This window comes from Tyto alba, unplaced genomic scaffold (genome assembly GCF_018691265.1).
Source record: "Tyto alba isolate M040663 unplaced genomic scaffold, T.alba_DEE_v4.0 Super-Scaffold_41, whole genome shotgun sequence".
In the NCBI taxonomy this organism is placed as follows: Eukaryota; Metazoa; Chordata; class Aves; order Strigiformes; family Tytonidae; genus Tyto; species Tyto alba.
This window is the reverse complement of record NW_024881317.1, coordinates 24,199,446-24,270,657: the sequence shown is the minus strand read 5'-3', so window position 1 is coordinate 24,270,657 and position 71,212 is coordinate 24,199,446. Positions and strand designations below refer to the sequence as shown.

The 71,212-nt window shown below is 50.4% G+C and overlaps 2 long non-coding RNA genes and 4 other non-coding genes across 6 annotated transcripts; 2 read left to right on the top strand and 4 right to left on the bottom strand.

Annotated features, from left to right (window-relative positions):
* Positions 1-7,536: 7,536 nt before the first annotated feature.
* Positions 7,537-7,607, bottom strand: TRNAQ-CUG. Its single transcript has one exon. It is a non-coding gene; the product is annotated as a tRNA-Gln (tRNA).
* A 7,011-nt stretch (positions 7,608-14,618) lies between these two features.
* Positions 14,619-14,700, bottom strand: TRNAS-AGA. Its single transcript has one exon. It is a non-coding gene; the product is annotated as a tRNA-Ser (tRNA).
* Positions 14,701-18,111: 3,411 nt separating this feature from the next.
* TRNAM-CAU lies at positions 18,112-18,183 on the top strand. Its single transcript has one exon. It is a non-coding gene; the product is annotated as a tRNA-Met (tRNA).
* A 4,609-nt stretch (positions 18,184-22,792) lies between these two features.
* Positions 22,793-23,617, bottom strand: LOC122154590. The gene is made up of 3 exons (XR_006166646.1): positions 23,591-23,617; positions 23,274-23,505; positions 22,793-22,829 (listed from the first exon to the last, which is right to left on the bottom strand). It is a non-coding gene; the product is annotated as an uncharacterized LOC122154590 (long non-coding RNA).
* Positions 23,618-35,108: 11,491 nt separating this feature from the next.
* LOC122154591 lies at positions 35,109-36,837 on the top strand. The gene is made up of 2 exons (XR_006166647.1): positions 35,109-35,290; positions 36,054-36,837. It is a non-coding gene; the product is annotated as an uncharacterized LOC122154591 (long non-coding RNA).
* Positions 36,838-37,547: 710 nt separating this feature from the next.
* On the bottom strand, positions 37,548-37,619 carry TRNAQ-CUG. The gene has a single exon. It is a non-coding gene; the product is annotated as a tRNA-Gln (tRNA).
* Positions 37,620-71,212: the final 33,593 nt, after the last annotated feature.

Here is a 71,212-nt window from a genome sequence, read left to right as displayed (position 1 = left end):
TATTTGGGAAATAGTACAGAGGACTAAGGTGTCTGTGTTTCATGTTGATGCTCATAGTAATGTGGACACTTTAGAACGACTTTATAACTCTGTCGTAGACAACTGGGCAAAGATTTCCCAAGCTGGATTAGAATTCCCTCAGAAGGATGATCGTGAAGGCTTGGCAAAATGGGCACACCAAAAGTGTGGGCACCTTGGAGAGAAAGCCACTTACAGGTGGGCCCAAGAGCGTGGCATAACCATGTCACTTGATATGATCAAAACTATAATCGCCCAGTGCCCCGTGTGCCAACATACTCACAAACGTCCAGTGCCTAATATTGTGAAAGGACAACTGGGAAGAGGAAAATTGCCCGGACAAATTTGGAAAATGGATTATATCGGACCTTTACCCCAGAACCTAGGGTGTAAATATGTCTGCACTGCTGTAGATACATATTCTGGATATTTGATTGCCCATCCTTGTAAGAAAGCTACTCATCATAGTACTATCTGTACTATAGGCATAATCATTTTGTACTATGGAATTCCATTGCAGATTCAAACTGACAGTGGGTCTCATTTTCGAAACAAATTTGTTCAACAGTATGCTGAGCAGCAAAATATTCAGTGGGTTTTTCATATACCGTACTATCCACAAGCTGCAGGATTGATTGAACGAATGAATGGGTTGTTGAAAGAGCAGCTGAAGAAGTTAGGAGATGGGAACCTATCCCGATGGAAAACTCATCTCACAGATACGCTACATATTCTTAACAATAGGCCCATTGGGGAAATGGAAACCCCTTTGATGCGCATGACTACACCCAATTTACAAATAAAACCTCTGACAGTAAGTGAGACTTTGACTTACTGGGAAATTGTTCCAGGTGTGATGGCCCCTTACCGGGCCGCTCCAGAGGCTGCAGGGCTAGATCTCTATGCATTGGAATTGATCGGGATAAATCAAAAACAGATGAAAGTTATCAATACTGGGATAGGAATTAAAATTCCTCCAGGACACTTTGGTTTGATAACTGCCCGTTTGAGCCTAGCCTTGAAAAGTATTCACGTCATGGGAGGAGTGATTGATGCGGATTATCAAGGAGAAATTAAAGTAATTCTGTTAAACAATGGTGAACAAGATTTGATTATTCATCCCCATGACAGAATAGCACAACTATTGATATTGCCAGTTTTGAAAACAATTGTGGAAAAAGGAGATCCACCTCAAGTCACCACTGTTCGCGGAGATAAAGGGTTTAGATCAACTAATTTCAATAACGGAGCTAAAGTATGGGTCCAGAGTTCAAGCGGACCTCCTGAACCAGCTGAAGGAATAGCCACAGGAAAAGACAATACTGTTTTAATCATGAAACCTGGACAGGAAAAATGGGAATATGTTCCTGCGACTAAATGTTATCTGCGAGAATAACTAGATGTCTTAAGATTCTATCGTTTAGATCCTGCTAAGATGGATTTGCCTGTGTATCATCATGGTCCATTTGGGAAAGGCTTTCACACCAGGATGGCCATTGGAAGGTCCATGAGAGACACCGCTTAGGTGGCAATGGAAAAATGCAACCAAGGCAAGACAACAGGATGATTTCCGATGCAAAGCCAATTCTGCCTGTATTATAGCCAATCTTACTTTCAGTACTCAGTATAACGAAACATGTACATACTGGTGGCCTTCAGGACCGGCATCACGATGGAGAGATCGTGGACGTCTTTTTGTAACCTGTCCTATAGATAATTCAAATGTCACTGTATCTAGTAAAGTATCTCTTAAATGTTGTAATGTATCAGGTCTGCCCAATTCGAAAGATTATTACAAATGTGTTAATCGAATAGATGGTCATGAGGTGAAAGCTGCTCATGCAATAACCCTTCCCATGGAAGAAATAGAAACACTAATATGCCATAATAATTCAGTAATGAAAAATCAGTTATGCTGGGGAGACTTCTTTACTATGTTAAAATCTAAACCTCATATTTCTGTTGATCATTTGTACCGCATTCCGTCTACTTGTGTTCAGGTAGCTCAACAATATCAGAAACATGTTATTCATTTCAATATTTCTTTCCCCCTGCTACCATCATGTAGATGGAAAAGGGCATGGTATGATACCCTGTTAGGAGGAACTGGGGCAGGAATGGGAGTTTTAAATTCTACTGATATCGAAACCTTAACAAACAAAGTAAAGAATGCTGGTTATGATGTGGCGGAAGGAATTAGGTTGCAGGCTCAGTGGCTTCCAACTACCTTTACCCCACAAATTGGGTCACTGAACTATGATACAGAATTTTTAAAGATCTTCAATAGGACTTCAATTAATCAGTGGCATGTTGACCACAACTTTAGCCAGATTATGAATTGGACAACATGTACACTGCAGACTTTACATGTCCTTATGCGATGAAACAAAGCTCAGAGTGACTTAATAGCTAATAATGAGCTGATATGGAGAAACATATTTAAGAAATGGATTTCTCAAACCCATTGGGTCAAATTATCTCCACAGACAGTGCAGTGCACAGATTTATTCTGTGCTGGTCAAATAGTCCACTACGATGTTAGCCAACCTGAAGTTATGTGTAAATTTCTAGTACTGCCTGTAATTTGGGGGGAAAAACCACCCTTTGAACCAGAATATTGGCTGCCCCACTCGGAGGGAGATTATATAGACTCTAGGAATCGAACCCATAAATTAGATTTGTGTACGTCCACAGCAAATGGTTTATTGTGTGGACAAAGCTCGCGGTTATATGAACCATGTTTATTGGAACGTTCAGTGAATCTATGTAAATGGACAATTTTGCCCAAAAGCTTTGATATGTTTGTAGAAATTAGTGCTAAGCATGTTTGTATAGTAACAAATGATAAAAATATTATAGAAATGTATAATCTAAGTACTCCATTTTTGGGATGCCTCAGAAATGTATTCTATCTCATCTGGCACGGACAGATGTATACTTTTTATTCAACGCATGAAGAACGACTAAACATGTACTGGCATCCCCAAAGCTTAGGACTTAATGGAACCGGCTTATCCCTGACTCCACTGAAAACCATCATGGAACAAACAGAACATTTGCGACGACACCTAGAACGATGAAATAAAGCTCTGTCAGACTCTGTGATACAGACTGAAATCACAAAGAATCAACTAATGTCGCTAGCTAGCCAGATGGAGAAGGAGACTGCACACCACTGGTGGGACATCTTTACTGGATATTCATCCTCTGCAACACAAGTGTTGAATTTCTTAATACATCCTCTTGTAATATTGTTAGTTATCATTATTATTATTACTTTATATAATTGTTATGTCTGGTATCGTATCAAACGGATAGAGCGAAAATATTGGGCTCTTCCAAAAGGGTCGTGATCTTCACTCATAAGTCAACGGACCGACTGAAACAAAAAGGGGCCCAAACAATAGGCATCAAACCAAAGTTGACTTCTGAGTGAATTCCCCGACCAGCAATCAGCATCTTATCAGCAGACTGAAGCAACCAGCATCTTATCAGCATGAAAATGTAACCCTGGGAACAATCCCTGGGAACTATAAGTAAACAATAGGAAGTAACTATAAATCCCAAATGTAAAGAAAAACAGAAACTCCTCAGACATGCCCGGATCCTGGCCAGATCCGGACATGCCTGAGTGAGGCATATCAATCTACCAGATATCTCCTGTGCGTTTTGTTTAGACTTGTTGGTTAAACTGTATAAAAGCTAGACCCTCTCACAGCAAAGACGGAGACCTCACCAACGAGTGGACGCACTGCGTAGGACTTCCCAATTGCCGGGAAAGGCTCTCCGACCCTTCGCTGTGACGGGGCTCCCCAGCTGATGCAAGGATCTGGATGATGGTAAAGTATGAGGGCAATTGGTGATGTATCTTTCTTAATCACTGTAGCTAGCTTTAAATAGTAATGTCTAGGTGCATTACCTTGCTTATTCTTTCTGCTATTTTAAACTAAAGTAAAATAAGCCTATTTCTTTAGCTTGGTGTCTGCGTCCTTTGTGTTAACCCCGTCAATTGGCAAAACAGCATGCATTGCCATATTCCTGAGCATGGACCAAAATTTTAAACATCCACAAAACAATAATTTCCAGCATTAGATGAAAGTAGCCCCTATTGCCTTTTGGCTGTGGAGCAGGGATATTTGGAAAGTGGTTATAAGGACTCTGTGTGGAGATGGTACCTGTGGCAGTGCCTCTCTGCATGCAGAGCAAGGACGAGAGTTGGTTGCAGTCGAGAGGGGGAACGTGAGGAGCATCTTGAGGAACTGTGTGTGCTGAGGGCTGAAATAGGGATGCGGCCAGTCTGTGAAGTGGAGGAGCAGGAGGCCGTCCAGGCTCTGACCTGGAGGAGCAGGAGGAACCAGTGCCCCCAGGAGTGTTGCTGGAATAGTGGTGACCATGGCTGCCTTCCAAGCAGTTGACCTGGCTTTGATTCCTGGCCAATACTGGCAAATGTCTCTCCAGCCTGGCTCCAGCACAGGTGCCTGAACATATCCTGCACACAAGCTCTTTTGCTCAAATACCACCCATCTTTCCCCTGGGGTTTCAAGCCAATCCCCTGTCTTCCCTGCAGCCTTGAGGCCCGCTGAGACCAGTGCTCTCTAGTCTCTGCTGGCTGGGAGAGCTTCAAGCTGGGCTCCTCACGACAGTGCTGGTACAGGAGCCAGGAGAGAGGCTTTTCTGGCCTGACACAGAGCTGGTCCTGCTGCTGCTGTGGCTGCTTGCACCTGGCAGGGTGCAGATGAAGATCAGTAATTCCTAGGTGATGGTCACGGGACAGACCGTGCTTCATGAGGCCAGGTATGCGATTTGGCTGGCTGGTGGAAGCAGAACTCCTCTTTACAGTTATGGCTCAAAGGCCCGTCTGTCTGTCTGAACTCACCCTGGGGACACTGACCTACCCTGTCCAGGCTCTGACATTGCAGATACATCCTGAATTTTACTGGGATTTGGTGTAACGATGATCCTAGTGACCAGAGAAATAATACACTCTTCTCTTGCAGCTTGTGGCCTGTGGACCAAGAGAAAAGCAAGAGCCTCTCTCAGCTAGACTCTACTGGAAGGGAGTGAAGCTTCCCAACTCTCTGATTACAGGGTTTCTTAAAGAAACAAGCCGCCTTCCTTGCTCTGCTGATAGCCAGAAACCATTCTGGATGGTGGGCCTCTATGGACGGTTTGTGTTAGCACAGTATTGCCAGACTCCCACTCTGTCAGGAGCAGTGCTACAAATTGCTGGAATTGTGAAGAGGGGCATCGTGAATGTGTATGTTCATTCTCTGCTGAAATGCCCACACGAACCTCATCTGGCAGTCACACTGCCTCCGTCTGGAGATCACAACCAGTGCTTTCCTCCTTTCCACTCCATACCCATCCCCTGGTGTTTATTCCCACACCAAAATAGTAAAAGAGAGAATTGCCAGGTCTCTTTTTCATACGATTTTGTGAACAATAATTGAGAGAACCGAAATGCTATTTCAAAATATACGTATTAAATTTTACAATGGAGAATTCCGCAAATGACTCCCAGGGCCATAATCACCAGGTTACAGGCCCATATTCAATACCTACAAGGCTTTTTAGTACTCTGAAATGAGTCCAGGGAACTTAACCAACAACCACTGTTAAGCTCAGGACAGAAGCCATCGCCTATCCTTGCAGAGAAGATGCTTAGCTGGGAGAGGAGAAGAACAAACTGCCATGACTCTCTAGCTCTGCTGCACAAAGTCTTTAATGAGAAGGGGGGAAATGCAGTGGAACAGAACAGAGACCAAGGAAAACATCTGCAGGATTGAGGGAAGCACAGAGGATGGCCCGTTCCCCAAGGACAAGCTGCATACAAAGAGCTTGCCTTTTCCCATTCTGCTCTCCCTGGTGGCAATGGCAGCGCACCAAGAGCGGTCCCTAACTCCAGAATCCTCTCCCTTTCAGCAGCGGGTTCAGCAAAGCAGAAGAAAAGGAGCCCATTCCAGAGGCTCAAAGCAAAGGAGAGCCAGAGGAGACACGGCCACGCCAGCCGTGCAGCGAGGAGAAGTGGGCACAGGTCCCTCCTGCCAGGTGGCATGAAGACATTCAGACTGTCTGCAAGACATGTCCATGACCTGTTGGCCTTTGTTGGTGGTATGCTGGACATCTGCAAAGATGGAGACTCTATAATAATCCCTGGGCAAGTGTTTCCCATGTTTGACCAGCCTCACCGTAAGACAGGGCTCCTCTGTGTGGTACTACTTGAATTTCCACTCCTGTCCATTGCTTCTCAATCTTTCCATTCTACTGACGTTTTGCTGTCTCTCTTTTGCCAGATTCTCTCTTTTTGGTGCTCTGGTACAAGATCAGGGTGCTCCACCCACAACTGGTGGTGCCCCAAGATTGGCGACAGGCTCACGGTCACAGTAGAGAGCAGGTTCTCCCTTTCCATTGCAGGGATGACAGAGGTGACAGCCCTTCAACCGTTCAATTGCAGGGCTAAGCTGAGGCAGAGAAATATCAACTTGAGTCACCACCATGGCAGCAGTTTAGCCCACGGAGAGAGAGACATTGAGAAGACCCAGACTTACCTCGTTCTTCGAGGAAAGTGAAGCAAGAGAGGAGGATGCAGTTTTTGGAGCAGCACAGGCTTTTATGCTGTGTCCCAGAGCCCTGTGGGGCCACAAACATTTCTTTGTTCTCAAAGCATCTTCATGTCTAGTAGTTGCCGCTTGTTGAGGCCTCACTGGTGTTTAAGCCCTTGTCTCTCTCACCTGAAATATTTTGCTTTAAATGAATATCAACTATACAGCAATATAATTGATTTATGTCCAGCTCTCCTAAGACCAATTGGTGCAGAGGTCTCAGGATGCTTGTGAATAGATTTTAAGTGGCTTTCCGTCACACAGATCACATTCCTTACCTCACCTTCTTACACAGTGAGCTTGGCAATAAGTCATGCTGAAATTCAGCTGTTAGAGACATTGCAAATCAGCACTCAAGTGATTTCAATTCACAGCCTCAGTTAAACCCTAGGAGACACCTCTCTCCCAGTGAGTCATTGTGTGTGTTATGTTCTGTGCTTAATTGTATGCACATATATATAAAGAGAGAGAGAGGGATTTAGGATACCTTATAGTAAGCTAGTGTGAATCTTGTCATTCTCAAATCTGTAGTTAAGTCACTGTTTCCATTATAACATACTCCACCAAATCACCTTGTTAATCTTTAAATTGACCAATCATTAGGTGCTGCTAAAATTTAACCTTTTGACCTACCTCGCACCATTAATAAATCTCAAATTGCTGCTAAATCAAAACTGTGTCAGCTCTCCGGGGATGTGGCAAAGCTCTGCAACAGGGAGAGATCATTGGGGGCTGGGGGCCAGTGCTCAAAAAAGCTGCAGAGGTTTGGTGGGCATAAGGCACAAGAGGGGGCACTGATGTCAGTCGCATGGCTGGGAGCACAGGAAAGGAAGGAAAATCAGAGTAAGGTCAACCTGACAGAAAGGCTGTTATGTGTAACCATGCCGAGGAATGTCCTGGGAGTGCCAAAAGTTTGAGGTCCCACTGAGATTTGAACTCAGACCGCTGGATTCAGAGTCCAGAGTGCTTACCGTTACACATGGGACCTCCTTCACAAGCACTGTCTTTCCCCTGAGGCCACCCTCGTGGAGGCTTCTACTCCTGGCTGAGCCTGGCTGTCTCTCCATCTCCGTGGACATCACCAAGTACAGTCTTCCTCCAGGGCCACTGGCTGCTCTCTACTCACCGGGCCTTTCAAGGGAGTGGCAGAGCTCTTTGCACAAGCCTCGCGTGCCCTCTCTTATAAGAGCCAGGCTGGTAAGCGCTGAGAATCTTGCTTTTGCCTACTTGGACCAGGTTAGGTAGTTTCCAGTAGAACGTCTTCCACGGTGCACCTCACACGGTACATTCATGGCCCAGCAGCTGAAGGTTCAGTCCTTGCACTTGTGGTCTCTGCTGCTGCCTCCCTTTGCCCCCATGTTGGACAGTGTGTCCATCTGCCCGTGTAAGTTATTGCCTCTCCTGTTTCTCACCTTGTAGCTCATACTAAGCAGCCATTACCCAGATATCCTTACTCCTCGTTCCAGTCCTACCCGAGCTCCTGACCTTGCTGAACAAGGTGACCAAGAGAGAGGGCAGGGGATGAGCTTCAGTAGAGGGAAGAACATAGCAGGAGTACCCAAAGTAGCTTGTTATGTGTTGCACAAGCTGGACTTCCTTCCTCTGCTGGGGCAATCTTGGCTGACTCCAAACTCTGGTCCTCTCTTCCAGGACTCGCTGTCCCCTTGTGCCCCAAAGTGGCCTCTCCCTCCCTGGAAACCCCATTTTCTCTCCCGAGGCTGCTCCAGACTCGGCAAGGTTTCAATGTCCAGCCTGAGGGAACTTTCCCTCATGTCCTGGCACCAGCACACTGCCGGCCCAGAAAGGGTCCATGCACACAGCCAGGAAAAGCTGCAGTGGTGCGTTCCTCCTTCTGCCAAGGTTTGAGCCTGTGTGTTGAGAGCAGGGCCCTTCCTCCCAGCAGTCACACAGGAGGAAACCCATGTGGGGACACTCTATTGGATCTCAGACTTAGCCCGGGACACTGAGGACACGACCTCCTGGTACCTTTGCACTTCCTAAAGCATTGGGCTTGCATCTGGTACTTCTGAACCCACACGACAGAGCACGCCGTCATACCCAAGCCTAAGATATCAAATGCCAGGTCACATTCAGAGGAGGCAGGAGAAACAGCTAGTCACTGGAGAAGGGTTCAATCTCTACAGAGGCACAACTCTGAAAGCTTGTCCCAGAGAAGCAGCATTGCTGAGGGCTTTCCTCACATATCCCTGGGATCTGCAGGGCCCAGGTGGGTGGGAGCAGCGAGAGCAGGGCCCAGTCTCTGAAGGCCTTGTAAAAAGGTGGAGGAAACCCCCCTCCAGGGGCTGCAGCACAGGGAAAGGGACAGCTTTTTCCCATCCACGTGCTGTAATGCCATCGGAAGGGACATGTCACTTCTGGGGTCAGACAGTGGATCTCCAAGCAACAGAGGATGTTCCTGGGGCCCTGCCCAGGATCACTGGTCTCACCCAGCACTCAGGGATCCCGGAGGGGCTCTGTATGAACAACCGTATGGGCCTGTGCAGGCAGCTTCCTTGCTCAGAGCATATTGTCCTTGGTTTCCTTCCTGGCAGAGTTGCCTGCTGGGGCTAACATGGTCCCCAGCCCATTTCCTTCCCCAAGGCCATGGTAACTGCTGCTACCTATGTAGCCTCTGATGCTACTCTTCCCTGCAGGATCCTGTGGGGAGGACAATCTGTGCCACCCTTAGAGGCTTCAGAGAGGAGGCAGAGATCTCCCAGAGCTCCCCAGCCCTTGGGAGATGCAGGTCACGCCAAGCTGGCCCACACAGGAGGCCAGGCCACCCCCAGCTCCTGCACTCCCCAGGTCTTTCTGGCAGAGGGCAGGCCTTGGCAAACCAGAGAGCCACCTTCACACAGAGGAAGCCCCCTCACCTTCTGCTCTCCAGGCTAAACAAACCCAGCTCCTTCAGCATCTCCCTCAATCACAACGTGCACCAGCATGGAGTTTCTCTGTCCTGTCAGCAGTGTTGGAGAGAAATGCCCCAGTGTCGGGGGAGACGAAATGGAAATGCATGCTAGGACTTGGAACACACCCCTCAGCCTGAACACGAATCCCCAGAGCCTGCTATGTCCCTCTTGGCCTCATACTGGTGGGCCTTTAATCACGCCTGCCCCTCTTCCCACTGATGCTGGTTGTGTTTGCAGGTGAGGAACTGCCAATTCAGGGAAACTCTCTGGCTTGAAACCCTGCTGGTCAATGCCATGTCCTGGATTTTCACCTACCGTCTGTGCCACCGCATCCGCAAGAAAGAAGGATGCATCTCTGGGGCTCTTCAGCTTTGGGATCAGAGGGCAGGGTAGCTCCCTGATGATAATGAGAAGGAAAAGTTGCCTGCTTTTCCAGAAAAGGGGAAGAAGGACTATGTAGGGAACTATGTAAAAATGATGATAAAGCGGAGCAAGTTCCGTGGAGGTTCCCTAGGTTAGACAGGCGCCAGGGACTCTGTCGTGAGGCTGGTCAAACATGGGAAACACTTGCCCAGGGATTATTGTACAGTCTCCATCTATGCAGATGTCCAGCATACCACCAACAAAGGCCCGGTAGAGCCTCTTCTACTTGTGCCTGCTTTGAGCTGGGCTTGGTCTGCATGTTCTCCACCCCAGGTGTTCTGTGATTGAGTGGGACACTGCTGGATTCCCTCAGTCAGGAGCAGCCATCAAGTTGAATGGAGCAGACGGTAGCTGGGGCTAGTGCTCAGGAGCCTTAGAGCAACCGGCCATCTCGTCCCGACCCTGCAGCTGCTGCTGCTGCTCCCACCGTCCATCCCTTGCTGCTGCCATAGCCCGCCACCTCATCCAGCATCAGCCTGGCACAGCTGCCGGGAGGTGACTGCGGGGCTACCCTTCCCAGCTCCCACCAAGGGCTGCTGACAGGCACTCCTTCCCGGGACCTGCCAATGGAACCACCACCAAAGTACCGCTCTGCACATGCCAACGTGTGGGAGCACAACCAAGAACCCACCCAGCTGCTCACTCCTTTCCCCTCCTTCAGTGGGGTGCAGGGCACTGAAAACTGGATCAGAAAGCTCATGGGTCAAGTCAAACACAAGGACATGGCTTAGCAGAAACCCTTGTGGGTAAACCAGCCTTGACATGGGAAAAAATAACTTTCTGCTATTTAAAACAGACTCATGTAGTGAGAAAACAAAAAGGCTAACATACAACGAGCGCCTTTCCTCTCCCCTGTCCCAGGCTCAACTTTACTCCTTCACTCCAGACTCCTTTACCAACCCAAGTGAGATGCCTTATCCCTCTGGTCTTTTCTGCTATTTTCTTCCTTCCCTCTCTCTCTGCCTGGTGTTTCTGCCCTTTGTGGAATACGTTTTCACAGAGGGGCTCCAACCTTTGCATATGGCTCAGCTGTGTCATGGGGTGGGTCCGCTGTGGAGCTGGAACTGGCTGTGTACCACATGGGGCAGCTCCTTACCTTGTCTGACAGAGGCCACCCTGCAACACCCCCTAACCCCTCCACTACCAAAGCCTTGCCATACGTAGCCAATACAGTGCCCATTGGGAATACCGTATGGCATGGCACAGGTCTCCACCCAGCCCAGAGGGAGGCATGTTCCCTCTCTCCTGGGCTAACGTGGCTGCATGCTGTGCCTTTTGAATTAAAAAGGCACGTCACCCTGCCTGGTTTCTTCTTAAGCACTGGATACGTCCATATCTGGTACAGTTGTCTCGTATCAGCTCAGAAATCAGCAAGTAAAATGCAGCCAATGCTGGGGCAACAATTATTATTCCTTTTGTATAATGTGCAAATAGGCCAGGTGGATCATTTCTAGCACAAGTTTCTTGATCTACAGGACTTGGTCAGATATGAGCATCTGTCACGTTTCATGCTGCATGAGCATAAGCAGTTTGTTTTGCAGGACTCTACCCATAAGCTGTTCCTGGGCTAAAATCTGCCTTGTGCTGCTACAAGTTTTTGGGGGTGGACGATTCTTTGGTGAATCCCCGTGGAGCCCTGATGAACGATGAAGTATATCTGACCAGGATGTGCCTTCGCATGCATACACAGAGGGTGTCATTTTCTTTCAGTTGTCATTTTCCTATTAAACACCACAACCAAGATGTGATCACAATGCTCTGTGACTGGCTGACAGCCAGTTCTTGGCCCCACCAGGCCCACCTGCTCTCAGGCAGACCTGTGATTGACTGTCAGGAGCAAGGAATCCTAGCCGTGTACCCAGAAGCACATCAGGCAACGAAGCTCCCACGAGGAAGATGCAACTTCTGACAGCGCCATTCCCCATGGGATCTCATATTGCATTGTGAATGCCTGGCGGCCATTTTTGACATTGTCATGCCCTCACGTTCTCAGATCTCCCTCTGATGGGCTGTCCACTTCCTTTGGACCAAGAGGTGTTCAAATATAACAAGATATAGCACGCAGTGGTATCCACTGTGGAATGAAGACAAGCAGCTGGCACAAGCAGTATTCCCGTGGATGGCCCATCACCTGCAGAGCAACCTCGCAGTCAACACCCAAGCGATTGTCTGGTTTCTGGCCCATCAGGTACTAGGGCAGCAGGGAGCTGCACTGCAGATCCCCGTGCTGTGTTCCTGCATCACCCTGGATGGGGACTTTCTCTTTGGCAGCCTGAGCTGGCTCTGGGGGAGCTGAAGGAAACCCCGGGGAGAGGGAGCAGCCTTGGGTGGAGGGGAGCTGTTCTCCAGCGAGCTCATGACGGCTGTAACCCTGCCCAGAAATCCAGCTCCCAGGGGGCTGCGGGAATTTACCTGGTGTAAAAGTCAGTTCTTGGAGAATCAAGGAGGGAAACAAGAAAGTTTAGCATAGAACTACCAAGGGCATCAATTCCCCTCTTTTAGCTGTGCCCATAGTGGTGCCGCAGCCTAATGCGCAAAGGACCCTGATATAGAGGAGAGCAGGGTATGTATGTTAACAATACAGTTGTGTTGACCAATGAACTTCCTCATGTTAAGGGTGGGCTAATCAGGCAGTATTGCTCAGGATATCGGTATGTGCTTCTCCGGTGCAGCTGGTGTGGACGTATGGTCAGCGGGGTGTTAACCTTCGCGCTTCTAACCCAATGTCCCATGCAGGTGAAGGGGGTTTATACTACAGTCAGGTCCATTGCTGTTAGGACTGTCGTTACATACCTGGGGTGCTTTTTGAAAGAAAATTCTCCTATTGTTTTATCGTCTGCATGGGGTGTTCTCAGCCACTGAGACCCAGTTTAGCGTGGGTCGTCAGGTCACATTGACCCTGAGGTAAAAACTCTTATTCCTCGGCAGGGCTTGTTCTTCTGAGGAAGCTGTACAGCATTTAGGGCCTTTCCTTACACACCAGCTGCAAGGGCCTTCCCCTGCCCTTGCTGTGCTGTGCTGTGCTGTCCTCCCTGAACAGCTCCTGGCTTGGCTTGCCTCCTGGCACAGCCCTGCCCTTGCTGATCCCCAACAGCCGAGGGTGGCCCCCACCCCCATGCAGGGTGCCAAAGAGACAGAGAAACCCCTCCTCTCCATGCCTGGTGCCATTCCTGTCCTACCCAACACTGTTGGCAATGGAGGTGGCTCCCAGTCATCCCAGGGCAGGGCTGGCCCATCGGACTGGGTGGTGGACAGTCTTAAATGCTGCGTGTCCTCCCAGGAAGGATCTGGGCAGGCTCAGCTGGTAGAGCCTCCCGTTGAGGGCGAGGGACGAGGCCTGCATGTTTGGGCTTGTGTTTGCTGGTTCCCTGTCCCATCCACAGGTCAGAGCATGCAGAAACCAGGAAGAGGAGGCAAAAGCAAAGCGGGATGGAGAGGGCTGGGATGTGAGTGCCGATGTAGGTGTGGAGAGTGTGGCCCCAGGCTGCCTGCTGCAGGGGGATATTTCTCAGGGGAAAGCATTCACTGCGGAGCAAGACGTCCATGGCTCCGCTCCAGCTGCCTTCTCAATTGCCCCTTTCCTTCTTCATTCATCCTCACATCTCTCTGTAGTTCTTCTTCCCTTGCAGTGCTTCGACAACCCTCAATGGCATGGCAGTGGGGAACAGACCATGCACCAGCAACGAGCTTGTCTCTCCTCTTTCTCCGGAATCTCGCTGCGTGTGCCCCTCAGGGTTTCAATTTTCCTCAAGATGCTGCACCACACAGGCAGGCTACCAGCAGCTCCTACTCTGCTTGCTGCTCTGTTGGGAGCAGCTGGGTATGCAACTGAAAGAAGCCCTCCGGGAAGCCTCTGGTTCTTTTCTATCCCACCCATCAGAGGACTGTGATGGCAGGGGACAGTCTCCTGATGCCACAGCCGCCACCGCGTCCTCTTTTGCACTTCCACGTCTTTCACAGAAGAGGAGGAAACCCCTCATCATCTCATCCTTAAGCTAAATCTGGGAAAGACCCCTGGGAAAGGGTGTGCATGTGTGCGAGGCCCGGAGATGGGTCAGGCAGAATATCCCCCAGACGCCAGATCTATGATGTGTCTTCAATTCATTGCTAGCAATGAGGTCCATGTATGCAAAGAAGGACCTCTTCTGAAGCTCATAGTCAGCTCTGGCCCCTCCTCTTCCCCCCACTTGCCTGCTGCTCCACAGCTCTCTGGGTTTGTGAGACCTAAAGTAATGGGAATTTGTGAGTGCTAGCAAGGTGTCAGGTGCATGAGGTGACTTCCCTTCTTCTTTAGCAGTGAGGGCCATGTTGTGCAGGCTCTCTTTGGACATTAGCAACTAACGTTTGAGGCATAGGGAAGAGAGCTGGTGAGGTTGTTCTGCTTGGAATGTTGGATAAGATCAGGCACGTGGTTTTGTGGAAGAGCCAACAACAGTGGAGCTCTCTCATGGCCAATACTGAGCACTGGTCTGTTCTTTTCCCCTATCTTGGAAAGGGAGGAGCAGGATTTCCCATTCATCCGGGAGTTTCGGTCTTGGATGGAGGGTAGGACAAGTGCAGTAGGCAAGGAGGTTTTGCTGTGTCCCTGGGCACCAGGGACACAGTGAGCCAAGACACTCGGCTGCAGCGTGGTCCTTGCAGGCAGCCCAAAAATGGGACTGCACCCCGTAGTTGGCAGGATTCGAACCTGCGCGGGGAAACCCCAATGGATTTCTAGTCCATCGCCTTCACCACTCGGCCACAACTACCTGCCCCAGTCCTCTCTGCCCTGCTGAGCACATCCCCTGTGCAGTGACACCCGCCTCACTAGAAGCCCCGTGGTTCTCACCTGCACGGAGCAAGGGAGGTACCAGCCTTCCAGAGGCCTTTGGAGGTTTAACCACAAGTACTGTGGCTGTAGATCCCAGCGCCTTGTCCTCAGCTGGGCATCTGGGATATCCTGACATGGGGTGGATGGTTTCACTCTCCAGCTGGAGTATCTGCCAGCAAAGAAAAGTGAAGTGGATGACTGGCATGCAGCTTCTTGGTGTGTAGGGGGGATGTGTTGTGAGAGTGGGAGAGATCTATAGAAAGGGAAAGGTAGAGCCTGGCTGAGGAAATTGAGGAGGTGCAACGTGAGAATAAATGAGAGGTGTGGATGACTTGCAGATAGACAGGAGAGAGCTTTTTTGGTGAAATAGGTTGTCCAGATCTTTTTGCCAGCTTGACCAAGCATTGATATCTTCCAGAGCATTGAGCAAAACAACAAAAGACCTGAAAAAACAATCAGTTTCATTAGTGGTACAAAATAGCTCTGATTCCCTTTTAGCTCCACAGCAGCACTATTTGGCAAACTGCACTGAGTAGTAGCAGGTATGGAGATGGTACCTGTGGATATTCCTGTCTGCATGCAGAGCAAGAGTGGCAGGAGGTCACAGTCAAGAGTGTGAGCACGAAAAGTGTCACAAGGAACTGTGTGTGCTGGCCAGTCTGTGAAGCTTCTCAAGTCTCTGATTCAAGAGATGATTAAATTTAAAAAGCCATGCTCTTTGCTTTCTTGACTGTCAAAAGCAGGGTCGTACGCAGATTACTGTTAGTACAATAGTTACACACTCCCACTCTGTCATCAGCAGTTCTATGCGTAGAGGGAGTTACAAAGAGGAAGATCATGATTGTGCATGCTCATTTCCCTACTGAATGCCCACATTGAAAATCTGCACTCAAGTGACTTCAGTGCACAGCCTAGGTTAAACCCTAGGAGACACCTCTCTCCCAGTGAGTCATATTGTCTGTTTCGTTCTATCCATTGGGGTTTTCTCCGCACAGGTTGGAATCCTGACAACTACGGGGTGCAGTCCCATTTTTGGGCTGCCTCCAAGGACCACGCTGCAGCCGAGTGTCTTGGCTCCATAGACACAGCTCCTGCAGCTGCACAGTGCACCCAGAGACACAGCAAAACCCCCTTGCTTCCCACCCTTGTTCTTGCCTCCCTCCAGAAATGCCAGCATGGGTGGGAAATTCTTCTCCCCATTTACAAGGTAGGGAAGTTGATGGAAGAGACCAAAAGAAGTCTAGTTTTGTTCTTTGTTGTGTAGAACTTCAGAGCCTAACCACACATCTGAAGTAGCATATCCCAACCATCTGTCTTCCCTACACCTGAAACTAGAGATGCTCCTCTCCAAAGTGAGCCTGTGCAACATGGCCCTTATTGCTAATAAAGAAGGGACTCTCATGGATCTGAGATCTTGCCAGCACTCACAACGTCTTCCCCTCCACTTTAGGTCTCATGGAGGCAGACTGGTGTGGAGCAGCAGGCAAGTGGGGTAGAGGGAAAAGTCCAGAGCCAACTATGAGCTACAGAAGAGGTCCTTGTTTACGTATATGGACCTCATTGCTGACAATGAACAGAAGACACATCACAGATCTGAGATCTTGCCTCAGGTCCTGAGGGTACTCAGCCTGACTCCTCCTCAGCCCCTGCACATATAGACAGCCTTTTCCAGGGGGCTTTCCCAGATTTAGCTTAAGGATGAGATGATGAGGAGTGGGTCTCTCTGTCTCCTCCTCTTCTGGGAAAGACGCGGAAGTGCAGAAGAGGACATTGTGGCGACCCTGGCATCAAGACACCATCCCCTGCCATCACAGAACGTGATGGGTTTACTCTCTCACAACCCCTGAGAGGAAGAGGGGCTGCTGGTAGCCTGCGTGGGGGGGTACAGCATCTTAGGGGAAACCCTGAGGGGCACATGCAGAGAAATCCCGGAGAAAGAGGAGAAACAAGCCCATTACTGGTGCATGGTCTGTTCCCTGAAGCAGTTCCACTGAGGTTGGCAGTGACAGTACAAGCAAGGAGAAGCTCAGAGGGGTTGGCAGCATGGATGAAAAGGAAAAGGGTCAATGGAAGGGAGACCTGGAGCAACAGACCTCTTGATCTGCAGCCAAATACTCTGTAGCAGGCAGGCCGCAGCCACATTCCCATGCTCATGACTGAACCCACATCCCAGCCGTCTCCATCCCCCTTTTGCTCTTTTCTCCTCTCTTGTTGTTGCATGCTCTGACCTGTGGATGGGACAGGGAACGAGCAAACTCAACCCAAGGATGCAGGCCTCAGGACTGCCACCTTGTTCCTTGCCCTGGGAAGCAGGATCTACAAGCTCAGCCAGTCCAGAGACTTCCTGGATTATCTCACAGGATCTAAGTTTAGTGAGCACTCAGTCTGGCTGGTCTGGCCCTGCCCTGGCCTGATGGGGAGCCACCTCCACCCCCAGCTGTGTTGGGCCGGACAGGAATGGCACCGGGCGCAGAGAGGAGGGGTTTCTCAGACTCTTTGGCACCCTGCATGGTGGCAGGGGGTAGCCTGGGCTGTGGGGGAGCAGCGAGGGCAGGGCTGTGCCAGGAGGGAGGCCAAGCCAGGAGCTGTTGGCACACCACAGCACAGCACAGCACGGGCAGGGGAAGGCCCACACGGCTGCTCTGAAAGGCAAGGTGCTAACTGCTATACAAGTACAACTTGCTTAAAGGAACAAACACTGCCTAGGACTAAGAGCTTTTACCGAAGGGTGACCTGAAGACCTCTCTTAAATCAGCTATCAATGGCTGAGAACACCCCATGCAGACGACAAAACAATGGTAGATTTGTCATCAAAAAGCACCAGGCATGTAACCACGGCCACAAGTGCGGCTAACCAAAATCTAGTATAAAACCACTCCAAGTACATGTGACAAGAATGTATTGATGGGAAAATCACAAGTTGCATACATTTCCAATATGAACTCATTAGCTCACTCGATAGCATGAGTAAGGTGACTGGTTAGCAGAACTGTATTGTAACATACATAAAACCGTGCTGTCATCCCTACTGGGGTCCTCCATGAATCAGGCTGAGGCATCACTAAGTGCACCCCTCGTCCCAGGGTTTCCTTCAGCTCCTCCAGAGCCAGCTCAGGCTGCCAAAGAGAAAGTCCCCATCCAGGGTGATGGACGGGAGAGGTGGGGAGAAGGGCAAGGCAAGGCCCTTAAGCTTCCCACCCCAGTCCCACTTCCAGTGAGGTAGCCAGGCAGACATGTATCCAGCCTGGGTGAGGGCACAGGATACAGGAAAGGAATGAGGCGTGAGTGCTGGCAGTGCCAGGGAGCATCAGGCCTGGCTGTGAGAAGTCCCAGCTGGCATCCTGGGGGGAGCAGAGTGGCGCAGCGGAAGCGTGCTGGGCCCATAACCCAGAGGTCGATGGATCGAAACCATCCTCTGCTAATGGCATTTTTAATTTTTTTTTTCTTTCTTGGCTTTCCAGCAGCAGAGTAGCTACCTCTCCCTTGCATCTTTCCCAGCAAGCTTTAACATGAACTGCTCCTGCTCTCTGCGCACCCATGGCCATGGCCCTCCTGAGCTCCCACTCCCTTCTCTCTGCCACTCACCTTATTCTTCCATTGCCTTCTTAGCAGACAGCGCTCCCAAAGCGTCCCTCAGCGAGACAGACAGCTGCGTGTGGAGCAGCAGGCAGAGCTCCCCACACGAGGAAGTGGGTGTCCTGGGCACGCAGTTGTGTTTCTCCCTTCCAATCAGGCTGCTCAATCTCAACTTCCCAGCTGCCAGCAGGGACCTCCAGGAATCTGCTAGTGGGGAGGAGGACACGGCTGGAGTTAGTTTTGAATACACTGGTGTGATCAACTTGAGCACCAGGGCACTTTCTCCATCCTAGTCTGTTTGCTGCTGTGCCCACTCGCAGGGCCAGCCAGGAGCAGGGCTGAGCAGGTATTCCCAATGGGCTCATTGGTGGCAGTATAAGGGTAGGTGTTGGGGCGGAACGTAGAGAAAGGAGTGAGCAACGGGGTGGGTGAGCATCTGTGCTTCTACCAACACAGGTACATACACATGACCACACATACACTTGCATAGTACATGCAGAACTGGCACGTGTTTGTCTGCAGATGGGGAGCAGCACCATTACCAGCACCCACAGAAGCACCAGCACCACTCACACAGGCATGGACAAGAGAGACGGTCTGATCCTTTTCTTTGCCCCCAGCTGCTTAGGGTTGGAGATCAGGGATGGACACAGATCCCCTCCCTCCCACATGCACAACAGTAGGTCCCTGGGATCCCTGCCCTTATCATAGCTCTGTGCAGTGTCCATGCCCAGAGCTCTGTCCCGGTTTCTCCAGTGTCATTCTCTAAACCTGGCCAGTCCCTGATGCTGATATCTCCTAGCCAGTGGCTAGTCCAGCTTCAGGTTTCCTAGCCAACACCTGACAAACTCTGAAAACTCCCAGCGCCAACCACCTTGAGGTCATCTGTGAGTGCAGGCGGCTGGACAGTCTGGGAAGTAGAGGAGCAGGAGGCAACAGGGCACCAGGAGCATTGGTGGTAGGTGGTAGAGCGTAGATGCCTTCCAAGCAGTTGACCTGGGTTCCAGTCCTGGACAGCGTAGACAAATTTTTCTTCAGCTGGTCTCCACAAGTGCCTTGCCTCCCCTGCGCGAAAAATCCTACTTCACTCAGCAAACTCAGTTCCCATGGGGCAGTCGAGACACTACCCTCGACTCCCCCAGAGCCTTTCATCACAGAGAGGCCTGTGGACACAACCTAACCCAGAACACAAAAGCCTCCCTTGGCAAAAGGAGGTGACAGAGACTGCTTTCACCATTCACAGATTCTCAGGGATTGATGAAGCACTGGAGCAGGTGCCCAGAGGCCTTTGGAAGTCTCTATGCCTGGGTATCACACTCAGGTTTCAGTGAGGCTCAGGCACTGCTCCGCCCGCCCTGGCTTTGGGGCCAGCCCTGCTTTGAGCAAGCATTTGGGCCAGTGATCTTCCAAGGTACCTTGCAGTCTAGAGCCTGCCATGAAACAACAAGCCCCAGAGAGAGCTGTGCCCTCCTTCCTCTGCACCATGGGCAGTAAGGGAGCCTCTTGCCCACAGCAACTGGAGCTCAGTCATTGCTCTGCACTTGGCACATCTCCTGTCCTTTCTCCTTGACTCTCCAGCCCCTCTCCCACACAGCGACTCCTTGAGACCAGCACAGCATTGCCCCAGGGACTGGTGTGGCAGAGCCCTCTTTCACCAGCCTTCCCAGCTATGTGCAGGGAAGAAGGAAGCCCCCTTGATGCCCCAGGAAGTGTCCACGAGGCAGCACCCACAAAATCCTCTCTTCCTGCTCCCACTTTGCCCTCCAACAATCCTTCTGCTTGGAAGGCAGGCCAGGGAGTCTGAGACTGCATACTTCTTCTTCAATAGGCTCACACCAGCAGAGCATTGCTTCTCCCTCTGGGTCATAAAATACCCCGAGGACAGTCATTTTACAGCTTCTCTGATTCTCTGTTCCCATCCATAGGCACCCTCAGAGTAATGATTTTTTTTCCTGTAGCCAGTTACAAACTGCCTGGTCAATTTCTGACCACAGCTCTCATCGTCCAGCCACCACAGTAGCCTCCTTGTAGGCACTGGGAGGCTCCTATCAGATCCCTCCTAAGCATTTCCTTCTCCCTGCTAAGCAAGCCCTGTGTCCTCAGGCCTCCCTCACAAGGCCAGAGTCCCTGGCGCCTGTCTAGCCTAGGGAACCTCCACGGAACTTGCTCCAATTTATCATCACTTTTACATAGTTCCCTACATAGACCTTCTTCCCCTTTTCTGGAAAAGAGGACAACTTTTCCTTCTCATTAGTCTTCAGGGAGCTACCCTGCCCTCTGATCCCAAAGCTGAAGAGCCCCTGAGATGCATCCTTCTCTCTTTCGGATGCAGTGGCACAGACGGTAGGTGCCAATCCAGGACGTGGCATTGACTAGCAGGGTTTCAAGCCAGACAGTTTCCCTGAATTGGCAGTTCCTCACCTGCAAACACAACCAGCATCAGTGGGAAGAGGGGCAGGCGTGATTAAAGGCCCACCAGTATGAGGCCAAGAGGGACATTGCAGGCTCTGGGGCCTTGTGTTCAGGCTGAAGGGTGTGCTCCAAGGCCTAGCATGCATTTCCATTTCGTCTCCCCCGACACTGGGGCATTTCTCTCCAACACTGCTGACAGGACAGAGAAACTCCATGCTGGTGCACATTGTGATTGAGGGAGATGCTGAAGGAGCTGGGTTTGTTTAGCCTGGAGAGCAGAAGGTGAGGGGTCTTCCGCTGTGTGAAGGTGGCTCTCTGGCTTGCCAAGGCCTGCCCACTGCAAGAAAGACCTCGGGAGTGCAGGAACTGGGTGTGGCCTGGCCTTCTGTGTGAGCCAGCCTGGCCTGAGCTGCATCTCCCAAGGGCTGGGGAGCTCTGGGAGATCTCTGCCTGCCCACTGAAGCCTCTAAGGTTGGCACAGATTGTCCTCCTCGCCGGATCCTGCAGGGAAGAGTAGCATCAGAGGCTACATAGGTAGCAGCATTTACCATGGCCTTGGGGAAGGAAACGGGCTGGGGAGCACGTTAGTCCCAGCAGGCAACGCTGCCAGGAAGGAAACCAAGGACAAAATGCCATGAAGCTGCCTGCACAAGCCCATACAGCTGTTCATACAGAACCCCACCAGGATCCTTGAGTTCTGGGTGAGACCAGTGAGCCTCAGCAGAACCGCAGGAACATCCTCTGTTGCTTGGAGATCCACTGTCTGACCCCAGAAGAGACATGTCCCCTCCAATGGCATTACAGCAAATGTACAGAAAAAAGCTTTCCCTTTCCCTGAGCCACAGCCCCTGGAAGGGTGTTTCCTCCACCTTTTTACAAGGCCTTCAGACACTGGGCCCTGCTCTCGCTGGTCTCCTTCGGGCCTTCTCTGGTCAGATATTGGACATCTCTGAAGATGGAGACTCTACAGTACTCCCTGGGCAAAGCTTTCCCATGTTTGGCCAGCCTCACGGTAAGACAGGGCTCCTGTGTGTGGCACTACTTTTATTTCCACTCCTGTCCATTGATTCTTGATCTCTCCATTCTACGGATGCTTTTCTATCTCTCTTTTGCCAGCTTCTTTCATTTAGGTGCTCTTCTACAAGATCAGGGAGCTCCACCCACAACTGGTGGTGCCCCAAGATTGGCGACAGACTCACCGTCACTGCACAGAAAAGGTTCTCCCTTTCCCTTGCAGAGGACTTGGCCAAACGGCGAAGGAGCAGAAAAAAAACAAGCCATAAGTCTCCAGCTATGATGCACAAAACCTTTAATGAGAAGGAGGAAATGCAGTGGCACAGAACAGAGACCAAGAAACACATCTGCAGGATTGAGGGACGCACAGAGGATGGCCCAGTTCCCCAAGGACAAGCTGCATACAAAGCGCTTGCCTTTTCCCATTCTGCTCTCCCTGGTGGCAACGGCAGCCCACCATGAGCGATCCCTAACTCCAGCACCCTCTCCCTTTCAGCAGCGGATTCAGCAAAGCAGAAGAGAATAAGACCTTTCCGAAGAGCTCAGAGCAAAGCAGAGCCAGAGGAGACATGGCCACACCAGCCGTGCAGCGAGGAGAAGTGGGCACTGGTCCCTCCTGCCAGGTGGCATGAGGACACCCAGCCTGTCTGCAAGCCATGGTCACTGCTCCTGCTGCTGCAGGGTCCAGTCTTCCATCCTGCTCCCTGAGGGGATGATCCACCAGCTTCAGCAGTTCAGACTGCAGCGGGGGAGCGGCAGACACATCCCGGACCCGCCCAGACCAAGGGAGCCCCCAGAAGAGATGGGAACTCCACTGGCACTGAGGGAGCTCCCAACAGCAGCTGACAGAGACGATCCCACAGCGGTGCTCTGAGGGAAAGAGGTGAGGATGGGGCCCGGCAGGGTCACCACCACCGGCGAGGGTTCGATGAACACCGTCGAGTCAGCGCAGCGGGCAACACAGGGCTCACTGCAGCTGCTTGCAAGTGGGGTTGGGCCAGAGGCACAGCAGGGCCGTGGGGGACAGGGTCTGAAGCAAGACATCTCTCGGTGAAGGAAGCAAAGCTGCAACACAGAGCAGGAAGGAAACACAGACCAAAACATCAACTTGGCTCTCATGTCCACAGCTCTCTCTGCAGATACACTTGGCTGCTCTCCATCCCCATTCGATCCCCACATGCAGAAAATGCCTGCACCTGATCTTTCTAACACACACAACGTGCGTGACGTATTCCCCTAAGTTTGGATTTGAAGCACTGGGAGCAAAGATGTGCCTAACTGGCTGCTGATTGCACCAGGACCTCCTACTCCATTTCCCAGTACAATAGCACAGATGAAGATTGATGCAAGTATCCCAGCACAAATGGGCTGCGTTGAATGGGTGTCTCAGAAATCACCTCTTAAACACACACAGTCTTCCTACAGCTCGTAATGCACTACTCTGAGTTTCACAGTGCAGGAACGCTGACCCACTTTGGGATAGGATCAAGCACAGTGGGTTTAAAGCACCTGAGCATTACCCATGTCCAGAACAACAGTTGTTGCATTGATGAAGCACTTGGCCATTTGATTAGAGAGCATCTGCTGCAGGCGTAAGTTCTGGTGAGGCAGACACCCCTACAGCTGAACCCCATTGATACCCTTCTGCTTGAAAGAACACCCTCTTCCCATTTCTCTGCAGCCACGTCCAGCAAAAGGGACAGAGGTGACAGCCCTTCAACTGTTCAATTGCAGGGACAACCTGAGGTAGAGAAATATCATCCTGAGTGGCCACCATGGCAGCAGTTCAACCCACGGAGAGAGACATGGAGCAGACCCAGACTTACCTCGTTCCTCGAGGAAAGGGAAGCAAGAGAGGAGGATGCAGAGCCTGGAGCAGCGCAGGCTTTTATGCTGTGTCCCAGAGCCCTGTGGGGCCACAAACATTCCTTGCTCATGAAGCATCTGAACACCTAGGAGTTTCCGCTTCCCAAGGCTTCCCTGGTGATTAAGCCCTCGCTTCTTACAACCCACATATTTTCCTCGTTTTCATACCATCGAACATCAAAATCATTCATCTGTATCCCAGGTTCATAAAGTCAATTACCTCTGAATTCTTACGCAGGATAGACAGATATTTTTAGTTGACTTGCCTCATACAAATTCCTTTGGTCTCATTGCCCTCTTCGTGGTTAACTTGTCCACGTGTCATGGTGAAATTCAACCATACAGGGCACCTCAAGTCTTCTCTCAAATGCTTTCTTTGCAGGCACTCAGTCTAAAACCTGTGGGACAATTCTCTTCCTGGGTGATCGTAGACACACAGGAGGCAGTGGGTAAGTTCAGGCAAAAATTCAAGACTGCACAATCCCATATGGGAGGAGAGACGCACCACTCCAGGGACGTGGCAAAGCTCAATGGCAAGGAAAGACCACTGTGAGGTGGAGGGAAGCCCCCTGTGGGCAGGGGTGATGATGGCCACAGGGACCTTGTTTACGCTCATCAGGCTCTACCACAGACTGGTTTTGTGATCAAAGGCTTGCCCGCGTCCTTCCCTGAAGGAGACCCACACTCAAATTGACACGTTTGGCTCTGTAAGATCATCCCAGAGGACGGAGGTGTGGCTTGCCTGATTAGGAGGAGAGGTGAACGGCAGGGAATGAAAACCTCATGGCCCTTTTTCCTGATTCAGAGAGGGGGTGGCCAATGCCATGCATTTCACGCTACAAAGGCACATTGGATGAGTCTCAGAGCACCTGGGAGTCATCATGATGTGGAAGAGTTGGGAAAATCCCAGAGCCGCTGTCAAGCAGGACTCACCCTGCTGTGGACTTCAATGCACATGGTCGCCCAGCCTCAGTTGTGCCAGGGATACCAGACCTCATAGTCCCAATTTGCGGCTTTCTGCAAGGAAAAACATTTTAGCACCATTTCTGAATCAACTGGTGCTTCTGTGCAAACTCGTGCAGCTTCTGCCTTCTAAGGCATTGCCTGCCAGTGGCTGCTCAGGGACCCACGAGAGTGAGTGCAGCCCAGAATGATGTGGGATGGATGGTTCTTCTGGAATGGCTCTGGGACAACCTCCTGCTCTGAGCAGACCAAGCTTAATGTTAAGTTAATCAAGGGATATGGCGATGGAGATCCCATGGAGACATTACCTGAAAGAGACCTGCCTGATCCTCTGGTCTGCTCCCTGTCGTTACAAATGTGCCTTCATTCCCTGGACACGTGGTCATAAAAAACAGGCTGTGGCAGAGCCTTTTGAGCGTGAGGAAGGTCCTCATGGCCCTCACTCCTACATGCAATGGGCTTTGCTCCAGCCCACAATGATCCTTTCTTGTCATTGAGCTTTTCCATATCCCTGAATTGGTGAGTCTCTTCTCTTGTATAGGATTGGGTAGTCTTGATCTTCCACCTCAACTTCTCAAGTCTCTACTATGTGTCTACTATGACGCTTGGGCAGATGTCTCTTAGGGTTCGCTTGAGTGCCAGCACTGAAAACACTTCAGAGATGACTCGAGGTGTCCATCTTCGTAGCTGATTTTCAGCATGATTGGTGGACAAGCTCACCATGAAGAGGGCAAAGTGACAAAGGCAATCCGTATGACACAACGTCACCTAAAATCTTCCTCCAGGCTGCCCCGAGACCTTGGAGTTGATTGCGCTTATGAATCTGGGATACAGAGATACAGATGGATCATTTCAATATTAGGAAACATCACACTCACCAGGCCCTGATCTGATAGGAGAACTCAACCTCCAGGACATCTGCTGGCGAAGCGGCACAGCGAACTACAAGCAACCCAGGGAACTACTGGAGTGTGTTGAGGACAACGTCCAAGTACATGTGACGCAGAGCCTGACCAGAGGAGAGGCACTGGTGGACGTGTTGTTTACTAGAGTGCAAGAGCAATCAGAGAGGTCAAGATTGGAGGTAGCCTGTGCTGCAGCAGTCACGCCCTGGTGGATTTCTCAGTTTTGAGGAGTGCAGGACAGGTAATAAGTAGAGTCAGGAACCTAAACCTTAGAAAGGCAAACGGTTGCCCGTTTAGGACACTAGTGCATGGGATCCCTCGGGAAACTACCCTCAGAGGTATAGGAGCAAACCAGAGCTGGGAGATACCGAAAGACATTTTTCTGAGGGAGCAAGAGCTCTCAATCCCGACATGCAAGAAGTCGGGCAGGGAAGGCAGGAGGCCAGCTTGGTAACATCAAGACCTCTCAGAAAAATAAAACACAAAACCAAAAGGAATAGGCAGCAGAGGCAGGGATAGACATTGTGGGGAGATTATAGGCAAATGGCCTTGAAGTGCAAGGAGGATATCGGGAAGTCCAAGGCATTTCTGGAGCTGAACTTGGCTAGCGGTGTGAAAAGTAACAAGAAGGGTTTCTTCAGTTACATAGGAGAACAAAGGAAGAGGAAAGAACCTGTACCTCGTCAATGAGTGAAATGGTGAGACACTGAAACAGGATGTCCAGAGCAGTTGTGGATGCCCCCTCCCTGGAAGTGATTAATGCCAAATTAGATGAAGCTTTGAGTAACCTGGTCCAGTGGAAGGTGTCCGTGCCCATGGTAGGAGAGTCAGAATTACATGTTCTGAAAGGTCCCTTCCAGCCCAAAGTGATCCATAACTCGCTCTTTGATGCTAGTTGGAATCAAGTCAGAGAAAAGAATTTCAGATGAAAGAGGTAAAGGTTTAATCACCAGCAAGGTCTTCCCAAGTGGCAGCTGCTACGTGTTTACATGCCTCATGAGCAAGGAATGTTTGTGGCCCCACAGGGCTCTGGGACACAGCATAAAAGCCTGCGCTGCTCCAGGCTCTGCATCCTCCTCTCTTGCTTCCCTTTCCTCGAGGAACGAGGTAAGTCTGGGTCTGCTCCATGTCTCTCTCTGTACGCAGAATTGCTGCCATGGTGGCGTCTCAGGTTGATATTTCTCCGCGTCACCTTGGCAGTGCAATCGAACAGTTGAAGGGCTGTCACCTCTGTCCCTTTTGCTGGATTTGGCTGCAGAAAAATGGGACGAGGGAGTTCTTTCAAGCAGAAGGGTATCAATGGGACTCAGCTGTAGGGGTGTCTGCCTCACCAGAATTTGCACCCGCAGCAGATGCTCTCTAACTTAATGGCCAAGTCCTTCATCAATGGAACAACAGTTGTTCTGGAGATGGGGTATGCTCAGGTGCTTTAAACCGACTGGGCTTGGTCCTATCCCAAAGTGGGTCAGCGTTCCTGCACTGTGCAACTCAGAGGAGTGCATTACGAGCTGTAGGAAGACTGTGTGTGTTTAAGAGGTGATTTCTGAGACACCCATTCAACGCAGCCCATTTATGCTGAGAAACTTGCATCAGTCTTCGTCTGTGCTATTCTACTGGGAAATGCTACAGGAGGTCCTGGTGCAATCAGCAGCCAGTTAGGCACATCTTTGCTCCCAGTGCTTCAAATCCAACATAGGGTGATACGTCACGCACGTTGTGTGTGTTAGAAAGATCAGGTGCAGGCATTTCCTGCACCTGCAGCTAGAAATGGAGATGGAGAGCAGCCAAGTGTATCTGCAGAGAGAGCTGTGGACATGAGAGCCAAGTTGATGTTTTGGTCTGTGTTTCCTTCCTGCTCTGTGTTGCAGCTTTGCTTCCTTCACCGAGAGATGTCTTGCTTCAGACCCTGTCCCCCACGGCCCTGCTGTGCCTCTGGCCCAACCCCACTTGCAAGCAGCTGCAGTGAGCCCTGTGTCGCCCGCTGCGCTGACTCGACGGTGTTCATTGAACCCTCGCCGGTGGTGGTGACCCTGCCGGGCCCCATCCTCAACTCTTTCCCTCAGAGCACCGCTGTGGGATCGTCTCTGTCAGCTGCTGTTGGGAGCTCCCTCAGTGCCAGTGGAGTTCCCATCTCTTCTGGGGGCTCCCTTGGTCTGGGCGGGTCCGGGATGTGTCTGCCGCTCCCCCGCTGCAGTCTGAACTGCTGAAGCTGGCGAATCATCCCTTCGGGAGCAGGACGGAAGACGGGACCCTGCAGCAGCAGGTCGTGGACATGTCTTGCAGACAGGCTGGGTGTCCTCATGCCACCTGGCAGGAGGGACCTGTGCCCACTTCTCCTCGCTGCACGGCTGGCGTGGCCGTGTCTCCTCTGGCTCTCCTTTGCTCTGAGCCCTCCGGAAAGGGCTCCTTTTCTTCTGCTTTGCTGAACCCGCTGCTGAAAGGGAGAGGGTGCTGGAGTTAGGGACCGCTCTTGCTGGGCTGCCATTGCCACCAGGGAGAGCGGAATGGGAAAAGGCAAGCGCTTTGTATGCAGCTTGTCCTTGGGGAACGGGCCATCCTCTGTGCGTCCCTCAATCCTGCAGATGTTTTCCTTGGTCTCTGTCCTGTGCCACTGCATTTCCCCCCTTCTCATTAAAGCCTTTGTGCAGCAAAGTAGAGAGTCATGGCAGTTTGTTCTTCTCCTCTCCCAGCTAAGCATCTTCTCTGCAAGGGAAAGGCAATGGCTTCTGTCCTGAGCTTAACAGTGGTTGTTGGTTAAGTTCCCTGGACTCATTTCAGAGCACTAAAAAGCCTCGTAGGTATTGAATATGGGCCTGTAACCTGGTGATTATGGCCCTGGGGGTCATTTGCGGAATTCTCTATTGTAAAATTTAATACGTATATTTTGAAATAGCATTTCAGGTTCTCTCAATTGTTGTTCACAAAATCGTATGAAAAACAGACCTGGCAATTCTCTCTTTTACTATTTTGGTGTGGAAATAAACACCAGGGGATGGGTATGGAGTGGAAAGGAGGAAAGCACTGGTTGTGATCTCCAGACGGAGGCAGTGTGACTGCCAGATGAGGTTCGTGTGGGCATTTCAGCAGAGAATGAACATACACATTCACGATGCCCCTCTTCACAACTCCAGCAATTTGTAGCACTGCTCCTGACAGAGTGGGAGTCTGGCAATACTGTGCTAACACAAACCGTCCATAGAGGCCCACCATCCAGAATGGTTTCTGGCTATCAGCAGAGCAAGGAAGGCGGCTTGTTTCTTTAAGAAACCCTGTAATCAGAGAGTTGGGAAGCTTCACTCCCTTCCAGTAGAGTCTAGCTGAGAGAGGCTCTTGCTTTTCTCTTGGTCCACAGGCCACAAGCTGCAAGAGAAGAGTGTATTATTTCTCTGGTCACCAGGATCATCGTTACACCAAATCCCAGTAAAATTCAGGATGTATCTGCAATGTCAGAGCCTGGACAGGGTAGGTCAGTGTCCCCAGGGTGAGTTCAGACAGACAGACGGGCCTTTGAGCCATAATGTGAAGAGGAGTTCTGCTTCCACCAGCCAGCCAAATCGCATACCTGGCCTCATGAAGCACGGTCTGTCCCGTGACCATCACCTAGGAATTACTGATCTTCATCTGCACCCTGCCAGGTGCAAGCAGCCACAGCAGCAGCAGGACCAGCTCTGTGTCAGGCCAGAAAAGCCTCTCTCCTGGCTCCTGTACCAGCACTGCCATGAGGAGCCCAGCTTGAATCTCTCCCAGCCAGCAGAGACTAGAGAGCACTGGTCTCAGCGGGCCTCAAGGCTGCAGGGAAGACAGGGGATTGGCTTGAAACCCCAGGGGAAAGATGGGTGGTATTTGAGCAAAAGAGCTTGTGTGCAGAATATGTTCAGGCACCTGTGCTGGAGCCAGGCTGTAGAGACATTTGCCAGTATTGGCCAGGAATCAAAGCCAGGTCAACTGCTTGGAAGGCAGCCATGCTCACCACTATTCCAGCAACACTCCTGGGGGCACTGGTTCCTCCTGCTCCTCCAGGTCAGAGCCTGGACGGCCTCCTGCTCCTCCACTTCACAGACTGGCCGCATCCCTATTTCAGCCCTCAGCACACACAGTTCCTCAAGATGCTCCTCACGTTCCCCCTCTTGACTGCAACCAACTCTAGTCCTTGCTCTGCATGCAGAGAGGCACTGCCACAAGTACCATCTCCACACAGAGTCCTTACAACCACTTTCCAAATATCCCTGCTCCACAGCCAAAAGGCAATAGGGGCTACTTTCATCTAATGCTGGAAATTATTGTTTTGTGGATGTTTAAAATTTTGGTCCATGCTCAGGAATATGGCAATGCATGCTGTTTTGCCAATTGACGGGGTTAACACAAAGGACGCAGACACCAAGCTAAAGAAATAGGCTTATTTTACTTTAGTTTAAAATAGCAGAAAGAATAAGCAAGGTAATGCACCTAGACATTACTATTTAAAGCTAGCTATAGTGATTAAGAAAGATACATCACCAATTGCCCTCATACTTTACCATCATCCAGATCCGTGCATCAGTAGAGGAGCCCCCTCACAGCGAAGGGTCGGAAAGCCTTTCCCGGCAATTGGGAAGTCCTACGCAGTGCGTCCACTCGTAGGTGAGGTCTCCGTCTTTGCTGTGAGAGGGTCCAGCTTTTATACAGTTTAACAAACAAGTCTAAACAAAACGCACAGGAGATATCTGGTAGATTGATATGCCTCACTCAGGCATGTCCGGATCTGGCCAGGATCTGGGCATGTCTGAGGAGTTTCTGTTTTTCTTTACATTTGGGATTTATAGTTACTTCCTATTGTTTACTTATAGTTCCCAGGGATTGTTCCCAGGGTTACATTTTCATGCTGATAAGATGCCAGTTGTTTCAGTCTGCTGATAAGATGCTGATTGCTGGTCGGGGAATTCACTCAGAAGTCAACTTTGGTTTGAGGCTTATTGTTTGGGCCCCTTTTTGTTTCACATGCCGGGGCAGGGAAAAAAAAAAAAAAAAAAAAAACAAAAACAAAACCAAAAAAACTGGACATGCCTATTACACCAAAGCAAGCTCTCTCCTATCTCCCTACAAGTCATCCACACCTCACATTTACTCTCACTATACCTTTCTTCACACCTTTTTGGAGGTGCTGCTGGGAGATCGCCATTTTCCCCTAACTAGTGCTCCAACCGTACTGCTCACTGCAGGATTGGAGTGTCTCTCAGATAATTTTGTAATCAAAGGTAGGGGTTAATAGCCCACTCCACATTTACTAATGTGCTTGGTTATAGCTACAGAGCTGCCTTCCCTTCTTCCCTGGAAGCAGCAGGGATGCCAGCTGGAGAGTGAACCCATCCACCCCATGTCAGGATATCCCAGATGCCCAGCTGAGGACAAGGCGCTGGGATCTACAGCCACCGTCCCTGTGGTTAAACCTCCAAAGGCTTCTGGAAAGCTGGTACCTCCCATGCTTCGTGCAGGTGTGAACCACGGGACTTCTAGTGAAGCCTGGACGTGCAACTCCTGGGGAGGCGGGTGTCACTGCACAGGGCATGTGCTCAGCAGGGCAGAGATGTCTGCGGCAGGTAGTTGTGGCTGAGTGGTGAAGACGATGGACTAGAAATCCATTGGGTTTTTCCTGCACAAGTTTGAATCCTGCCAACTACGGGGTGCAGTCCTGCTTTGGGCTGCCTGCAAGAACCACGCTGCAGCTGAGGAACTTGAAACCCCCTTGACTACAGCACTGCTAATGCAACTTCCTTAGCGGAATGCACACTGTCTAGGACAGTGACCTGAAGACACCCCCTAAACTGACTCTCAGTCACTGGGTATTCCACTGTCAATAGCTGCCAATTCCATGAGGGGCTTCCTTGCCTGATGTGCTTCTTGGCATATGGGTAGGGTTGGCCGGTCCTATCAGCCAATCACAGGTCTTCCTGAGAGAAGGTGGGCAAGGCGGGGCCAAGAACTGGCTGTTAGACTCTCACAGAGCAGTATGAAAACATCTTGGTTATGATGTGGAATAAGAAAATGGCATCTCCCTGCCACAAAATGGCAGCTGAAAGGAAATGGCAGCCCCCGTGTGTGCAGGGGAAAGTCCTTCCATGTCAGATGTACTTGCAGGGATATGGGGAGGGGTGGCAGGTCCTGCCAGCCACTCACAACAGACCACATCACAGGGAGAGGGCACTGCCTTCAAGGGAAATGGTACACCTGGCTGTCTGCCAGGGACGGTTGAGGCCAAGGGGCCTATTTGGACCGAAGTGGAGGGCAGAGCACCCGGTCCGCCTTATCTGGGGTAAAAGTACTCCCTCTACTACTGACAGCCATCACTCCAAGTGATCAGTGATGTGGAGGTGAGGGATTTGCTGTGGGAAATATGGGATACGACCCAGTCTGGGCCAGTGTGCATGGGGATTCACCAAAGCAATCACCCACCACCCAACCCACTAGCTGCACAAGGCAGATTTTAGCTAAGAAATAGTAGAGTCCTGTGTCACAAGAATTCGCAAGTGGCCTGTGCTGACCGAGGAGAGAGCCTGGGACTCAAAGTATGGAATTACAAGAGCACATATGCAGGCATGTGCACGAGGTGTCCCGGCAAAAGTAGGGGCACCCGGAATTTTGTTTTGCAGGGAGTACTTACACCTTTCAAATGTTCAGGTACAACACAACTTGACTGACCAGCAAGACCCACATTACTCACAAGTTGCAACGGGGCCAATGCCAGCTGCCCTTCTGTGAAACGAAGTGACAGGGGGTGCGGTGTGTCCCTGGAAGAGCTGCCCAAGACATAGTGACCTCTCCGACAGTGACAGTATTCTTAAGTCAGTGGGACAAGGCACGGAGCCTGCTGAGGTAGCTGAGAAGTTTGGTTCGCTTGGAGCAGCGGACCAGAGCAAAGGGCTTCCAGTGGTTCTTTCCAACCGTCATTACTCTGGGGGGCACTGAGTCTCATGGGCCCTTGAGCAGCCACCAAAAGGCAATGCCTTGGAAGGCAGCAGCAGCACAAGATTGCACAGAAGCACCAGCTGTTTCATCAACAGTGCTAAAATATGTGGAAATTTCCTTGAGGAAAGTGGCGCTTTAGGACTATGAGCTCTGGTATCCCTGGCACATCTGAGGCTGGGCCACCATGTCCACTGAAGTCCAGAGCAGGGTGACTCATGTTTGCCTGCAGCTCTGGGTTTTTCCCAACTCCTCCACATCACGATGACTCCCAGGTGCTGTGGGAGACTGATGTGCGACGCCCGTTTGGAGATTGAAATGCATGGAACGTGCCGCCTCATCCCTGACCCAGGAAAAAGGGCCATGAGCTTTTGGCTCCCTGCCCTGAGCCTCTCCTGAAAAGCAGGCCATCCAGGCCTCTGGCTTCTAGGCTGACCGTGCTGAGCTAAACAGGTCATTTTTCCTGTGGGTTTATTTCACGGAAGGATGCACGCATCTCTTTGACCACACTCCTATGCCTCAATTTGCCTGTGTCCCACAGGTTCTCCACATCCCAAGATGACACCCGAGGACTGGTTGGAAGAATTGTGAAGGCCTTGTCATGTCATCCTAGGGACAGTGCTACTGAGATCCCAAGGAGAGATCGCTTGAGAGAGACCGGCCTCAATCTGTGGCCTACTCTTTCTCATTATGGATTTGCTATGGTCCCTGGCCTTGTGGGCAGAAAACATAGGCTTTTTCAGAGCCTGACAAATGTGAGGAAGGTCCTTGTGGCCCTCATTCCTTCCCGCAAGCAGCTTCCCTCCAGACCACAATGGTAACTTTCCTGGCCTTGCGTTTTGCTCAACAGATGCCACCATCTCCTGTGAGCCCATGATGACTCGTATAGGAGAGAGATGTCTCCCAGTGCTAGACAAACTATGCACTAAAGCCCTTTTTCAAGAGCAAGGTGATCAAAGGGGCTCAGCTGTGGGGAGGTCTGTCCACTGGTATTTATACCTTCAGCATATGGTTGCTTAGCAAAAGGACAAGTGTTCACTCTACTGATCTGTGTTTCAGCTTTGACACCTTCACCAAGATATGTTTCCTCCTACTACCTGCGGTAGCTGCAACACAGGTGCTGTCCACGCCAGAAACTTCACAGATGGCTCAGCGTGTTAGATCACCCACACAGTTGCTTGCTCACACAGCCCAGCCTGATGCTCCCTGGCACAGCCAGCAATCACGCTTCAAAGTCACATCAAATCAGCTCCGAAGTGCTTTCAGTGCAGAGCCTCGGGCTAACCGAGGGAGACGTCTATCTCCCAGTGGGTCTATATAGACTGGCAGGAGATGGTGGGCGAAGAGACTCACATCTGCAGAGATGCAGTAAAACTCAATGACAAGGAAGGATCATTGTGGGCAGGAGTGAGGGCCACGAGGACCTTGCTCACGCTCAACAGGCTCTGCCACAGCCTGTTTTTTATGACCACGTGTCCAGGGAATGAAGGCACATTTGTAACGACAGGGAGCAGACCAGAGGATCAGGCAGGTCTCTTTCAGGTAATTTCTCCATGGGATCTCCATCGCCATATCCCTTGATTAACTTAACATTAAGCTTGGTCTGCTCAGAGCAGGAGGTTGTCCCAGAGCCATTCCAGAAGAACCATCCATCCCACATCATTCTGGGCTGCACTCACTCTCGTGGGTCCCTGAGCAGCCACTGGCAGGCAATGCCTTAGAAGGCAGAAGCTGCACGAGGTTGCACAGAAGCACCAGTTGATTCAGGAATGGTGCTAAAATGTTTTTCCTTGCAGAAAGCCGCAATTGGGACTATGAGGTCTGGTATCCCTGGCACAACTGAGGCTGGGCGACCGTGTCCACTGACGTCGAAAGCAGGGTGAGTCCTGCTTGCCAGCAGCTCTGGGATTTTCCCAACTCTTCCACATCATGATGACTCCCAGGTGCTCTGAGACTCATCCAATGTGCCTTTGTAGCGTGAAATGCATGGAATTGGCCACCCCCTCTCTGAATCAGGAAAAAGGGCCATGAGGTTTTCATTCCTTGCTGTTCACCTCTCTTCCTAATCAGGCAAGCCACACCTCCATCCTCTGGGATGACCTTACAGAGACAAACGGGTCAATTTGGGTGTGGGTCTGCTTCAGGGAAGGACGCGGGCAAGTCTTTGATCACAAAACCAGTCTGTGGTAGAGCCTGATGAGCGTAAACAAGGTCCCTGTGGCCATCATCACCCCTGCCCACAGGGGGCTTCCCTCCACCTCACAGTGGTCTTTCCTTGCCCTTGAGCTTTGCCACGTCCCTGGAGTCGTGCGTCTCTCCTCCCATATGGGATTGTGCAGTCTTGAACTTCTGCCTGAAATTACTCACTGTGTCCTGTGTGTCTACGATCACCCAAGAAGAGAATTGTCCCTCTGGTTTTAGACTGAGTGCCTGCAAAGAAAGCATTTGAGAGAAGACTTGAGGTGCCCTGTATGGTTGAATTTCACCATGACACGTGGACTAGTTAACCACAAAGAGGGCAATGAGACCAAAGGAATTTGTATGAGGCAAGTCAACTAAAAATATCTGTCTGTCCTGCGTAAGAACTCAGAGTTAATTGACTTTATAAACCTGGGATACAGATGAATGATTTTGATGTTCGATGGTATGAAAAAGAGGACAATATGTGGGATGTAAGAAGCAAGGGCTTAATCACCAGGGAAGGCCGTGGGAAGCGGAAAGTCCTATGTGTTCAGATGCTTCATGAGCAAGGGATGTTGGTGGCCCCACAGGGCTCTGGGACACAGCATAAAAGCCTGCGCTGCTCCAGGACCTGCATCCTCCTCTCTTGCTTCACTTTCCTCGAGGAACGAGGTAAGTCTGGGTCTACTCCATGTCTCTCTCTGTAGGCAGAATTGCTGCCATGGTAGCATCTCAGGTTGATATTTCACTGCCTCAGCATGGTCCCGCAATTGAACAATTGAAGGGCTGTCACCTCTGTCTATTTTTTGTGGAGCTGGCTGTGCAGAAATGGGAAGAGGGTGTCCTTTCAAGCAGAAGGGTATCAATGGAGCTCAACTGTAGGGGTGTCTGCCTCACCAGAATTTGCACCCGCAGCAGGATGCTCTCTAACCAAATGGCCAAGTGCTTCATCAATGCAACAACAGTTGTTCTGGAGACGGGGTATGATCAGGTGCTTTAAACCCACTGGGCTTGGTCCTATCCCAAAGTGGGTCAGCGTTCCTGCACTGTGCAACTCAGAGGAGTGCATTACGAGCTGTAGGAAGACTGTGTGTGTTTAAGAGGTGATTTCTGAGACACCCATTCAACGCAGCCCATTTGTGCTGGGATACTTGCATCAATCTTCATCTGTGCTATTGTACTGGGAAATGGAGTAGGAGGTCCTGGTGCAATCAGCAGCCAGTTAGGCACGTCTTTGCTCCCAGTGCTTCAAATCCACCTTATGGGGATAGGTCACGCACGTTGTGTGTGTTAGAAAGATCAGGTGCAGGCATTTCCTGCACCTGCAGCTAGAAATGGAGATGGAGAGCAGCAAAGTGTATCTGCAGAGAGAGCTGTGGACATGAGAGCCAAGTTGATGTTTTGGTCTGTGTTTCCTTCCTGCTCTGTGTTGCAGCTTTGCTTCCTTCACCGAGAGATGTCTTGCTTCAGACCCTGTCCCCCACGGCCCTGCTGTGCCTCTGGCCCAACCCCACTTGCAAGCAGCTGCAGTGAGCCCTGTGTCGCCCGCTGCGCTGACTCGACGGTGTTCATCGAGCCCTCGCCAGTGGTGGTGACCCTGCCAGGGCCCCATCCTCAACTCTTTCCCTCAGAGCACCGCTGTGGGATCGTCTCTGTCAGCTGCTGTTGGGAGCTCCCTCAGTGCCAGTGGAGTTCCCATCTCTTCTGGGGGCTCCCTTGGTCTGGGTGGGTCCGGGATGTGTCTGCCTGTCCCCCGCTGCAGTCTGAACTGCTGAAGCTGGCGAATCATCCCTTCGGGAGCAGGACGGAAGACGGGACCCTGCAGCAGCAGGTCATGGACATGTCTTGCAGACAGGCTGGGTGTCCTCATGCCACCTGGCAGGAGGGACCTGTGCCCACTTCTCCTCGCTGCACGGCTGGCGTGGCCGTGTCTCCTCTGGCTCTTCTTTTCTCTGAGCCCTCCAGAAAGGGCTCGTTCTCTTCTGTTTTGCTGAAACTCCTACTGAACAGGAGAGGGTGCTAGAGTTAGGGACCACTCTGGGTGGGTTGCCATTGCCACAAGGGATGGCAGATTGGGAAAAGGCAAGCACTTTATGTGCAGCTTGTCCTTGGGGAACGGGCCATCCTCTTTGCGTCACTCAACCCTGCAGATGTGTTTCTTGGTCTCTATTCTGTGCCACTGCATTTCCTCCTTCTCATTAAAGACTTTGTGCAGCATAGCTGGAGGCTTATGTCTTGGTTTTTTTTCTGCTCCTTCGCCGTTTGGCCAAGTCCTCTGCAAGGGAAAGGGAGAACCTGCACTCTGCCATGACGGTGAGTCTGTCGCCAATCTTGGGGCACCGCCAGTTGTGGGTGGAGCTCCCTGATCTTGTACGAGAGCACCGAAAAGATCGAAGAAGGAAAAAGAGAGACAGCAAAGGGTCAGTGGAATGGAGAGATCAAGAAGTAATGGACAGGATTTGAAGTACAAGTAGTGCTTCACACAGGAGCCCTGTCTTACCGTGAGGCTGGTCAAACATGGGAAACAGTTACCAAGGGAGTACTGTGGAGTGTCCATCTTTCGAGATGTCCAATATATGACCAGAGAAGTCCTGGAAGAGCCTCCTCTACTTGTGCCTGCTTTGAGCTGGGCTTGGTCTGCATGTTCTCCACCCCATGTGTTGTGTGATTGGGTGTGCCACTGCTGGATGCCCTCAGGCAGGAGTAGCCCTCAAGCTGAATGGAGCAGACAGGAGCTGGGGGCCACTGCTCAGGAAAGCTGCAGAGGCTTGGTGGGCACAAGGCATGAGAGGGGGCACTGATGTCAGTCTCATGGCTGGGAGCACAGGAAAGGAAGGAAGATCAGAGTAAGGTCAACCTGATTAGAGCTGACAGAAAGGCTGTTATGTGTAACCATGCCAAGGAATGTCCTGGGAGAGCCAAAAGGCTGAGGTCCCACTGAGATTTGAACTCAGACCGCTGGATTCAGAGCCCAGAGTGCTTACCGTTACACCATGGGACCTCCTCCACAAGCACATTCTTTCCCCTGAGGCCACCCTCGTGGAGCCTTCTACTCCTGGCTGAGCCTGGCTGTCTCTCCATCTCCGTGGACATCACCAAGTACAATCTTCCTCCAGGGCCGCTCTCTACTCACCGGGCCTTTCAAGGGAGTGGCAGAGCTCTTTGCACAAGCCTCGCGTCCCCTCTCTTACAAGAGCCAGGCTGGTAAGTGCTGAGAATCTTGCTTTTGCCTACTTGGACCAGGTTAGGGAGTTTCCAGTAGAACCTCTTCCATGGTGCACCTGAGACGGTACATTCATGGCCCAGCTGCTGAAGGTTCAGTCCTTGCACTTGTGGTCTCTGCTGCTGCCTCCCTTTGCCCCCATGTTGGACAGTGTGTCTATCTGCCCGTGTAAGTTATTGCCTCTCCTGTTTCTCACCTTGTAGCTCATACTAAGCAGCCATTACCCAGATATCCTTCCTCCTCGTTCCAGTCCTACCTGAGCTCCTGACCTTGCTGAACAAGGTGACCAAGAGAGAGGGCAGGGGATGAGCTTCAGTAGAGGGAAGAGCTGGCAGGAGTACCCAAAGTAGCTTGTTATGTGTTGCACAAGCTGGACTTCCTTCCTCTGCTGGGGCACTCTTGGCTGACTCCAAACTCTGGTCCTATCTTCCAGGACTCGCTGTCCCCTTGTGTCCCAAAGTGGCCTCTCCCTCCCTGGAAACCCCATTTTCTCTCCCGAGGCTGCTCCAGACTCGGCAAGGTTTCAATGTCCAGCCTGAGGGAACTTTCCCTCATGTCCTGGCACCAGCACACTGCCTGCCCAAAAAGGGTCCATGCACACAGCCAGGAAAAGCTGCAGTGGTGCGTTCCTCCTTCTGCCAAGGTTTGAGCCTGTGTGTTGAGAGCAGGGCCCTTCCTCCCAGCAGTCACACAGGAGGAAACCCATGTGGGGACACTCTATTGGATCTCAGACTTAGCCCGGGACACTGAGGACACGACCTCCTGATACCTTTGCATTTCCTAAAGCATTGGGCTTGCATCTGGTACTTCTGAACCCACACGACAGAGCACGCCGTCATACCCAAGCCTAAGATATCAAAACCAGGTCACATTCAGAGGAGGCAGGAGAAACAGCTCGTCACTGGAGAAGGGTTCAATCTCTACAGAGGCACAACTCTGAAAGCTTGTCCCGGAGAATCAGCATTGCTGAGGGCTTTCCTCACATATCCCTGGGATCTGCAGGGCCCAGGTGGGTGGGAGCAGCGAGAGCAGGGCCCAGTCTCTGAAGGCCTTTTAAAAAGGTGGAGGAAACCTCCCTCCACGGGCTGCGGCACAGGGAAAGGGAAAGCTTTTTCCCATCCATGTGCTGTAATGCCATCGGAGGGGACATGTCTCTTCTGGGGTCAGACAGTGGATCTCCAAGCAACAGAGGATGTTCCTGGGGCCCTACCCAGGCTCACAGGTCTCACCCAGCACTCGGGGATCCCTGAGGGGCTCTGTATGAACAGCTGTATGGGCCTGTGCAGGCAGCTTCCTTGCTCAGGGTATTTTGTCCTTGGTTTCCTTCCTGGCAGTGTTGCCTGCTGGGACTAACGTGCTCCCAAGCCCATTTGCTTCCCCAAGACCATGGTAACTGCTGACACCTCTGTAGCCTCTGATACTACTCTTCCCTGCAGGATCCGGCGGGGAGGACAATCTGTGCCAACCCTAGAGGCTTCAGTGGGCAGGCAGAGATCTCCCAGAGCTCCCCAGCCCTTGGGAGGTGCAGCTCAGGCCAGGCTGGCTCACACAGGAGGCCAGGCCACCCCCAGCTCCTGCACTCCCCAGGTCTTTCTGGCAGAGGGCAGGCCTTGGCAAGCCAGAGAGCCACCTTCACACAGCGGAAGCCCCCTCACCTTCTGCTCTCCAGGCTAAACAAACCCAGCTCCTTCAGCATCTCCCTCAATCACAACGTGCACCAGCATGGAGTTTCTCTGTCCTGTCAGCACTGTTGGAGAGAAATGCCCCAGTGTCAGGGGAGACGAAATGGAAATGCATGCTAGGCCATGGAAGGACACCCCTCAGCCTGAATACAAGGCCCCAGAGCCTGCAATGTCCCTCTTGGCCTCATACTGGTGGGCCTTTACTCCCACCTGCCCCTCTTCCCACTGATGCTGGTTGTGTTTGCAGGTGAGGAACTGCTAATTCAGGGAAACTCTCTGGCTTGAAACCCTGCTGGTCAATGCCATGTCCTGGATTGGCACCTACCGTCTGTGCCACCGCATCCGCAAGAAAGAAGGATGCATCTCAGGGGCTCTTCAGCTTTGGGATCAGAGGGCAGGGTAGCTCCCTCGGTGATAATGAGGAGGAAAAATTTCCCTCTTCCAGAAAGGGGGAAGAAAGACTATGTAGGGAACTATGTAAAGTGCTGATAAAGTGGAGCAAGTTCCGTGGAGGTTCCCTAGGCTAGACAGGTGCCAGGGACTCTGTCGTGAGGCTGGTCAAACATGGGAAACAGTTGCCCAGGGATTATTGTAGAGTCTCCATCTTTGCAGATGTCCATCATCCGACCAGCGAAGGCCCGGAAGAGCCTCTTCTACTTGTGCCTGCTTTGAGCTGGGCTTGGTCTGCATGTTCTCCACCCCAGGTGTTGTGTGATTGAGGGGGCCACTGCTGGATGCCCTCAGTCAGCAGCAGCCGTCAAGTTGAATGGAGCAGACGGTAGCTGGGGGCCAGTGCTCAGGAGTCTTAGAGCAACCAGCCATCCCGTCCCGGCCCTGCAGCTGCTGCTGCTGCTCCCAACGCTCCATCCCTTGCTGCTGCCATAGCCCGCCACCTCACCCGGCATCAGCCTGGCACTGCTGCCGGGAGGTGACTGCGGGGCTACCCTTCCCAGCTCCCACCAAGGGCTGCTGACAGGCACTCCTTCCCGGGACCTGCCAATGGAACCACGACCAAAGTACAGCTCTGCACATGCCAACATGGGGGTGCACAACCAAGAACCCACCCAGCTGCTCACTCCTTTCCCCTCCTTCAGTGGGGTGCAGGGCACTGAAAACTGGATCAGAAAGCTCATGGGTCAAGACAAACACAAGGACATGGCTAAACAGAACTCTTGTGGGCAAATCAGCCTTGACATGGGAAAAAATAACTTTGTGCTACTTAAAACAGACTCATGTAGTGAGAAAACAAAAAGGCTAACATATAACGAGCGCCTTTCCTCTCCCCTGTCCCAGGCTCAACTTTACTCCTTCACTCCAGACTCCTTTACCAGCCCAAGTGAGAGATGCATCATCCCTCTGCTCTTTTCCGCTATTTTCTTCCTTCCCCCTCTCTCTGCCTGGTGTTTCTGCCCTTTGTGGAATACGTTTTCACAGAGGGGCTACAACCTTTGCGCATGGCTCAGCTGTGTCATGGGGTGGGTCCGCTGTGGAGCTGGAACTGGCTGTGTACCACACGGGGCAGCTCCTTACCTTGTCTGACAGAGCCCACCCTGCAAAACCCCCTAACCCCTCCACTACCAAAGCCTTGCCATATGTAGCCAATACAGTGCCCATTGGGAATACCGTATGGCATGGCACAGGTCTCCACCCGGCCCAGAGGGAGGCATGTTTGCCTCTCTCCTGGGCTAACGTGGCTGCATGCTGTGCCTTTGTTTGAATTAAAAAGGCACAACACCCTGCCTGGTTTCTTCTTAAGCACTGTTTACGTCCATATCTGGTACAGTTGTCTCGTATCAGCTCAGAAATCAGCAAGTGAAATGCAGCCAATGCTGGGGCAACAATTATTATTCCTGTTGTAGAATGTGCAAATAGGCTAGGTGGATCATTTCTAGCACAAGTTTCTTGATCTACAGGACTTGGTCAGATATGAGCATCTGTCAAGTTTCATGCTGCATGAGCATAAGCAGTTTGTTTTGCAGGACTCTACCCATAAGCTGTTCCTGGGCTAAAATCTGCCTTGTGCTGCTACAAGTTTTTGGGGGTGGACGATTGCTTTGGTGAATCCCCGTGGAGCCCTGATGAACGACGAAGTACATCTGACCAGGATGTGCCTTCGCATGCATACACAGAGGGTGTCATTTTCTTTCAGTTGTCATTTTCCTATTAAACACCACAACCAAGATGTGATCACAATGCTCTGTGACTGGCTGACAGCCAGTTCATGGCCCCACCACGCCCACCTGCTCTCAGGCAGACCTGTGATTGACTGTCAGGAACAAGGAATCCTAGCCGTGTACCCAGAAGCACATCAGGCAAGGAAGCTGCCACGAGGAAGATGCAACTTCTGACAACGTCATTCCCCATGGGTTCTCATATTGCATTGTGAATGCCTGGCGGCCATTTTTGACATTGTCATGCCCTCACGTTCTCAGATCTCCCTCTGATGGGCTGTCCACTTCCTTTGGACCAAGAGGTGTTCAAATATAACAAGACATAGCACGCAGTGGTATCCACTGTGGAATGAAGACAAGCAGCTGGCACAAGCAGTATTCCCGTGGATGGACCATCACCTGCAGAGCAACCTCGCAGTCAACACCCAAGCGATTGTCTGGTTTCTGGCCCATCAGGTACTAGGGCAGCAGGGAGCTGCACTGCAGATCCCCGTGCTGTGTTCCTGCATCACCCTGGATGGGGACTTTCTCTTTGGCAGCCTGAGCTGGCTCTGGAGGAGCTGAAGGAAACCCCGGGGCGAGGGAGCAGCCTTGGGAGGAGGGGAGCTGTTCTCCAGCGAGCTCATGACAGCTGTAACCCTGCCCAGAAATCCAGCTCCCAGGGGGCTGCGGGACTTTACCTGGTGTAAAAGTCAGTTCTTGGAGAATCAAGGAGGGAAACAAGAACGCTTAGCATAGAACTACCAAGGGAATCAATTCCCCTCTTTTAGATATGCCCATAGTGGTGCCACAGCCTAATGCACAGAGGACCCCGATATAGAGGAAAGCAGGGTATGTATGTTAACAATACAGTTGTGTTGACCAATGAACTTCCTCATGTTAAGGGTGGGCTAATCAGGCAGTATTGCTCAGGAAATTGGTATGTGCTTCTCCGGTGCAGCTGGTGTGGATGTATGGTCAGCGGGGTGTTAACCTTCACTGTTCTAAACCAATGTCCCATGCAGGTGAAGGGGGTTTATAATACAGTTAGCTCCATTGCTGTTAGGACTGTTGTTACATACCTGGGGTGCTTTTTGAAATACAATTCTCCTATTGTTTTATCGTCTGCATGGGGTGTTCTCAGCCACTGAGACCCAGTTTAGCGTGGGTCGTCAGGTCACATTGACCCTGAGGTAAAAACTCTTATTCCTCGGCAGGGTTTGTTCTTCTGAGGAAGCTGTACAGCATTTAGGGCCTTTCCTTACACACCAGCTGCAAGGACCTTCCCCTGCCCTTGCTGTGCTGTGCTGTGCTGTCCTCCCTGAACAGCTCCTGGCTTGGCCTGCCTCCTGGCACAGCCCTGCCCTTGCTGATCCCCAACAGCCGAGGGTGGCCCCCACCCCCATGCAGGGTGCCAAAGAGACAGAGAAACCCCTCCTCTCCATGCCTGGTGCCATTCCTGTCCTACCCAACACTGTTGGCGGTGGAGGTGGCTCCCAGTCATCCCAGGGCAGGGCTGGCCCATCGGACTGGGTGGTGGACAGTCTTAAATGCTGCGTGTCCTCCCAGGAAGGATCTGGGCAGGCTCAGCTGGTAGAGCCTCCCGTTGAGGGTGAGGGACGAGGCCTGCATGTTTGGGCTTGTGTTTGCTGGTTCCCTGTCCCATCCACAGATCAGAGCATGCAGAAACCAGGAAGAGGAGGCAAAAGCAAAGTGGGATGGAGAGGGCTGGGATGTGAGTGCCGATGTAGGTGTGGAGAGTGTGGCCCCAGGCTGCCTGCTGCAGGGGGATATTTCTCAGGGGAAAGCATTCACTGCGGAGCAAGACGTCCATGGCTCCGCTCCAGCTGCCTTCTCAATTGCCCCTTTCCTTCTTCATTCATCCTCACATCTCTCTGTAGTTCTTTTTCCCTTGCAGTGCTTCACCCAACTTCAATGGCATGGCTGTGGGGAACAGACCATGCACCAGCAACGAGCTTGTCTCTCCTTCTCTTTCTCCGGAATCTCGCTGCGTGTGCCCCTCAGGGTTTCCATTTTCCTCATGATGCTGCACCACACAGGCAGGCTACCAGCAGCTCCTACTCTGCTTGCTGCTCTGTTGGGAGCAGCTGGGTATGCAACTGAAAGAAGCCCTCTGGGAAGCCTCCGGCTCTTTTCTATCCCACCCATCAGGGACTGTGATGGCAGGGGACAGTCTCCTGATGCCACAGCCACCACCGCGTCCTCTTTTGCACTTCCACGTCTTTCCCAGAAGAGGAGGAGACCCCTCATCATCTCATCCCTAAGCTAAATCTGGGAAAGACCCCTGGGAAAGGGTGTGCATGTGTGCGAGGCCCGGAGATGGGTCAGGCAGAATATCCCCCAGATGCCAGATCTATGATGTGTCTTCAATTCATTGCTAGCAATGAGGTCCATGTATGCAAAGAAGGACCTCTTCTGAAGCTCATAGTCAGCTCTGGCCCCTCCTCTTCCCCCCACTTGCCTGCTGCTCCACAGCTCTCTGGGTTTGTGAGACCTAAAGTAATGGGCAATTTGTGAGTGCTGGCAAGATGTCAGGTGCATGAGGTGACATCCCTTCTTCTTTAGCAGTGAGGGCCATGTTGTGCAGGCTCTCTTTGGACATGAGCTGCTAAAGTTTCAGGCATAGGGAAGAGAGCTGGTGGGGTTGTTCTGCTTGGGATGTTGGATCAGATCAGGCACGTGGTTTTGAGGAAGAACCAACAACAGTGGACCTCTCTCATGGCTAATACTGAGCACAGGTCAGTTCTTTTCCCCTATCTTGGAAATGGGGGAGCAGGATTTCCCATTCATGCGGGATTTTCAGGCTCAGGTGGAGGGTAGGAGAAGCACAGATGGCAAGGAGGTTTTGCTGTGTCCCTGGCATGAGCCAAGACACTCGGCTGCAGCGTGGTCTTTCCAGGCAGCCCAAAAATGGGACTGCACCCCGTAGTTGTCAGGATTCCAACCTGCACGGGGAAACCCCAATAGATTTCTAGTCCATCGCCTTCACCACTCGGCCACAACTACGTGCCCCAGACATCTCTGCCCTGCTGAGCACATCCCCTGTGCAGAGACATCTGCCTCCCCAGGAGTTTCACGTCCAGGCTTCACTAGAAGCTCCGTGGTTCACACCTGCACGGAGCAAGGGAGGTACCAGCCTTCCAGAGGCCTTTGGAGGTTTAACTACAGGTACTGTGGCTGTAGATCCCAGCGCCTTGTCCTCAGCTGGGCATCTGGGATATCCTGACATGGGGTGGATGGGTTCACTCTCCAGCTGGAGTATCTGCCAGCAAAGAAAAGGAAAGTTGATGACTGGCATGCAGCTTCTTGGTGTGTAGGGGGGATGTGTTGTGAGAGTGGGAGAGATCTATAGAAAGGGAAAGGTAGAGCCTGGCTGAGGAAATTGAGGAGGGGCAATGTGAGAATAAATGAGAGGTGTGAATGACTTGCAGGTAGACAGGAGAGAGCTTTTTTGGTGAAACAGGTTGTCTAGATCTTTTTGGCAGCTTGACCAAGCATTGTTATGTTCCAGAGCATTGAGCAAAACAAAAGACCTGAAAAAACAATCAGTTTCATTAGTAGTACAAAATAGCTCTGATTCCCTTTTGGCTCCACAGCAGCGCTATTTGGAAAACTGCACTAAGTAGTAGTAGGTATGGAGATGGTCCCTGTGGATAATACTGTCTGCATGCAGAGCAAGAGTGACAGGAGGTCACAGTCAAGAGTGTGAGCTCAAAAATCGTCCCGAGGAACTGTGCGTGCGGTGGCCTGAAGAGGAACTGTGTGTGCTGGCCAGTCTGCGAGACTTTTCAAGTCTCTGATTCAGGAGATGATTAAATTTAAAAAGCCATGCTCTTTACTGTCTTGACTGTCAAAAGCAGGGTTGTCCGCAGGTTACTGTTCACACAGTATTTACAGACTCCCACTCTGTCATCAGCAGTTCTATGCGTAGAGGGAGTTACAAAGAGGGAGATCGTGATTGTGCATGCTCATTTCCCTGCTGAATGCCCACTCTAAACTCCATCTGGCAGCCACATTGCCTACGTGCAGAGCTGGAAACCAGCGCTTTCCTCCTTTGCAATCCATACCCACCCCTGAAGTTTATTCCCACACCACCAGTGGAAGAGAGCTTTGCAATGGTTGCTTTTCACAAGAAGTTTGTGAACAACAGTTGAGAGGACCTATCAAAAGGTCTGAATTAACATTCACACCTAACAAGTTGAGACACTGGTCTTGGATCACCCTCGCAGAAAAACAGGGCTACTCTGTGTGACATTTCTTGTATTTCCACCACTGTCAGTGCATAAGATGAGACCTCAGCCTTCCCTTCCCCAGGCTCGCCAGGTCCTGCTCTCCCAGCCTGGTCTCTTATGGCACGTGCACCATGACCTTCATCACCTCAGTGTCTGTTCAGCAGGGCTGACAGAGCTCCCAGCTGTGCAGAAGTAAGGATCGACCACACAGTGACACCCATGGAGTCCCTGTAAGGGCACCTGGCACCCAGATGTCCAGGTATCCTGCAGAGGAATGAAACTTTTCAGAAGACTTTCCACTTGCTGCTGGTAGAAGATTAGACCAAGAGAGAAAGCTGAAGCAACATCATTCAGTCAGGGGAAGATGGGTACCTGCTCCAAAGTTCATGCAATGCCTCATCTGCATGATTCAACAGCAACACTGCATCTAGATTTGTGCTTGGCTGTACACTTGCTTATCTGCTGAGCAGCTGAGGTGCTTTTTTCCTCCAAAACATCTGTGAGTAACAAGGTGCATCACCAAAAGGAAAAGAGGCATAAACCCAACTTCCAAATGGCAGGGCTCTGGCTGTGGGTCAGGATCAGAAAGGTGACTTGTCCCTGCCTGTTTCTGAAGGCACCGTCTACAACTCAGCTGAGTACACGTGTCCATTTTCTCCTGCCACCTCAGGCAGTGTTGTCACCTCAGCCCAGTCCATAAGCCTGCTTCTCTCCTCTGCCAGGGAGTACTGAGGGCGAGCAGTGAAGAGTCACCCCTTCCTGACCGTACATGCAGGATGCGCTGGGTGCACCAGCAGGAGAACTGAGATCAGCTCTTAAGAGCGTTCAGTGGCAAGACTCTAGGCTGACACTGAGAGATATCACAGGTCTGTGATCAAAAGGCTGCAGACTCACACCCCGTTTCCTCGAGGCATTTGTGTTTTTCTCTTGCCTGCTTACTTACTTTCTGTGCAAAGGAGCTCCACTCTCAGTTGTCTGCTAGCTCGTGACAGAGGTCACTTGGTCTCTCTAGCAGAGCATACAGCTAACTGAGGGAGAAAAGAAGAAGCCACCATGAAATCCCAGCTATGCTGCACAAAGTCTTTAATGAGAAGGAGGAAATGCAGTGGCACAGAACAGAGACCAAAAAACACATCTGCAGGGTTGAGGGACGCACAGAGCGGTCCCTAACTCTAGCACCCTCTCCTGTTCAACAGGAGTTTCAGCAAAGCAGAAGAGAACGAGACCTTTCCGGAGGGCTCAGAGTAAAGAAGAGCTAGAGACACTGCCACGCCTGCCGTGCAGCGAGGAGAAGTGGGCACAGGTCCCTCCTGCCAGGTGCCATGAGGACACCCAGCCTGTCTACAAGCCGTGGCCACGATCCTGCTGCTGCAGGGTCCCGTCTTCCATCCTGCTCCCGAGGGGATGAGCCGCCAGCTTCAGCAGTTCAGACTGCAGCGGGGGACAGGCAGACACATCCCGGACCCACCCAGACCAAGGGAGCCCCCAGAAGAGATGGGAACTCCCCCGGCACTGAGGGAGCTCCCAACAGCAGCTGACAGAGACGATCCCACAGCCGTGCTCTGAGGGAAAGAGTTGAGGATGGGGCCTGGCAGGGTCACCACCACTGGCGAGGGCTCGATGAACACCGTCGAGTCAGCGCAGCGGGCGACACAGGGCTCACTGCAGCTGCTTGCAAGTGGGGTTGGGCCAGAGGCACAGCAGGGCCGTGGGGGACAGGGTCTGAAGCAAGACATCTCTCGGTGAAGGAAGCAAAGCTGCAACACAGAGCAGGAAGGAAACACAGACCCAAACATCAACTTGGCTCTCATGTCCACAGCTCTCTCTGCAGATACACTTTGCTGCTCTCCATCTCCATTTCTAGCTGCAGGTGCAGGAAATGCCTGCACCTGATCTTTCTAACACACACAACGTGCGTAATGTATTCCCCTAAGTTGGATTTGAAGCACTGGGAGCAAAGATGTGCCTAACTGGCTGCTGATTGCACCAGGACCTCCTGCTGCATTTCCCAGTACAATAGCACAGATGAAGATTGATGCAAGTATCCCAGCACAAATGGGCTGCATTGAATGGGTGTCTCAGAAATCACCTCTTAAACACACATAGTCTTCTTACAGCTCGTAATGCACTCCTCTGAGTTGCACAGTGCAGGAACGCTGACCCACTTTGGGATAGGACCAAGCCCAGTGGGTTTAAAGCACCTGATCATTACCCCATCTCCAGAACAACTGTTGCATTGATGAAGCATTTGGCCATTTGGTTAGAGAGCATCTGCCTGCGGGTGCAAATTCTGGTGAGGGAGACACCCCTACAGCTGAGCCCCATTGATACCATTCTGCTTGAAAGAACACCCTCTTCCCATTTCTCCACAGCCAGCTCCACAAAAAATGGACAGAGGTGACAGCCCTTCAACTGTTCAATTGCGGGACCATGCTGAGGCAGAGAAATATCAACCTGAGATGCCACCATGGCAGCAATTCTGCCTACAGAGAGAGACATGGAGTAGACCCAGACTTACCTCATTCCTCGAGTAAAGGGAAGCAAGAGAGGAGGATGCAGAGCCTGGAGCAGCGCAGGCTATTATGCTGTGTCCCAGAGCCCTGTGGGGCCACGAACATTCCTTGCTCATGAAGCATCTGAACACCTAGGAGTTTCCGCTTCCCAAGGCTTCCCTGGTGATTAAGCCCTCGCTTCTTACATCCCACATATTGTCCTCTTTTTCATACCATCGAACATCAAAATCATTCATCTGTATCCCAGGTTTATAAAGTCAATTAACTCTGAGTTCTTACACATGACAGACAGATATTTTTAGTTGACTTGCCTCATACAAATTCCTTTGGTCTCATTGCCCTCTTCGTGGTTAACTTGTCCACGTGTCATGGTGAAATGGGCTCCTCAATTCTTCTCTCAAATGCTTTCTTTGCAGGCACTCAGTCTAAAACCTGTAGGATATTTCCCTTCATGGGTGATCGTAGACACACAGAAGGCAGTGGGTAAGTTCAGGCAGATGTTCAAGACTGCACAATCCTATATGGGAGGAGAGACACACCACTCCAGGGATGTGGCAAAGCTCAAGGGCAAGGAAAGACCACTGTGAGGTGGAGGGAAGCCCCCTGTGGGCAGGGGTGATGATGGCCACAGGGACCTTGTTTACGCTCATCAGGCTTTACCACAGACTGGTTTTGTGATCAAAGGCTTGCCCGCGTCCTTCCCTGAAGGAGACCCACACCCAAATTGACCCTTTTGGCTCTGTAAGATCATCCCAGAGGACGGAGGTGTGGCTTGCCTGATTAGGAGGAGAGGTGAACAACAGGGAATGAAAACCTCATGGCCCTTTTTCCTGATTCAGAGAGGGGGTGGCCAATGCCATGCATTTCACGCTACAAAGGCACATTGGATGAGTCTCAGAGCACCTGGGAGTCATCATGATGTGGAAGAGTTGGGAAAATCCCAGAGCTGCTGTCAAGCAGGACTCACCCTGCTGTGGACTTCAATGCACATGGTCGCCCAGCCTCAGTTGTGCCAGGGATACCAGAACTCATAGTCCCAAATTGCGGCTTTCTGCAAGGAAAAACATTTTAGCACCATTCCTGAATCAACTGGTGCTTCTGTGCAAACTCGTGCAGCTTCTGCCTTCTAAGGCATTGCCTGCCAGTGGCTGCTCAGGGACCCACGAGAGTGAGTGCAGCCCAGAATGATGTGGGATGGATGGTTCTTCTGGAATGGCTCTGGGACAACCTCCTGCTCTGAGCAGACCAAGCTTAATGTTAAGTTAATCAAGGGATATGGCGATGGAGATCCCATGGAGAAATTACCTGAAAGAGACCTGCCTGATCCTCTGGTCTGCTCCCTGTCGTTACAAATGTGCCTTCATTCCCTGGACACTGTGGTCATAAAAAACAGGCTGTGGCAGAGCCTGTTGAGCGTGAGCAAGGTCCTCGTGGCCCTCACTCCTGCCCACAATGATCCTTCCTTGTCATTGAGTTTTACTGCATCTCTGCAGATGTGAGTCTCTTCGCCCACCATCTCCTGCCAGTCTATATAGACCCACTGGGAGATAGACGTCTCCCTCGGTTAGCCCGAGGCTCTGCACTGAAAGCACTTCGGAGCTGATTTTATGTGACTTTGAAGCGTGATTGCTGGCAGTGCCAGGGAGCATCAGGCTGGGCTGTGTGAGCGAGCAACTGTGTGGGTGATCTAACACGCTGAGCCATCTGTGAAGTTTCTGGCGTGGACAGCACTTGTGTTGCAGCTACCGCAGGTATAGGAGGAAACATATCTTGGTGAAGGTGTCAAAGCTGAAACACAGATCAGAGAGTGAACACTTGTCCTTTTGCTAAGCAACCATTTGCTGAAGGTATAAATACCGGTGGACAGACCTCCCCACAGCTGAGCCCCTTTGATCACCTTGCTCTTGAAAAAGGGCTTTAGTGCATATTTTGGCTAGCACTGGGAGACATCTCTCTCTATGCGAGTCATCATGGGCTCACAGGAGATGGTGGCATCTGTTGAGCAAAACGCAAGGCCAGGAAAGTTACCATTGTGGTCTGGAGGGAAGCTGCTTGCGGGAAGGAATGAGGGCCACAGGGACCTTCCTCACATTTGTCAGGCTCTGAAAAAGCCTATGTTTTCTCCCCACAAGGCCAGGGACCATAGCAGATCCAAAATGAGAAAGAGTAGGCCACAGATTGAGGCCGGTCTCTCTCAAGCGATCTCTCCTTGGGATCTCAGTAGCACTGTCCCTAGGATGACATGACAAGGCCTTCACAATTCTTCCAACCAGTCCTCGGGTGTCATCTTGGGATGTGGAGAACCTGTGGGACACAGGCAAATCGAGGCATAGGAGTGTGGTCAAAGAGATGCGTGCATCCTTCCGTGAAATAAACCCACAGGAAAAATGACCTGTTTAGCTCAGCACGGTCAGCCTAGAAGCCAGAGGCCTGAATGGCCTGCTTTTCAGGAGAGGCTCAGGGCAGGGAGCCAAAAGCTCATGGCCCTTTTCCTGGGTCAGGGATGGGGCGGCACGTTCCATGCATTTCAATCTCCAAACGGGCGTCGCACATCAGTCTCCCACAGCACCTGGGAGTCATCGTGATGTGGAGGAGTTGGGAAAAACCCAGAGCTGCAGGCAAACATGAGTCACCCTGCTCTGGACTTCAGTGGACATGGTGGCCCAGCCTCAGATGTGCCAGGGATACCAGAGCTCATAGTCCTAAAGCGCCACTTTCCTCAAGGAAATTTCCACATATTTTAGCACTGTTGATGAAACGGCTGGTGCTTCTGTGCAATCTTGTGCTGCTGCTGCCTTCCAAGGCATTGCCTTTTGGTGGCTGCTCAAGGGCCCATGAGACTCAGTGCCCCCCAGAGTAATGACGGTTGGAAAGAACCACTGGAAGCCCTTTGTTCTGGTCCGCTGCTCCAAGCGAACCAAACTTCTCAGCTACCTCAGCAGGCTCCGTGCCATGTCCCACTGACTGAAGAATACTGTCACTGGTGGAGAGGTCACTATGTCTTGGGCAGCTCTTCCAGGGACACACCGCACCCCCTGTCACTTCGTTTCACAGAAGGGCAGCTGGCATTAGCCCCGTTGCAACTTGTGAGTAATGTGGGTCTTGCTGGTCAGTCAAGTTGTTTTGTACCTGAACATTTGAAAGGTGTAAGTACTCCCTGCAAAACTAAATTCCGGGTGCCCCTACTTTTGCTGGGACACCTCGTGCACATGCATGCATATGTACTCTTGTAATTCTATACTTTGAGTCCCAGGCTCTCTCCTCAGTCAGCACAGGCCACTTGCGAATTCTTGTGACACAGGACTCTACTATTTCTTAGCTAAAATCTGCCTTGTGCAGCTAGTGGGTTGGGTGATGGGTGATTGCTTTGGTGAATCCCCATGCCCACTGGCCCAGACTGGGTCGTATCCCATATTCCCCACAGCAAATCCCTCACCTCCACATCACCGATCACTTCGGAGTGATGGCTGTCAGTAGTAGAGGGAGTACTTTTACCCCAGATAAGGCGGACCGGGTGCTCTGCCCTCCACTTCGGTTTAAATAGGCCCCCTGGCCTCAACCATCCCTGGCAGACAGCCAGGTGTACAATTTCCCTTGAAGGCAGTGCCCTCTCCCTGTGATGTGGTCTGTTGTGAGTGGCTGGAAGGACCTGCCACCCCTCCCCATATCCCTGCAAGTACATCTGACAAGGAAGGACTTTCCCCTGCACACACGGGGGCTGCCATTTCCTTTCAGCTGCCATTTTGTGGCAGGGAGATGCCATTTTCTTATTCCACATCATAACCAAGATGTTTTCATACTGCTCTGTGAGAGTCTAACAGCCAGTTCTTGGCCCTCGCCTTGCCCACCTTCTCTCAGGAAGACCTGTGATTGGCTGATAGGACCGGCCAACCCTACCCATATGCGAAGAAGCATATCAGGCAAGGATGCCCCTCATGGAATTCGCAACTATTGACAGTGGAATTCCCAGTGACTGAGAGTCAGTTTAGGGGGTGTCTTCAGGTCACTGTCCTAGACAGTGTGCATTACTCTAAGCAAGTTGCATTAGCAGTGCTCTAGTCAAGGGGGTTTCAAGTTCCTCAGCTGCAGCATGGTCCTTACAGGCAGCCCAAAGCAGGACTGCACCCCGTAGTTGGTAGCATTCAAACTTGTGCAGGAAAAACCCAATGGATTTCTAGTCCATCGTCTTCACCACTCGGCCACAACTACCTGCCGCAGACATCTCTGCCCTGCTGAGCACATGCCCTGTGCAGTGACACCCGCCTCCCCAGGAGTTGCACGTCCAGGCTTCACTAGAAGTCCCGTGGTTCACACCTGCACGAAGCATGGGAGGTACCAGCTTTCCAGAAGTCTTTGGAGGTTTAACCACAGGGACGGTGGCTGTAGATCCCAGCGCCTTGTCCTCAGCTGGGCATCTGGGATATCCTGACATGGGGTGGATGGGTTCACTCTCCAGCTGGCATCCCTGCTGCTTCCAGGGAAGAAGGGAAGGCAGCTCTGTAGCTATAACCAAGCACATTAGTAAATGTGGAGTGGGCTATTAACCCCTACCTTTGATTTCAACATTATCTGAGGGACACTCCAGTCCTGCTGTGAGCAGTACGGTTGGAGCACTAGTTAGGGGGAAATGGCGATCTCCCAGCAGCACCTCCAAAAAGGTGTGAAGAAAGGTATGGTGAGAGTAAATGTGAGGTGTGGATGACTTGTAGGCAGATAGGAGAGAGCTTGCTTTGGTGTAATAGGCATGTCCAGTTTTTTTGGTTTTGTTTTTGGTTTTTTTTTTCCCTGCCCCGGCATGTGAAACAAAAAGGGGCCCAAACAATAAGCCTCAAACCAAAGTTGACTTCTGAGTGAATTCCCCGACCAGCAATCAGCATCTTATCAGCAGACTGAAGCAACCGGCATCTTATCAGCATGAAAATGTAACCCTGGGAACAATCCCTGGGAACTATAAGTAAACAATAGGAAGTAACTATAAATCCCAAATGTAAAGAAAAACAGAAACTCCTCAGACATGCCCGGATCCTGGCCAGATCCGGACATGCCTGAGTGAGGCATATCAATCTACCAGATATCTCCTGTGCGTTTTGTTTAGACTTGTTTGTTAAACTGTATAAAAGCTGGACCTTCTCACAGCAAAGACGGAGACCTCACCTACGAGTGGACGCACTGCGTAGGACTTCCCAATTGCTTGGAAAGGCTCTCCGACCCTTCGCTGTGACGGGGCTCCCCAGCTGATGCACGGATCTGGATGATGGTAAAGTATGAGGGCAACTGGTGATGTATCTTTCTTAATCACTGTAGCTAGCTTTAAATAGTAATGTCTAGGTGCATTACCTTGCTTATTCTTTCTGCTATTTTAAACTAAAGTAAAATAAGCCTATTTCTTTAGCTTGGTGTCTGTGTCCTTTGTGTTAACCTAGTCAATTGGCAAAACAAATTTGGCATCACGGACAGGATAAGAACAAAATGTCATTTTTTAAATCTAAACGTAATGAATCAGCTCCATCTAAAATTCCTGGATGGGAAGACCTTCCTTATAGTTCACTGGCTCTTGAGTGGGCTAAGGTCGGAGGACCATGTGAACAGTGGGAAAGTCGGCTAAAAGAAGCTGAACCACTGGATGTATTAAAATGTATCCAAAAATTATCTATCGAGAAAGGAAAAGAAATTGTGTGTTTGGGAAGACGGGGGTGAGTTTTGTTAACAGCATATCGGAAACAGCACCAACAGAAAGAAAAACTGTTGTTAGAGCGCTCCCACATGGAGCAACAGATGTGTGATTGGCAGAATCAAATTGTAATGGTACAGTGTCAAAACAAGTTGCTTGTCGATAAGTTGGATACTTATCAGACTGTAGCTGAAAGAGCTGCGGTAAGAGTTGCACAGTATAAGAAAAGAAGGGGACGAGTAAACCATAGGAAAGTGCATGCTGTGATTGCAGAAGCAGGGGTACGGTGGGATCCTGACAGATGGGATGGAGATATTTGGGATTCTACAGGTTCTGATGAGGCTGGTTCCTCAGATAAACCTGTGGATGTAAAACCAGTGTGGAGACGGAAAATAGAATTGGATACTAACGGGCAACAAGTAAGGAAGGATGTGATTGAAGATTATACTCAGCATGAAATAAATGATATAATTGAAAGATTTAAGCAGAGACCGGGGGAACCCCTGCTCTCTTGGATGGTGCGTTTGCACGATCAGGGAGCAGCAGGGGTAACCAGGGGACTCTAGGAAGTTTTCAGTTTTGAGTTCTGACTCCTTTGTGCAAGATGCATTCCGAAATAATCCTCAGGATACAAATTTGTTAACCTTGGATGCCCGGGGATGTAATAATAAATACCCCACGGAGAATGATTGGCCAGGTGGGGAACGTCCCTGGTATACTTTGCGAGATTGTATACAGTGGATGAAGGAGGAAGGTATGAAATTGGCAATCTTTATAGGAGACCCTGACAGAATGATGCAAGCTGCCTTGTCTGTCACTCGTAGAAACCGATTGATTAAAACTGCCCCACCAACATATAAAAATATAATAATGACTCTCTTAATTAATGAGACCGGAAATCCCATTGATGAAATAATTGAAAAAATACAGCAGCTAGGTGATCTTGGAGAATGGGGCCCCCGAGGAAGTGCAGGAAACCGAGATACTCGGGACAGCCCTAAAGGAAATGAGAACAGAGTTTCTCGCAAATAAATGTTTACAGCTTTATTGAAGGATGGCCTATCTCGTGAAAAGATTGATGGTGTTCCAACTAATGAGCTGTGGCGAATATACAAACAAAGAGGGCTGAATAAGCCTAGCAGGAGAGTGCAGAGTTCTGAAACTAAGAAGCCAGGGGTAACTCAGCCTACAGCACCTCCTCCTGAGCCTCAGCGGGACTTCCCATCTGCACACGGTGGGCCCTCCGCGGGTAGATCAGTTGTTCCGGGGGAAAGGGGGGATTGGGAGCTGTATTCTGATTTATACCCATGGAAGGAGACTAGGGAAATTGTCCATCGTAGTAAACAGGAATGAAATTATGGCCAAGCTCCAGTGCAATGGGCACGGAAGGACCGACGGCCCCACGCGGAGCTCCAAATATTTTGGAAAAAACGGTCCTCACAAACAGTAAAAGCCTTAATTGACACAGGAGCGGAGGCCCCCTTGATATATGGGAATCCAATGAAATTTAAAGGACAACCTGTAATTATTACAGGTCTGGGAGGGAAACAAATTGAAGCTGTACAAACTCAAACTGAAATGAAAATAGGAAACCTCCCAAAACGACTGTATTCAGTCATGATTGTCCCCATTCCTGAATACATAATCGGAATAGACATTCTGAAGGGACTAACTTTGAATCTCCCAGACGGTCAGTACCAGTTTGGGGTGAAAAATCATATCAGTATTAGAACAATTTTAGTAGGAAAAGTGAAAATGCCTCCTGTACAGATTCCTGCTGCTACTAAATTAGTGACTATGAAACAATACAGAATTCCAGGAGGGCATGAGGAGATATCACAGACAATTAAAGATTTATTAGATGCAGGAGTGTTGAAACCAGTTACCACAGCTTGGAACAATCCGGTATGGCCTGTCAAGAAAAGTGATGGGTCATGGAGAATGACAGTAGATTTTAGGGAATTAAATAAACACACCCCACCACTTATAGCAGCTGTACCAGATACTATTACTTTAATAGAAGAGGTTCAAAAGCATTCAGGGACTTGGTATGCTGTAATAGATTTAGCTAACGCCTTTTTCACTATCCCAATTGCAGAGGAGCATTGGGACCAATTTGCCTTCACCTGGCAAGGACGACAGTATACCTTTACCAGATTGCCTCAGGGATGGCTGCATAGTCCAACCGTTTGCCATCGGACAGTGGCTGAGCATCTGGATAAGATAAAATTGCCTCCTCGTATGCAAATAGTGCATTATACTGATGATATCCTAATTCAGGGAAACGATGAGAAGGAAGTGCAACAAATACTTGAACAGGTGGTAGATCATATGAGACAGAAAGGTTGGGAAATTAATCCTAACGAGATTCAAGAACCATCCCAAACGGTAAAATTTTTAGGAATTCAATGGCATTGTGGGCATCGGGAAATATTACCCAAAGCTCGACAGAAAATTTTGGATTTTGCAGTGCCACAAAATAAAAATGAGGCACAGAGATTTATTGGATTGTTTGGCTTTTGGCGGCAGCATATTCCCCATTTAGGACAGATTCTGACTCCTTTGCATAAAGTAACAAGGAAAAAATATGAGTTTGAATGGGGAAATGAACAGCAAGCTGCTTTTGAGTCAGCAAAGGAAGCTATTCAAAAGGCCCTAGATTTGTGGCCATTGCAGGAGGGAGAAGTGGAGTTAAATGTGTCAGTAAATGGATTACATGCCAATTGGAGCCTATGGCATGTATTTCTATGGGAAAGAAAAAGGTTCCCTTAGGTTTTTGGGGACGAAAGCTGCCAGAGGCAGGAAATAATTATACACCTTTTGAGAGACAACTACTGGCATGTTATTGGGCGTTGGTAGAAACAGAGCAGCTTACAATAGGACATGAAGTGTCCCTTCGTCCTGAAATTCCTATCATGCAATGGGTTAAAAGCTCTCCTAAAACCCATTGAATTGGGCATGCTCAAGAATCGAGTATCATAAAGTGGAAATGGTAGATTCAGGATAGGGCCGAGGTAGGGGTTGGTGGAGTAGCTACCCTCCATGAGAGAGTAGCTACTGCCCCCACAGGTGATCAAGTAATGAACCCTGATTTCACAGTTGAATGGGAATCCCCAGTACGATGGGGAAAAGCTTTCGACCGATTGACACCCTCTGAAAAGGAACACGCTTGGTTCACTGATGGATCAGCTAAGTATATAGGAGGGAAGAGGTTTTGGAAAGCAGTAGCTTACTATCCCCATCTAGAAAAATTTTTAGAAACTACAGGAGAAGGGAAAAGCAGCCAGTATGCTGAATTATATGCATCTTATATGGCCTTGAAACAAGAAGACCTAGGAGAATGTTATTTATATACTGACTCCTGGTCAGTAGCTAATGGGTTAGCTACTTGGCTGCCAACATGGGTAGCCAAAGATTGGAAAATATACTCCAAAGAAGTCTGGGGAAAGGAATTGTGGAAGGATATTTGGGAAATAGTACAGAGGACTAAGGTGTCTGTGTTTCATGTTGATGCTCATAGTAATGTGGACACTTTAGAACGACTTTATAACTCTGTCGTAGACAACTGGGCAAAGATTTCCCAAGCTGGATTAGAATTCCCTCAGAAGGATGATCGTGAAGGCTTGGCAAAATGGGCACACCAAAAGTGTGGGCACCTTGGAGAGAAAGCCACTTACAGGTGGGCCCAAGAGCGTGGCATAACCATGTCACTTGATATGATCAAAACTATAATCGCCCAGTGCCCCGTGTGCCAACATACTCACAAACGTCCAGTGCCTAATATTGTGAAAGGACAACTGGGAAGAGGAAAATTGCCCGGACAAATTTGGAAAATGGATTATATCGGACCTTTACCCCAGAACCTAGGGTGTAAATATGTCTGCACTGCTGTAGATACATATTCTGGATATTTGATTGCCCATCCTTGTAAGAAAGCTACTCATCATAGTACTATCTGTACTATAGGCATAATCATTTTGTACTATGGAATTCCATTGCAGATTCAAACTGACAGTGGGTCTCATTTTCGAAACAAATTTGTTCAACAGTATGCTGAGCAGCAAAATATTCAGTGGGTTTTTCATATACCGTACTATCCACAAGCTGCAGGATTGATTGAACGAATGAATGGGTTGTTGAAAGAGCAGCTGAAGAAGTTAGGAGATGGGAACCTATCCCGATGGAAAACTCATCTCACAGATACGCTACATATTCTTAACAATAGGCCCATTGGGGAAATGGAAACCCCTTTGATGCGCATGACTACACCCAATTTACAAATAAAACCTCTGACAGTAAGTGAGACTTTGACTTACTGGGAAATTGTTCCAGGTGTGATGGCCCCTTACCGGGCCGCTCCAGAGGCTGCAGGGCTAGATCTCTATGCATTGGAATTGATCGGGATAAATCAAAAACAGATGAAAGTTATCAATACTGGGATAGGAATTAAAATTCCTCCAGGACACTTTGGTTTGATAACTGCCCGTTTGAGCCTAGCCTTGAAAAGTATTCACGTCATGGGAGGAGTGATTGATGCGGATTATCAAGGAGAAATTAAAGTAATTCTGTTAAACAATGGTGAACAAGATTTGATTATTCATCCCCATGACAGAATAGCACAACTATTGATATTGCCAGTTTTGAAAACAATTGTGGAAAAAGGAGATCCACCTCAAGTCACCACTGTTCGCGGAGATAAAGGGTTTAGATCAACTAATTTCAATAACGGAGCTAAAGTATGGGTCCAGAGTTCAAGCGGACCTCCTGAACCAGCTGAAGGAATAGCCACAGGAAAAGACAATACTGTTTTAATCATGAAACCTGGACAGGAAAAATGGGAATATGTTCCTGCGACTAAATGTTATCTGCGAGAATAACTAGATGTCTTAAGATTCTATCGTTTAGATCCTGCTAAGATGGATTTGCCTGTGTATCATCATGGTCCATTTGGGAAAGGCTTTCACACCAGGATGGCCATTGGAAGGTCCATGAGAGACACCGCTTAGGTGGCAATGGAAAAATGCAACCAAGGCAAGACAACAGGATGATTTCCGATGCAAAGCCAATTCTGCCTGTATTATAGCCAATCTTACTTTCAGTACTCAGTATAACGAAACATGTACATACTGGTGGCCTTCAGGACCGGCATCACGATGGAGAGATCGTGGACGTCTTTTTGTAACCTGTCCTATAGATAATTCAAATGTCACTGTATCTAGTAAAGTATCTCTTAAATGTTGTAATGTATCAGGTCTGCCCAATTCGAAAGATTATTACAAATGTGTTAATCGAATAGATGGTCATGAGGTGAAAGCTGCTCATGCAATAACCCTTCCCATGGAAGAAATAGAAACACTAATATGCCATAATAATTCAGTAATGAAAAATCAGTTATGCTGGGGAGACTTCTTTACTATGTTAAAATCTAAACCTCATATTTCTGTTGATCATTTGTACCGCATTCCGTCTACTTGTGTTCAGGTAGCTCAACAATATCAGAAACATGTTATTCATTTCAATATTTCTTTCCCCCTGCTACCATCATGTAGATGGAAAAGGGTATGGTATGATACCCTGTTAGGAGGAACTGGGGCAGGAATGGGAGTTTTAAATTCTACTGATATCGAAACCTTAACAAACAAAGTAAAGAATGCTGGTTATGATGTGGCGGAAGGAATTAGGTTGCAGGCTCAGTGGCTTCCAACTACCTTTACCCCACAAATTGGGTCACTGAACTATGATACAGAATTTTTAAAGATCTTCAATAGGACTGCAATTAATCAGTGGCATGTTGACCACAACTTTAGCCAGATTATGAATTGGACAACATGTACACTGCAGACTTTACATGTCCTTATGCGATGAAACAAAGCTCAGAGTGACTTAATAGCTAATAATGAGCTGATATGGAGAAACATATTTAAGAAATGGATTTCTCAAACCCATTGGGTCAAATTATCTCCACAGACAGTGCAGTGCACAGATTTATTCTGTGCTGGTCAAATAGTCCACTACGATGTTAGCCAACCTGAAGTTATGTGTAAATTTCTAGTACTGCCTGTAATTTGGGGGGAAAAACCACCCTTTGAACCAGAATATTGGCTGCCCCACTCGGAGGGAGATTATATAGACTCTAGGAATCGAACCCATAAATTAGATTTGTGTACGTCCACAGCAAATGGTTTATTGTGTGGACAAAGCTCGCGGTTATATGAACCATGTTTATTGGAACGTTCAGTGAATCTATGTAAATGGACAATTTTGCCCAAAAGCTTTGATATGTTTGTAGAAATTAGTGCTAAGCATGTTTGTATAGTAACAAATGATAAAAATATTATAGAAATGTATAATCTAAGTACTCCATTTTTGGGATGCCTCAGAAATGTATTCTATCTCATCTGGCACGGACAGATGTATACTTTTTATTCAACGCATGAAGAACGACTAAACATGTACTGGCATCCCCAAAGCTTAGGACTTAATGGAACCGGCTTATCCCTGACTCCACTGAAAACCATCATGGAACAAACAGAACATTTGCGACGACACCTAGAACGATGAAATAAAGCTCTGTCAGACTCTGTGATACAGACTGAAATCACAAAGAATCAACTAATGTCGCTAGCTAGCCAGATGGAGAAGGAGACTGCACACCACTGGTGGGACATCTTTACTGGATATTCATCCTCTGCAACACAAGTGTTGAATTTCTTAATACATCCTCTTGTAATATTGTTAGTTATCATTATTATTATTACTTTATATAATTGTTATGTCTGGTATCGTATCAAACGGATAGAGCGAAAATATTGGGCTCTTCCAAAAGGGTCGTGATCTTCACTCATAAGTCAACGGACCGACTGAAACAAAAAGGGGCCCAAACAATAGGCATCAAACCAAAGTTGACTTCTGAGTGAATTCCCCGACCAGCAATCAGCATCTTATCAGCAGACTGAAGCAACCAGCATCTTATCAGCATGAAAATGTAACCCTGGGAACAATCCCTGGGAACTATAAGTAAACAATAGGAAGTAACTATAAATCCCAAATGTAAAGAAAAACAGAAACTCCTCAGACATGCCCGGATCCTGGCCAGATCCGGACATGCCTGAGTGAGGCATATCAATCTACCAGATATCTCCTGTGCGTTTTGTTTAGACTTGTTGGTTAAACTGTATAAAAGCTAGACCCTCTCACAGCAAAGACGGAGACCTCACCAACGAGTGGACGCACTGCGTAGGACTTCCCAATTGCCGGGAAAGGCTCTCCGACCCTTCGCTGTGACGGGGCTCCCCAGCTGATGCAAGGATCTGGATGATGGTAAAGTATGAGGGCAATTGGTGATGTATCTTTCTTAATCACTGTAGCTAGCTTTAAATAGTAATGTCTAGGTGCATTACCTTGCTTATTCTTTCTGCTATTTTAAACTAAAGTAAAATAAGCCTATTTCATTAGCTTGGTGTCTGTGTCCTTTGTGTTAACCCCGTCAATTGGCAAAACAGCATGCATTGCCATATTCCTGAGCATGGACCAAAATTTTAAACATCCACAAAACAATAATTTCCAGCATTAGATGAAAGTAGCTCCTATTGCCTTTTGGCTGTGGAGCAGGGATATTTGGAAAGTGGTTATAAGGACTCTGTGTGGAGATGGTACCTGTGGCAGTGCCTCTCTGCATGCAGAGCAAGGACGAGAGTTGGTTGCAGTCAAGAGGGGGAACGTGAGGAGCATCTTGAGGAACTGTGTGTGCTGAGGGCTGAAATAGGGATGCGGCCAGTCTGTGAAGTGGAGGAGCAGGAGGCCGTCCAGGCTCTGACCTGGAGGAGCAGGAGGAACCAGTGCCCCCAGGAGTGTTGCTGGAATAGTGGTGACCATGGCTGCCTTCCAAGCAGTTGACCTGGCTTTGATTCCTGGCCAATACTGGCAAATGTCTCTCCAGCCTGGCTCCAGCACAGGTGCCTGAACATATCCTGCACACAAGCTCTTTTGCTCAAATACCACCCATCTTTCCCCTGGGGTTTCAAGCCAATCCCCTGTCTTCCCTGCAGCCTTGAGGCCCGCTGAGACCAGTGCTCTCTAGTCTCTGCTGGCTGGGAGAGCTTCAAGCTGGGCTCCTCACGACAGTGCTGGTACAGGAGCCAGGAGAGAGGCTTTTCTGGCCTGACACAGAGCTGGTCCTGCTGCTGCTGTGGCTGCTTGCACCTGGCAGGGTGCAGATGAAGATCAGTAATTCCTAGGTGATGGTCACGGGACAGACCGTGCTTCATGAGGCCAGGTATGCGATTTGGCTGGCTGGTGGAAGCAGAACTCCTCTTTACATTATGGCTCAAAGGCCCGTCTGTCTGTCTGAACTCACCCTGGGGACACTGACCTACCCTGTCCAGGCTCTGACATTGCAGATACATCATGAATTTTACTGGGATTTGGTGTAACGATGATCCTAGTGACCAGAGAAATAATACACTCTTCTCTTGCAGCTTGTGGCCTGTGGACCAAGAGAAAAGCAAGAGCCTCTCTCAGCTAGACTCTACTGGAAGGGAGTGAAGCTTCCCAACTCTCTGATTACAGGGTTTCTTAAAGAAACAAGCCGCCTTCCTTGCTCTGCTGATAGCCAGACACCATTCTGGATGGTGGGCCTCTATGGACGGTTTGTGTTAGCACAGTATTGCCAGACTCCCACTCTGTCAGGAGCAGTGCTACAAATTGCTGGAATTGTGAAGAGGGGCATCGTGAATGTGTATGTTCATTCTCTGCTGAAATGCCCACACGAACCTCATCTGGCAGTCACACTGCCTCCGTCTGGAGATCACAACCAGTGCTTTCCTCCTTTCCACTCCATACCCATCCCCTGGTGTTTATTCCCACACCAAAATAGTAAAAGAGAGAATTGCCAGGTCTCTTTTTCATACGATTTTGTGAACAATAATTGAGAGAACCGAAATGCTATTTCAAAATATACGTATTAAATTTTACAATGGAGAATTCCGCAAATGACCCCCAGGGCCATAATCACCAGGTTACAGGCCCATATTCAATACCTACAAGGCTTTTTAGTACTCTGAAATGAGTCCAGGGAACTTAACCAACAACCACTGTTAAGCTCAGGACAGAAGCCATCGCCTATCCTTGCAGAGAAGATGCTTAGCTGGGAGAGGAGAAGAACAAACTGCCATGACTCTCTAGCTCGGCTGCACAAAGTCTTTAATGAGAAGGGGGGAAATGCAGTGGAACAGAACAGAGACCAAGGAAAACATCTGCAGGATTGAGGGAAGCACAGAGGATGGCCCGTTCCCCAAGGACAAGCTGCATACAAAGAGCTTGCCTTTTCCCATTCTGCTCTCCCTGGTGGCAATGGCAGCGCACCAAGAGCGGTCCCTAACTCCAGAATCCTCTCCCTTTCAGCAGCGGGTTCAGCAAAGCAGAAGAAAAGGAGCCCATTCCAGAGGGCTCAAAGCAAAGGAGAGCCAGAGGAGACACGGCCACGCCAGCCGTGCAGCGAGGAGAAGTGGGCACAGGTCCCTCCTGCCAGGTGGCATGAAGACATTCAGACTGTCTGCAAGACATGTCCATGACCTGTTGGCCTTTGTTGGTGGTATGCTGGACATCTGCAAAGATGGAGACTCTATAATAATCCCTGGGCAACTGTTTCCCATGTTTGACCCGCCTCACCGTAAGACAGGGCTCCTCTGTGTGGCACTACTTGAATTTCCACTCCTGTCCATTGCTTCTCGATCTTTCCATTCTACTGACGTTTTGCTGTCTCTCTTTTGCCAGATTCTTTCTTTTTGGTGCTCTGGTACAAGATCAGGGTGCTCCACCCACAACTGGTGGTGCCCCAAGATTGGCGACAGGACTCACGGTCACAGTAGAGAGCAGGTTCTCCCTTTCCAATTGCAGAGATGACAGAGGTGACAGCCCTTCAACCGTTCAATTGCAGGGCCAAGCTGAGGCAGAGAAATATCAACTTGAGTCACCACCATGGCAGCAGTTTAGCCCACGGAGAGAGAGACATTGAGAAGACCCAGACTTACCCCGTTCTTCGAGGAAAGTGAAGCAAGAGAGGAGGATGCAGTTTTTGGAGCAGCACAGGCTTTTATGCTGTGTCCCAGAGCCCTGTGGGGCCACAAACGTTTCTTTGTTCTCAAAGCATCTTCATGTCTAGTAGTTGCCGCTTGTTGAGGCCTCACTGGTGTTTAAGCCCTTGTCTCTCTCACCTGAAATATTTTGCTTTAAATGAATATCAACTATACAGCAATATAATTGATTTATGTCCAGCTCTCCTAAGACCAATTGGTGCAGAGGTCTCAGGATGCTTGTGAATAGATTTTAAGTGGCTTTCAATCACACAGATCACATTCCTTACATCACCTTCTTACACAGTGAGCTTGGCAATAAGTCATGCTGAAATTCAGCTGTTAGAGACATTGCAAATCAGCACTCAAGTGATTTCAATTCACAGCCTCAGTTAAACCCTAGGAGACACCTCTCTCCCAGTGAGTCATTGTGTGTGTTATGTTCTGTGCTTAATTGTATGCACATATATATAAAGAGAGAGAGAGGGATTTAGGATACCTTATAGTAAGCTAGTGTGAATCTTGTCATTCTCAAATCTGTAGTTAAGTCACTGTTTCCATTATAACATACTCCACCAAATCACCTTGTTAATCTTTAAATTGACCAATCATTAGGTGCTGCTAAAATTTAAACTTTTGACCTACCTCGCACCATTAATAAATCTCAAATTGCTGCTAAATCAAAACTGTGTCAGCTCTCCGGGGATGTGGCAAAGCTCTGCAACAGGGAGAGATCATTGGGGGCTGGGGGCCAGTGCTCAAAAAAGCTGCAGAGGTTTGGTGGGCATAAGGCACAAGAGGGAGCACTGATGTCAGTCCCATGGCTGGGAGCACAGGAAAGGAAGGAAGATCAGAGTAAGGTCAACCTGACAGAAAGGCTGTTATGTGTAACCATGCCGAGGAATGTCCTGGGAGTGCCAAAAGTTTGAGGTCCCACTGAGATTTGAACTCAGACTGCTGGATTCAGAGTCCAGAGTGCTTACCGTTACACATGGGACCTCCTTCACAAGCACTGTCTTTCCCCTGAGGCCACCCTCGTGGAGGCTTCTACTCCTGACTGAGCCTGGCTGTCTCTCCATCTCCGTGGACATCACCAAGTACAGTCTTCCTCCAGGGCCACTGGCCGAACTCTACTCACCGGGCCTTTCAAGGGAGTGGCAGAGCTCTTTGCACAAGCCTCGCGTGCCCTCTCTTACAAGAGCCAGGCTGGTAAGCGCTGAGAATCTTGCTTTTGCCTACTTGGACCAGGTTAGGTAGTTTCCAGTAGAACGTCTTCCACGGTGCACCTCACACGGTACATTCATGGCCCAGCAGCTGAAGGTTCAGTCCTTGCACTTGTGGTCTCTGCTGCTGCCTCCCTTTGCCCCCATGTTGGACAGTGTGTCCATCTGCCCATGTAAGTTATTGCCTCTCCTGTTTCTCACCTTGTAGCTCATACTAAGCAGCCATTACCCAGATATCCTTACTCCCGGTTCCAGTCCTACCCGAGCTCCTGACCTTGCTGAACAAGGTGACCAAGAGAGAGGGCAGGGGATGAGCTTCAGTAGAGGGAAGAACATAGCAGGAGTACCCAAAGTAGCTTGTTATGTGTTGCACAAGCTGGACTTCCTTCCTCTGCTGGGGCACTCTTGGCTGACTCTAAACCCTAGTCCTATCTTCCAGGACTCGCTGTCCCCTTGTGCCCCAAAGTGGCCTCTCCCTCCCTGGAAACCCCATTTTCTGTCCCGAGACTGCTCCAGACTCGGCAAGGTTTCAATGTCCAGCCTGAGAGAACTTTCCCTCATGTCCTGGCACCAGCACACTGCCTGCCCAAAAAGGGTCCATGCACACAGCCAGGAAAAGCTGCAGTGGTGCGTTCCTCCTTCTGCCAAGGTTTGAGCCTGTGTGTTGAGAGCAGGGCCCTTCCTCCCAGCAGTCACACAGGAGGAAACCCATGTGGGGACACTCTATTGGATCTCAGACTTAGCCCGGGACACTGAGGACACGACCTCCTGGTACCTTTGCACTTCCTAAAGCATTGGGCTTGCATCTGGTACTTCTGAACCCACACGACAGAGCACGCCGTCATACCCAAGCCTAAGATATCAAATGCCAGGTCACATTCAGAGGAGGCAGGAGAAACAGCTAGTCACTGGAGAAGGGTTGAATCTCTACAGAGGCACAACTCTGAAAGCTTGTCCCGGAGAAGCAGCATTGCTGAGGGCTTTCCTCACATATCCCTGGGATCTGCAGGGCCCAGGTGGGTGGGAGCAGCGAGAGCAGGGCCCAGTCTCTGAAGGCCTTGTAAAAAGGTGGAGGAAACCCCCCTCCAGGGGCTGCAGCACAGGGAAAGGGACAGCTTTTTCCCATCCACGTGCTGTAATGCCATCGGAAGGGACATGTCACTTCTGGGGTCAGACAGTGGATCTCCAAGCAACAGAGGATGTTCCTGGGGCCCTGCCCAGGATCACTGGTCTCACCCAGCACTCGGGGATCCCGGAGGGGCTCTGTATGAACAACCGTATGGGCCTGTGCAGGCAGCCTCCTTGCTCAGAGCATATTGTCCTTGGTTTCCTTCCTGGCAGAGTTGCCTGCTGGGGCTAACATGGTCCCCAGCCCATTTCCTTCCCCAAGGCCATGGTAACTGCTGCTACCTATGTAGCCTCTGATGCTACTCTTCCCTGCAGGATCCTGTGGGGAGGACAATCTGTGCCACCCTTAGAGGCTTCAGAGAGGAGGCAGAGATCTCCCAGAGCTCCCCAGCCCGTGGGAGATGCAGGTCACGCCAAGCTGGCCCACACAGGAGGCCAGGCCACCCCCAGCTCCTGCACTCCCGAGGTCTTTCTGGCAGAGGGCAGGCCTTGGCAAGCCAGAGAGCCACCTTCACACAGCAGAAGCCCCCTCACCTTCTGCTCTCCAGGCTAAACAAACCCAGCTCCTTCAGCATCTCCCTCAATCACAACGTGCACCAGCATGGAGTTTCTCTGTCCTGTCAGCAGTGTTGGAGAGAAATGCCCCAGTGTCGGGGGAGACGAAATGGAAATGCATGCTAGGACTTGGAACACACCCCTCAGCCTGAACACGAAGTCCCCAGAGCCTGCTATGTCCCTCTTGGCCTCATACTGGTGGGCCTTTAATCACGCCTGCCCCTCTTCCCACTGATGCTGGTTGTGTTTGCAGGTGAGGAACTGCCAATTCAGGGAAACTGTCTGGCTTGAAACCCTGCTGGTCAATGCCACGTCCTGGATTTTCACCTACCGTCTGTGCCACCGCATCCGCAAGAAAGAAGGATGCATCTCTGGGGCTCTTCAGCTTTGGGATCAGAGGGCAGGGTAGCTCCCTGATGATAATGAGAAGGAAAAGTTGCCTGCTTTTCCAGAAAAGGGGAAGAAGGACTATGTAGGGAACTATGTAAAAATGATGATAAAACGGAGCAAGTTCCGTGGAGGTTCCCTAGGTTAGACAGGCGCCAGGGACTCTGTCGGTGAGGCTGGTCAAACATGGGAAACACTTGCCCAGGGATTATTGTACAGTCTCCATCTATGCAGATGTCCAGCATACCACCAACAAAGGCCCGGTAGAGCCTCTTCTACTTGTGCCTGCTTTGAGCTGGGCTTGGTCTGCATGTTCTCCACCCCAGGTGTTCTGTGATTGAGTGGGACACTGCTGGATTCCCTCAGTCAGGAGCAGCCATCAAGTTGAATGGAGCAGACGGTAGCTGGGGCTAGTGCTCAGGAGCCTTAGAGCAACCGACCATCTCGTCCCGACCCTGCAGCTGCTGCTGCTGCTCCCACCGTCCATCCCTTGCTGCTGCCATAGCCCGCCACCTCATCCAGCATCAGCCTGGCACAGCTGCCGGGAGGTGACTGCGGGGCTACCCTTCCCAGCTCCCACCAAGGGCTGCTGACAGGCACTCCTTCCCGGGACCTGCCAATGGAACCGCCACCAAAGTACCGCTCTGCACATGCCAACGTGTGGGAGCACAACCAAGAACCCACCCAGCTGCTCACTCCTTTCCCCTCCTTCAGTGGGGTGCAGGGCACTGAAAACTGGATCAGAAAGCTCATGGGTCAAGTCAAACACAAGAACATGGCTTAGCAGAAACCCTTGTGGGTAAACCAGCCTTGACATGGGAAAAAATAACTTTCTGCTATTTAAAACAGACTCATGTAGTGAGAAAACAAAAAGGCTAACATACAACGAGCGCCTTTCCTCTCCCCTGTCCCAGGCTCAACTTTACTCCTTCACTCCAGACTCCTTTACCAACCCAAGTGAGATGCCTTATCCCTCTGGTCTTTTCTGCTATTTTCTTCCTTCCCTCTCTCTCTGCCTGGTGTTTCTGCCCTTTGTGGAATACGTTTTCACAGAGGGGCTACAACCTTTGCGCATGGCTCAGCTGTGTCATGGGGTGGGTCCGCTGTGGAGCTGGAACTGGCTGTGTACCACATGGGGCAGCTCCTTACCTTGTCTGACAGAGGCCACCCTGCAACTCCCCCTAACCCCTCCACTACCAAAGCCTTGCCATACGTAGCCAATACAGTGCCCATTGGGAATACCGTATGGCATGGCACAGGTCTCCACCCAGCCCAGAGGGAGGCATGTTTGCTCTCTCCTGGGCTAACATGGCTGCATGCTGTGCCTTTGTTTGAATTAAAAAGGCACGGCACCCTGCCTGGTTTCTTCTTAAGCACTGGATACGTCCATATCTGGTACAGTTGTCTCGTATCAGCTCAGAAATCAGCAAGTGAAATGCAGCCAATGCTGGGGCAACAATTATTATTCCTGTTGTATAATGTGCAAATAGGCCAGGTGGATCATTTCTAGCACAAGATTCTTGATCTACAGGACTTGGTCAGATATGAGCATCTGTCACGTTTCATGCTGCATGAGCATAAGCAGTTTGTTTTGCAGGACTCTACCCATAAGCTGTTCCTGGGCTAAAATCTGCTTGTGCTGATGCAAGTTTTTGGGGGTGGACGATTGCTTTGGTGAATCCCCGTGGAGCCCTGATGAACGACGAGGTATATCTGACCAGGATGTGCCTTCGCATGCATACACAGAGGGTGTCATTTTCTTTCAGTTGTCATTTTCCTATTAAACACCACAACCAAGATGTGATCACAATGCTCTGTGACTGGCTGACAGCCAGTTCTTGGCCCCACCAGGACCCACCTGCTCTCAGGCAGACCTGTGATTGACTGTCAGGAACAAGGAATCCTAGCCGTGTACCCAAAAGCACATCAGGCAAGGAAGCTCCCACGAGGAAGATGCAACTTCTGACAGCGCCATTCCCCATGGGATCTCATATTGCATTGTGAATGCCTGGCAGCCATTTTTGACATTGTCATGCCCTCACGTTCTCAGATCTCCCTCTGATGGGCTGTCCACTTCCTTTGGACCAAGAGGTGTTCAAATATAACAAGATATAGCACGCAGTGGTATCCACTGTGGAATGAAGACAAGCAGCTGGCACAAGCAGTATTCCCGTGGATGGCCCATCACCTGCAGAGCAACCTCGCAGTCAACACCCAAGCGATTGTCTGGTTTCTGGCCCATCAGGTACTAGGGCAGCAGGGAGCTGCACTGCAGATCCCCGTGCTGTGTTCCTGCATCTACCTGGATGGGGACTTTCTCTTTGGCAGCCTGAGCTGGCTCTGGGGGAGCTGAAGGAAACCCCGGGGAGAGGGAGCAGCCTTGGGTGGAGGGGAGCTGTTCTCCAGCGAGCTCATGACGGCTGTAACCCTGCCCAGAAATCCAGCTCCCAGGGGGCTGCGGGACTTTACCTGGTGTAAAAGTCAGTTCTTGGAGAATCAAGGAGGGAAACAAGAAAGTTTAGCATAGAACTACCAAGGGCATCAATTCCCCTCTTTTAGCTGTGCCCATAGTGGTGCCACAGCCTAATGCGCAGAGGACCCCGATATAGAGGAAAGCAGGGTATGTATGTTAACAATACAGTTGTGTTGACCAATGAACTTCCTCATGTTAAGGGTGGGCTAATCAGGCAGTATTGCTCAGGAAATCGGTATGTGCTTCTCCGGTGCAGCTGGTGTGGACTGTATGGTCAGCGGGGTATTAACATTTGAGCTTCTAACCCAGTGTCCCATGCAGGTGAAGGGGGTTTATACTACAGTCAGGTCCATTGCTGTTAGGACTGTCGTTACATGCCTGGGGTGCTTTTTGAAAGACAATTCTCCTATTGTTTTATCGTCTGCATGGGGTGTTCTCAGCCACTGAGACCCAGATTAGCGTGGGTCGTCAGGTCACATTGACCCTGAGGTAGAAGCTCTTATTCCTCGGCAGGGTTTGTTCTTCTGAGGAAGCTGTACAGCATTTAGGGCCTTTCCTTACACACCAGCTGCAAGGGCCTTCCCCTGCCCGTGCTGTGCTGTGCTGTCCTCCCTGAACAGCTCCTGGCTTGGCCTGCCTCCTGGCACAGCCCTGCCCTTGCTGATCCCCAACAGCCGAGGGTGGCCCCCACCCCCATGCAGGGTGCCAAAGAGACAGAGAAACCCCTCCTCTCCATGCCTGGTGCCATTCCTGTCCTACCCAACACTGTTGGCAGTGGAGGTGGCTCCCAGTCATCCCAGGGCAGGGCTGGCCCATCGGACTGGGTGGTGGACAGTCTTAAATGCTGCGTGTCCTCCCAGGAAGGATCTGGGCAGGCTCAGCTGGTAGAGCCTCCCGTTGAGGGCGAGGGACGAGGCCTGCATGTTTGGGCTTGTGTTTGCTGGTTCCCTGTCCCATCCACAGATCAGAGCATGCAGGAACCAGGAAGAGGAGGCAAAAGCAAAGCGGGATGGAGAGGGCTGGGATGTGAGTGCCGATGTCGGTGTGGAGATTGTGGCCCCAGGCTGCCTGCTGCAGGGGGATATTTCTCAGGGGAAAGCATTCACTGCGGAGGAAGACGTCCATGGCTCCGCTCCAGCTGCCTTCTCCATTGCCCCTTTCCTTCTTCATTCATCCTCACATCTCTCTGTAGTTCTTTTTCCCTTGCAGTGCTTCACCCAACTTCAATGGCATGGCTGTGGGGAACAGACCATGCACCAGCAA